The following is a 72089-nucleotide window of genomic DNA, read 5'->3' as shown; positions in this document are numbered from 1 at the left end:
CTCTCTTCGTATATATTGTCCCTGTCCATAGAGCCAGCGGGGTTCTTCATTCATCGCATGGACAGGAAGAAAGAACTCTCCAGGAAAAACAAAGGTGGAAGGGTGTCACGCCCTGGCCTTAGTATTCTTTGTTTTCTTAATTATTTTAGTTAGGTCAGGGTGTGACATGGGGAATGTATGTGTTTTTTGTAGTGTCTAGGGTGGTTGTAAGGTTTAGGGGGTTTATTAGAGTAGTTGGGTTTATGTTTAGTATAGTAGTCTAGCTGTGTCTATGGTTGAGTGTAGGTATCTAGGAAAGTCTATGGTTGCCTGAATTGGGTCTCAATTAGAGACAGCTGGTTATTGTTGTCTCTGATTGGGAGCCATATTTAAGGCAACCATAGGCTTTAGCTGTTTGTGGGGAATTGTCTATGTTGAACGTTTGTAGCGCGTGTGTGTGGTGTGTGTGTGTGTGTGTGTGTGTGTGGTGTGTGTGTGTGTGTGTGTGGTGTGTTGTGTGTGTGTGTGTGTGTGTGTGTGTGTGTGTGTGTGTGTGTTGTGTGTGTGTGTGTGTGTGTGTGTGTGTGTGTGTGTGTGTGTGTGTGTGTGTGTGTGTGTGTGTGTGTGTGTGTGTGTACTACATTTATAGCTTCACGGTCGTTTGTTGTTTTTGTATAGTTTGTAATAGTGTGTCGGTTTCATGTTCATCTTCGTAGAAAAAATAAAAGAAGATGGCTTATTTTCCACATGCTGCGTTTTGGTCCGTCTCTCCTCCACACGATCGTGACAAAGGGGCTCATGATTAACAACTCATGGTGTGATTGTGGAAACGTACATGAACTCAGGTCCTTTTGTTCTCCTGATCTGGAATACCTCACCATCAAATGCCGACCACATCCCTTCCCGAGAGAATTTTCTTCGGTTATTGTCACTGCCATGTATATTCTCCCACAAGATGACACCGCGATGGCTCATCAGGAAGTGCATAGAGGATGTTGTTCCTACTGTGATGATCCAAACCAAAAAACGCATTTAACCATGGCAAGGTGAGTGTGAACATGGACGTTTACAAACAGACCAGCTATGACCTCCGTAACGCAATCAAAGAGGCATGTGGTAGGGACTTCAGACAATTATAAAGGGAAAGCCAGCCACGTCACTGACACCAATGCTTCACTTCCGGACAAGCTGAACACCTTCCTTGCCTGCTTCAAGGAATTCAACACAAGGCGCCGACGTGGGCCCCCACCACTCACGAGGACTGTGTGCTCCCAATCTCCATGGCCGACGTAAAACATTCAAGCATGTTAACCTTCATAAGGCCCAGACGGCATACCAAGCCGTGCCCTCAGAGCAAGTGCAGACCAGCTGGAGTGTTTACGGCCATATTCAATCTCTCCCTATCCCAGTCTGCTGTCCCCACTTGCTTCAAGATGTCCAACATTGTTCCTGTACACAAGAAAGTGAAGGTAACTGAACTAAATGACTATCGCCCCGTAACCCTCACTTCTGTCATTATGAAGTGCTTTGAGAGGCTAGTTAAGGATCATATCACCTTACCCAACACCCTAGAGCCACTACAATTTGCATACAGCCCCAAAAGATCCACAGATTACACAATCGCCATTGCACTGCACACTGCCCTATACAACCTGGTCAAGAAGAATAGCTATGTGAGAATGCTGTTGATCGACTACAGCTCAGCCTTCAACACCATAGTGCTCTCTAAGCTCATCACTAAGCTCAGGGCCCTGGGTCTGAACCCCTCCCTGTGCAACTGGGTCCTGGACTTCCTTGATGGACTGACCCCAGGTGGTAAAGGTAGGCAACAACATCTCTGCTACGCTGATCCTCAACCCTTGGGGCCCCACTGGGGTGCGTGCTCAGCCCACTCCTGTACTCCCTGTTCACCCATGACTGTGTGGCTACGCACGTTTCCAACTCAATCATCAAGTTTGCTAACGACACAATAGTGGTAGGCCTGATTACCAAAAATGACGAGACAACCTACAGGGAGGAGGAGAGAGCCCTCGCGGTATGGTGCCAGGAAAATAACCTCTCCCTCAACGTCAACCAAAGGAAAGAGCTGATCAGGGACTACAGGAGACTGAAGAAATTYGGCTTGGCCCCAAAGACCCTCACTATTATGCACCATCAAGAGCATTCTGTCGGGCTGTATCACCGCCTATTAGGGCAACTGCTTCGCCCACAACCGCAGGGCTCTCCAGAGAGTGGGTGATCGGGCTCACGCATCACCAGGTACACACTGCCTGCCCTCCAGGACATCTACAGCACCCGGTGTCACAGGAAGGCCAAGAAGATCATCAAGGACCTCAGACACCCGAGCCACAACCTGCTTACCCTGCTACACGTGCATTAAAGTTGGTACCAAGAGACTGAAAAACAGTTTCCATCTCCAGGTCATTAGACTGTTAAACAGTCATCACTAGCCGGTCTCCGCCCGGTACCTTGCCCTGAACCTTAGACACTGTCACTAGCCGGCTACCACCAGGTTCTCTACCCTGTTCCTTAGCTACTGCTGCCCTTTGTACATAGAGTCATTGTACACTGGTCATAATAATATTTACATAGTGTTTACCCACTTTATATATATATACTTCATCCTATAAAACAACTAATGTACACACCTTATCTATTCATATAATGTCCATACTGTCTACCTCTCCTTGTTTTTTTGTGTGAATACTTTCTGAATGCACTGTATAATATATATATATATATATATATATAATATATATAATATATATATTTCATGATGCTGTAATCATTAATTAAGATAAAAACATCTGACATTCAAGTCTATGGATACCGTCATCTGTCACTTTCCCTGGCTGACAATGATGTCCCATTTAAAAATGTGTAAACATTTACCGTTCTGTTGTTGCTTCCTGCAAATCAGGCCTACATCCCAAATGGCACCATATTCCCTACATACTGCAGTGCACTACTTCTGACCAGAGTCCTATAACTCCTGGTCAAAAGTTGTGCACTAAATAGGGAATAGAGTGTCAATTGGGATGCAACTCAGTAGTTCATGAGAAATTGGGGTGATTTATCATATGATGCACTCCATTGGACAGATAAAGATTTATTGCAGTGTCTGGAATTTCTATTAAAGAATGTCTTCGTGGTTTTATTAGCATGTATTTTATATCTTTATATCCTTGATGCTCAACAGGTCAATCTCTATAACAAAGTGCATTGTACAAAACCTCCCTGAAAGACCATGTGTTTGCATGTGTTTGTACAGTATGCCAGCTAATATATTAGCACGTGTCGGACTGCAGGCGATGCATATGCTGTAAAAGATGGAGGGATGTATCACACTTTCCCAGCTGCACACGTATGACACTCAGGAGTGTGGCCACAGACAGTCATGTGCACAACTTTTATGGGTGTACCTTCCAGACACAGACCCAAAAGTATGGACATGGGTCAGCATGGGGGATACAACGAGTGCAAAGTTGAGTTCTTACTACTGCCTGGCTCAAAGGTCCTATCAATGTCATCAACAAATATTACGTCCACTTCAAKACAACATGGTGGTGTTAATAAGCCCTCCAATTAAAATGCACACAAGGACAAAGACATTTTGGGAATGGTTGAATATTTGGGTGTTACAAAAATGGGTGTCAGGCCAAAATCAGTGTGAGTGACACTAAAAATAACTAAGATGACATCTCATAAAAGATCACATGTAGGTAGTAATTGTATAGTTACCATACTGTGCAGTAGGTTTCAACCACAGGCAGTCCAAGGCATTAGGTGTTTCTGTCAGAGGCCTGAAAAGGTATACCCTACCTACATATCTCTCTCTCTCATTCTCCTCTCTCTCGCTCTCTCTCTCTGCTGGAGCTAAATCACTTGCGTGAGATAACATCGCAGAAGGAAATTCCGTCTGTGTTGCCAAACTGCTCAGTTTTCTCCCTGGGGCTGACAACAATGTGTGTCGTTCATAAGCACCTCTACTTCGGCAGCGCTTCTGCTCTCCACTCCCTGTGGGCATCGCAAATGGCACCCTACATCCAGTGGAGGCTGCTGAGGGGAGGACGGCTCATAATAACAGCTGGAACGAAGCAAATGAAAACCTTGTGTATAATGTATTTGATACCAATCCACCTACTGTAGGGCTGTGGTCAGAAGTAATGCACTGTAATAGGGAATAGGGTACCATCTCAGATCCAGCCACGGACTCTAAAGGAAACTCATCTGCTTTTAGTCCAGTTACTTTTATAAAAACAACCCAAAGAGTCAGAGGTCTGTGCATTTAATACCCATTACATTTGAATATACATTGTACATTTATCTAAACATATGATTTATATATAAGATAAATGGATTTCCTCCATCTTCACCGTAGTGCATTATCCTGTGTACGTCCTTTATGTCCTTCATTGTTCTCTGTTCTGGGATCAGGTCTTATCTGGTCTGTGGTTTGTTGTTTAGATGGGTTCTGTGTTGTTTTTTTATCCATATATGATGTCCATTTGGTCCAGGTCTTTACAAAGGGTTCCAGTTTCAAGCAGATTATAGCTGATATTCTTGGATGTTGTTGGTTGTGTTGGTCCAGTCCAGGATGGTTGGTATTTGAGGTGATAGCCAGTGTCTTGTTACTGCTTTCTTACTTGTGGCTAATGTAATGTTGTATAGCATTTTTTTCTGTATTGTTTCATTTCATTTTCAAACTATTCGTTGATATACAGTAGTTTCATGGACATCGCATATGCTACTGAACATATGCTATGTGGAACCACAGCCATAACATCAACATCAACAGATGGATTCTCTCTCATTCACAAAGGGCAACAAGCCTCTATATCACTTTAAGAGTGCCTGTCAAACATATATCCCTGAACAGTAAACACCACTTTGCTTCCTTATGTCAAGGCTAAATATAGCACCCACTAAAGAGTAACAGAAACAAAATATCCATGGTAACTAAACACAGCATACAGACAGGGCTTCTCGGATTAGTAGGTAGCAGTCTGGACTCAGACTGGAATGTGTATCTTTGCTATATAATAGTTGCTTGAACTTTATATAGAATTGTCTCTAAAATGAGAGTGAACACGGACTCTGACCTTTGGAACCTTGCGTTGGGAGCAGCCTCATACCTTATCTCAATGCCTGTATTGTCTAAAGAAGTCTAAAGCCATCACCCTCTCTCTTGGTTATCCTTTGGCAACACTATCTCACAAATGCAGGGTCTGGAAACTGCACCCCTTATTGACACTTTAACATTAACAACGTGATAGTAAAGCATATTCTGGGGTGAGCAGTGGTGGAAAAAGTCATCAAAAGTCATACTTGAGTAAAGGTAAAGAAACCTTAATATAAAATGACTCAAGTAAAAGTGAAAGTCACCCAGTAAAGTACTACTTGAGTAAGTCTAAAAGTATTTGGTTTTAAATATACTTAGGTATCAAAAGTAAATGGAATAGCTAAAATGTACTTAAGTATCAAAAGTAAAAATAAAAGTATTAATAATTTCAAATTACTAATATTATGCAAATCAGACAGCGCCATTATTTTATTTTTATTTTTTATGTACGGATAGCCAGGGGCACACTACAACACTCTGACATTAATTTACAAACAAAGCCAGATCAGAGGCAGTAGGGATGAACAGGGATATTCTCTTGATAAGTGTGTGAATTGGACCATTTTCTGTCAAAACGTAACAAGTACTTTTGGGTGTCAGGGCAAATGTTTGGAGTAAAAAAGTACGTTATTTTTCTTTATGAATGTAGTAAAGTAAAAGTAGAAGTTGTCAAAAAATATAAATAGTAAAGTAAAGTACAGATACCCCAAAAAACTACTTAAGTACTTACACCACTGGGGATGAGAAAGCCTTAATGACTGAGCTAATGAGCACTCTCTCTCAGCTATAGCCTCAGCCATGCTATCTCAGGCTGGCTAAGCAGGTGTGCATAACAATACATTTTCCAGTTTATAATCAGACTATTTCATGATAGGCAGTGATAACCCCCTCTCCCTCTCTTTCTCTCTCTCCCCCAGACCTGTCTATCTCCTCCATAACTCATTCTCGTCTGGGGAGGTGGTTCTGGAGCTCTCAGTTTAATGTGAAGCCATCAGTGAAGCAGTCAGTAGTTGCGTCCTAAATAACGCCCTATTCCCATATTGTGCACTACTTTTGATCAGAGCCCCATAAGGCTCTGTCACAGTAATGCACTATATAGGGAATAGGGTGCCATTTGGGACTTAACCAGTGTGTCAGGATTATTTATCCTGTGGACCAAGGGGCTTAGCCCACAGCCGGGGCTGTCCGGTGCCGTCTGGCCTGGATGGCTTGTCACGGCCGTGTGAAATGTGTCGAGCGGGTGCATCCCATAGGTCCCTGCACCGTGTACATGCTGAAGTAGGGCTGCTGTTAGGCTGCTGTTGGAGACACTGACATGGGCAAACATAGCAGGGCATTGCTGAAGGTTAAGCTGGTCGGTCAACGCAATGGTGATTGTTTGTGTGTGAACATGTGTGATTGTGTCTGTGTGTGAGCGTGTGTGTGAGCGTGTGCGTGAGAGTGTGTGTGTGTTCCAAGATGGGTGAAATGAGGAAACATTACTATTTAAAAGTACAAGAAAATAATATTGCCCATAGATTTACATGCCTCTTATTCTAAAGGGTCAGACACACCGAGAAATCTGACTGTCGGTACTTAGCACCTCTTCCCAGAGTGTTGGCAGTTAACTTCTAATTGTTCACACAGAACCAATTTACCTCCCATTTGCTTCAGTTAAATTCTCCAGGCCACAAGGTGGCAGTAGCTTGTTTGACCTGTGCCTGCTGCAGCTAATGTAAGCTAACTAGCAAGCTGCGCAAATGTTGTTTCTAGCTAGATAGAATTTGAGGTAAGCCCTTGTTGATACTAACCAGATGGCCACAACTAGATCACTAACTTAACTAGTAGCATTATAAATAAATGACAATGAATAGCGTAGCTAGCAACATTATAATTAAATATAATTATAATAACGTTATAATTCAATCATAATATTTTTTAACGAAGTAGCTGCCTGTTAGCTTCCAAGAATCGGTGGAGCAGCTAGCTAGATGTCTTTTGCAGCTTTATTGTTTAAGTTAGAAAAATTCTGATGAAACGGGGGTTACACTGGGAAAAGTGCCCTCTTTTTCCCTTTTTGTTGTCATGTCCGTCGGTTCCCCCACATGGAGGCCTGTGCTCTCTGACTGTCGCAAAGTCAAAATTCTCGGCCACTGACGAGCATTGTGATTCTACAAGTAGAAACAGCAGGTCGGTGCGCTGTACCATTAGTGTGTGTTACATGTGATCTGATAACCATCTGCATTCGTTTTCCAGCCCTGCTGCATGGAAACCAGGGTTGCATCCCAAATGACACCCTATTCCAAATATATTGCACTACTTTAGGCTCTGGTCAAAGTAGTACACTACACTACATGGCCAAAAGTATGTGGACACCCCGTCAAATTGGTGGATTCGGCTATTTCACCCTATTCCCAATATATTGCACAACTTTAGGCTCTGGTCAAAAATAGTACACTACACTACATGGACATAAGTATGTGGACACCCCATCAAATTAGTGGATTCGGCTATTTCAGCCACACCCGTTGCTGACAGGTGATCGCCCAATATCAGTGCCCGACCTCAATACAACAATGTTCCAACATCTAGTAGAACGCCTTCCCAGAAGAGTGGAGGCTGTTATAGCAGCAAAGGGGGGACCAACTCCATATTAATGCCCATGATTTTGCAATGAGATGTTTGACAAGCAGATGTTCACATACTTTTGGCCATGTAGCGTGTATAAGGAATAGGGTTTCATTTGGGATGCAGACCAGAGGTAGAAGGGGCAACAGGTTCACTAGTGGTAAACCAACGTCTGGCGTGTACACAGAGGGCACAATGCCAACTCCACACTCCCCTAAGAGGATGAGGACAAGGCTCTTTGAGTACTAAAGTGATGGGATGCTACAGATCTCTGAAAGTTTGTGTGACCACTGCGCTCAGAACAGGTGCGTCGACCAAAATGCAATAGAATTTCAAAATTGTGTAGCTGGTCCGCACTCAAAGGAGATTCAAGATTTATTTTTAGTATTTGTTTTATTCAGGTGTAGGTAGATAGACAAACATTTCAATTAATTAAATACTAAAAAGAAACCTTGAATCTCATTTTTGATTTTGGACCAGCAACCTGGGGCGGCAGGTAGCCTAGTGGTTAGAGCATTGGACTAGTAACCAGAAGGTTGCAAGATTGAATCCCCGAGCTGAAAATGTAAAAATCTGTCGTTCTGCCCCTCAACAAGGCGGTTAACCCACTGTTCCTAGGCTGTCTTTGAAAATAAGAATTTGTTATTAACTGACTTGTCTAGTTAAATAAATATACACAATATTGGGATGCTACAAATCTGCTCTTCAAACATAAAACAAAATGGCTTCTGGAGTATAAAGGTGTAAGTATTTTTCAATTGCAGTATTTACTAGTAACTAGATTTGTCAGACATCCACTTTAATACTTTAAATAAATCTGATGGGGAACATTATCTCCGAGGTCACTACTGTTAAATCAGGACAAGATATAGCGGAGGACAGAAGCCCTCTACTACGGAACTGCTAGTCCCGCTTGGCCATCCTTCCAAATCTCGTCTCGTTGACCTGACTATTGGATTATTGGACAATTTCAAACAGAACGTGAGAAGTCTGGACTTTCCGAGGCTTTTTTATTTGTATTTAATATTTATGTAACTAGGCAAGTCAGTTAAGAACAAATTATTATTTACAATGACAGCCTACCAAAAGGCCTCCTGCGGGAACAGGGGCCTGGAATTAAATAAAATAATAAAATACAATATAAACATAGGACAAAACACACATCACAACAAGAGAGACCTAAGACAACAACATAGCAAGGCAGCAACACATGACAACTCAGCATGGTAGCAACACAACATAACAACAACATGGTAGAAAAACAACATGGTAGCAGCACAAAACATGGTACAAACATTATTGGGCATAGTCAACAGCACAAAGGTCAAGAAGGTAGAGACAACAATACATCACACAAAGCAGCCACAACTGTCAGTAAGAGTGTCCATGATTGAGTCTTTGAATGAAGAGATTGAGATAAAACTGTCCCGTTTGAGTGTTTGTTGCAGCTCGTTCCAGTCGGGAGCTGCAGCGAACTGAAAAGAGGAGCGACCCAGGGATGTGTGTGCTTTGGGGACTACTGAAATGCAAACATGTATAGACATTGTGTGACATAACTTTATTATATTCCGAACATGTTTAATTCCATTCCAAGGTGGTTAAAGTGTGGTATTTCTGCCATGCAGGTAAAGGGGAAAAACATCTTCACGGTACATTACAACATTTCCTCCTTTTCCACAGGGGCTATGCCTAATTACTCAGAGAAATGATCTCTGTGAGCAGTCTGACTGCGTCCCAAATGTCACCCTGTTCCCTATATAGTACACTACCTTTGACCAGGGTCTGGTCAAAAGCAGTGCACTATATAGTGAAATAGGGTGCCATTTCGGACTCAACCACTGATTAGCCTAGCGCCGGCGTTCCCTCAGATGAGAGGTTAGTAAGTGCGCTAGCTAGTTTCCAGCTTGTGATTACGGTTTTAATGAATCCCTGTTTGTGTGAAGCCGATACGGCCCTGTTTCCCTTACTGAGGACGTAATAGCAGCAGACGAAAGAACATAATTATAAAAATGCCATGAATGTTTCTAGTTGTTCCCTTTAAAATAGCCCCATCCTTCAGGGACTGATGACGTGAAGAGAACAAGTTGCAAGTTAGAAGGGAAAACATAGCACCCTAGATGTGGGGCTCACATGGTACTAAATTAACTATGAATATAGAAACGTATACAAGACGTATTTTGAAGAATCGTGAATGTATGAAGATGATTTTAACAGCTTCAACTCTATTCTAAAAAAAGACAACCTCTTGAGTTACCTTAGCTTTCTTGGGAACAGGAACAATGGTGCCCCTCTTGAAGCATGTTGGAACAGCAGACTGGGATAGGGATTGATTGAATATGTCCGTAAACACACCAGCCAGCTGGTCTGCGCATGCTCTGAGGACGCGGCTAGGGATGCCGTCTGGGCCRGCAGCCTTGCGAGGGTTAACACGTTTAAATGTTTTACTCACGCTGGCTGCGGTGAAGAAGAGCCCGCAGGTTTTGGTAGCGGTGGCACTGTATTGTCCTCAAAGCGACCAAAGAAGTTGTTTAGTTTGTCTGGGAGCAAGACGTCGGTGTCGTGGTTGGTTTTATTTTTGTAATCCGTGATTGACTGTAGACCCTGCCACATACCCAACACAGCCTGGAGGTGTGTTGGGTCATTGTCCTGTTGAAAAAACAAATGATAGTTCCACTAAGCACAAACCAGATGGGATGGTGTATCGCTGCAGAATGCTGTGGTAGCCATGCTGGTTAAGTGTGCCTTGAATTCTAAATAAAATCACCAACAGTGTCACTATCAAAGCACCCCCACACCACCACACCTCCTCCTCAATGCTTCACAGTGGGAAACAGACATAAGGAGATCATCCGTTCACCTACTCCGCGTCTCACAAAGACACTCCCGGTTGGAACCAAAAATCTCAAATTTGTACTCATCAGACCAAAGGACAGATTTACACCGGTCTAATGTCCATTGCTCGGGGTTCTTGGCCCAAGCAAGTCTCTTCTTCTTATTGGTGTCCTTTAGTAATGTTTTCTTTGCAGCAATTCGACCATGAAGCCCTGATTCACGCAATCTCCTCTGAACAGTTGATGTTGAGATGTGTCTGTTACTTGAACTCTGTGAAGCATTACTTTGGGCTGCAATTTCTGAGGCTGGTAACTCTAATGAACTTATCCTCTGCAACAAAGGTTAATCTGGGTCTTCCTTTCCTATGGCGGTCCTCATGAGAGCCAGTTTCATCATAGCTCTTGATGATTTTTGCAACTGCGCTTGAAGAAACTTTCAAAGTTCTTGAAACTTTCCGGATTGACTGACCTTCACGTCTTAAAGTAATTATGGACTGTTGTTTCTCTTTGCTTATTTGAGCTGTTCTTGCCATAATATGGACTTGGTCTTTTACCAAATAGGGCTATCTTCTGTATACCACCCCTGCCTTGTCACAACACAACTGATTGGCTCAATTGATTGGCACGCCTGTTAATTGAAATGCATTCCAGGTGACTACCTCGTGAAGCTGGTTGAGAGAATTCAAAGAGTGTGAAAAGCTGTAATCAAGGCAAAGGATGACTACTTTGAAGAATATAAAATACTTTGAAATATATAAAATATATCTTGATTTGTTTCAGACTTTTTAGGTTACTACATGATTCCATATGTGTTATTTCATAGATGTACAATGTAGAAAATAGTAAAAATAAAGAAAAACCCTCCAAACTTTTGACTGGTACTGTATCTGTTACATTGTGTTTATCATTATTTTCTTCATTGTCGTACTTATCACCAATATGTTTGTGTGTGGTGAGAGGTGTGGGGAATGTGGGGAGGGGTTGGGCAGACACACCTGAAACTGTTTAGCAGCAAATCTCTGGGTAAACAAAACAGACAGGGGAGTCTGCTACAACTACAGACTGGGGAGTGAATCACACTTGGAGAGTGTGTAAGGTGAAGTTAACCCTAGACGCTGATCTTGGGTCAGTTTTCCATTTCCCCCACTAATGGTTAGGTTTTGGGGGAAGGAAAGCTGATCCAAGATCTGTACCTAGGGAGAATTCACCCTGAAGCGTGGTGGGCAGTACTGACAGATATAGCTAGGCTATATTTATATATTGGATATTCATTGGATGCTTAGAACTCAGCAACACGACCATATTCCTTCAGAGACTAAAGGTGGCATCCTTAAGACTGTCTTCAAACTCTAAAGTAAACATCATTTGGAGAGAGAGGGGCCCAATCTCTTTTCTGGAGTCATAAATGAGACCTAATTACCCTCAGCCCTATCTCCTAATACACATATACGGTTTCAAATCAAATCAATTATTCCTTCTTACCTTGGGACTAAAATGACATGTTAATTTACTTTTCAGACATTCTGAAACCTGATTTAGTTAGACAAATAGGCCAGTATGCCCAGTTGGAATATCCAGAGAAAAGGCCAGACTGCTAAAGAAATCAATCATAAGTTGCTAATGATGGCGCCAGAGGGTTGGGCTGCCGTCTTATCGGCTCTCAACCAATCATGCTATTTTGATAGTTTTTTCGCATTGTTTGTAACTTGTTTTGTACATAATGTTGCTGCTACCGTCTCTTATGACCGAAAAGAGCTTCTGGACATCAGAACTGGGATTATTCACCTCAAATTGGACGAGGAGTTCTTCTTCAATGAGAGATGCGAGGCATATACTGCAGACACCCGACCATGCCCCAATCCCCGTGATTCGCTGGAGAAGGAAACTGAGATTTCAAGGCAAAAGATCAGGATGCCTTGCAAGGATCAGGCGACGAGTGGCTAATCTTCCCTTGCCTTCCATTCTGCTAGCTAACGTTGAATCGCTGGAAAATAAATGGGACGAACTGAAAGCACGTATGTCCTACCAACGGGACATTAAAAACTGTAATATCTTATGCTTCACCGAGTCGTGGCTGGACGACGACATTAATAACATACAGCTGGCGGGTTATACACTCTATCGGCAAGACAGAACAGGAGCCTCTGGTAAGACACGGGGCGGGGGCCTATGCATTTACGTAAACAACAGCTGGTGCATGATATCTAAGGAAGTCTCAAAGGTTTGCTCGCCTGAGGTAGGGTATCTCATGATAAGCTGTAGACCACACTATCTACCTAGAGTGGTTTCATCTGTATTTTTCGTAGCTGTCTACATACCACCACAGAGCGAGGTTGGCACTCAAACCGCACTCAATTCCACCATAAGCAAACAGGGAAACACTCATTCAGAGGCAACGCTCCTAGTGGCCGGTGACTTTAATGCAGGGAAACTTAAATCACTTTTACTGAATTTCTATCAGCATGTTAAATGTGCAACCAGAATGAAAAAAATTCTAGACCACCTTTACTCCACCCACAGAGACGCGTATAAAGCTCTCCCTCGCCCTCTATTTGGCAAATCTGACCATAGCTCTGACCATAGCAGGAAGCATCAGTGACTAGGTATATTAAAAGGTGGTCAGATGAAGCAGATGCTAAACTACAGGACTGTTTTGCTAGCACAGACTGGAATATCTTTCGGGATTCTTACAATGGCATTGAGGAGTACACCACATCAGTCAATGGCTTCATCAATAAGTGCATCGAGGACGTCGTCCCCACAGTGACTGTACATACATACCCCAACCAGAAGCCATGGATTGCAGGTAACATTCTCACTAAGCTAAAGGGTAGATCTGCCCGCTTTCAAGGAACGGGACTCTAACCCGGAAGCTTAAAAGAAATCCCGCTATGCCCTCCGACGAACCATCAAACAGGCAAAACGTCAATACAGGACTAAGATCGAATCATACTACACAGGCTCCGACGCTCGTCGGATGTGGCAGGGCTTGAAAGCTATTACAGACTACAAAGGAAAGCACAGCCGAGAGCTGCCCAGTGACACGAGCATACCAGATGAGGTAAATAACTTCTATGCTCGCTTCGAGGCAAGTAACACTGAAACATGCATCAGCTGTTCCGGATGACTGTGTGATCACGCTCTCCTCAGCTGATGTGAGAAAGACCTTAAAACAGGTCAATATTCACAAGGCTGCTGGGCCAGACGGATTACCAGGACGTGAACTCCGAGCATGCGCTGACCAACTGGCAAGTGTCTTCACTGACATTTTCAACCTCTCCCTGTCTGAGTCTGTAATACCAACATGTTTCAAGCAGACCACCATAGTCCCTGTGCCCAAGAAAAATAAGGTTACCTGCCTAAATAACTACTGACCCGTAGCACTCACATCTGTTGCCATGAAACGATTTGAAAGGCTGGTCATGGCTCACATCAACACCATTATCCCAGAAACCCTAGACCCACTCCAATTTGCAAACCGCACCAACAGATCCACAGATGATGCAATCTCTATTGCACTCCACACTGCCCTTTCCCACCTGGACAAAAGGAACACCTATGTGAGAATGCCATTCATTGACTACAGCTCAGCATTCAACACCATAGTGCCCTCACTAAGCTAAGGACCCAGAGAGTAAACAACTCCCTCTGCAACTGGATCCTAGACTTCCTGACGGCCTGCCCCCAGGTGGTAAGAGTAGGTAACAACACATCCACCAAATATGATCCTCAACACAGGGGCCCCTCAGGGGTGCGTGCTCAGTCCCCTCCTGTACTCCCTGTTCACTCATGACTGCACGGCAAGGCACAACTCCAACACCTTCATTAAGTTTGCCGATGACACAACAGTGGTAGGCCTGATCACCGACAACGATGAGACAGCCTATAGGGAGGAGGTCAGAGACCTGACTGTGTGGTGCAAGGACAACAACCTCTCCCTCAATGTGATCAAGACAAAGGACATGATTGTGGACTACAGGAAATGGAGGACCAGGCACACTACCATTCTCATCGACGGGGCTGTAGTGGAGCAGGTTGAGAGCTTCAAGTTCCTTGGCGTCCACATCACCAACAAACTAACATGGTTCAAGCACACAAAGACAGTCGTGAAAAGGGATTGACAAAACCTATTCGACCTCAGGAGACTGAAAAGATTTGGCATGGGTCCTCAGATCCTCAAAAGGTTTAACAGCTGCACCATCGAGAGCATTCTGATGGGTTGCATCACTGCCTGGTATGGCAACTGCTCGGCCTCTGACCGCAAGGCACTACAGAGGGTGGTGCATACAGCTCAGTACATCACCGGGGCCAAGCTTCCTGCCATCCATGACCTCTATACTAAGCAGTGTCAGAGGAAGGCCCTAAAAATTGTCAAAGACTCCAGCCACCCTAGTCATAGACTGTTCTCTCTCCTACTGCACGGCAAGCGGTACTGGAGCACCAAGTCTAGGTCCAAGAGGCTTCTAAACAGATTCTACCCCCAAGCCATAAGACTCCTGAACAGCTAATCAAATAGCTACCCAGACTATTTGCACCTCCCCACACTGCTGCTACTCTCTGTTGTCATCTATGCATAGCCACTTTAATAACCCTACCTGCATGTACATAATTACCTCAACTACATCGACCGGTGCCGTCGCACATTGACACATTGATTCTGAACTGGTACCCCTGTATATAGCCCCCATATTGTTATTTACTGCTGCTCTTTAATTATTTGTTTTTCTTATCTCTTACTTTTTAAAACATTTTTGGGGGGGTATTTTCTTTAAACTGCATTGTTGGTTATTGGCTTGTAAGTAAGCATTTCACTGTAAGGTCATATACAATTTAATTTGTTTTGATTTGTATTTATAAATCATTCGTAACATAACAATCGTAAACAAGTATCATTCTTTTAAGTTGTTGAAATGGTTCATACAAATATGCAATATGTTTCAAATAACTGTGTTGTTGATTTTAATGATAAACTCAATAAGTGTCACGCCCTGACCTTAGAGATCCTTTTTATGTCTCTATTTTGGTTGGTCAGGGCGTGAGTTGGGGTGGGCATTCTATGTTTTGTTCTGTATGTTGTATTTCTATGTGTTTGGCCTGGTATGGTTCCCAATCAGAGGCAGCTGTCAATCGTTGTCTCTGATTGAGAACCATACTTAGGTAGCCTGTTCCCACCTGTGTTTGTGGGTAGTTGTTTTCTGTTTTGTGTATTGCACCTTGCAGAACTGTTTGTTTGTCGTTTTGTTGTTTTTTGTTCAAGTATTCGTATTTATTAAAAGTATGATGAATACTTACCACACTGCACCTTGGTCTTCTCCTTCTCCCGACAACGTTCGTTACAATAAGCTCAGAAAGAAACTCAAAATCGACCATCACTCAGACGAAGCAGAACCACTCAATTCTGCTGTTATTACCTATCATTTGACTGATTCAATTGGGGTCAACTTGCCCACAAGGGAATGACATGGCTGCCATGTTTCATGTGGTGGGAGCATAGAGAAAAGACATGAGAGTTGGTCCTCAGCAATGAGTCTTTACAAATCTACACGTGTGTCTCAAATGAGTCTCTCCCTCCCTCCCTCTTTCTCCTTCCCCTCTCTCTCTTTCTCTCTAGTTCCTTCTTTCTGTGTCTCTCCCTCTCTCTCTCCCTCTCTCCCCCTGGCATCATGAACTGTGAGAGCCCTGGGAGCATAACGAGAGAGAAGGGGGGGGTCCCACTCTGGCCAGAGAATGTAGGCCTAGAAATGTAGTTTTAAACAGATGCAGTAATTCCATTTCCACCCTTTTAAATTTGGAAAGCAGGGGGCCCATATGTAATCCAACACCTGCTATCACAGTTACACACAGGGGGCGTTTCAACAGTTGGTTGCTGGACTGCTGCTCTATCTGTCTTTTAATCAATACGGGTCCCTATAGATTCTGATAGACACAGGCTGTGTCCCAAACGGCACCCTATTTCCAGTGCCCACAGTGCACTGTTATAGGGAATAAGGTGCTATTCGAGACGCACACACAATCAGGGTAACTGATGCGGATCCTCATCTGCTAGTCTCCATTATATTGGCCTATGACCCTGAGACTGGACACCTGTTCTTTTCTGCAACTTTCACCTGCGGTTCAAAGCTTGTGTGCATCCTAAATGGCACCCTCTTTCCTGTATAGTGCACAACTTTTGAATAAGGCACATAAGGCTCTGGTTAAAATTAGTGCACTATGTAGGGAATAGAGTACCACTTGGGCACAAACCCCTCTGATGGGGGCAGGGAGACGAGAGGGGAGGGGAAGCACTCACGGAAATCTATTTAAAATGTCAATGCAGTAGACACAGGCTGGCTTTGGAAGCACGGCTCTGCCAGATTTACTCAAAACAAAATGCAAGACTGACCACATAAGCAGCATACCTCAATATTTGTAATTATGTGCATGTCACACTGAAAAAAAAACATCCACAGATCTAGTTGTTTCAATTAATTGATATTCAATAACTGGTTCCAAGCCTTTTTTTTGTTTACTCAACTTTTCAGTCTAAGTATTACCTGAACTTGACATTTTTAGTTGGCTCAAACTTAGCTCCAACATGAGAAAACTTAGGCAAAATTCAGTCAACTTATAATTTGTCTCATATGTTCATTCAACTAGAAATTATTATTTTGGCATCTTACCTAAAAAGAAGTCTCTGAAACTATTTGAGACTTGGTTTATTGAGTTTTTGCCTGAAATTGCAGTAACAGCCTGAAACTGCCGCAGTCGCTGCATGGCTGCACTGAGCCACGTACAACTATGGAAGCTCATCCCCACCACCAAAAACATGTCAACTGTAGATCATACRAATGGGATATGTTTCTAAATTTGTAACATTGTGTGGGGATTTGAGTTGTGGGGGGAAATAGTTTTCCTGGGGACCAGAGTTTTCCCTGATCTCGTAGTAGGCTAACCTAACTAACTCAGGACCCTAGTTGTAGCATATGACATAGTAAAAAATCAGCTGTAGAAGGTGGTTTTATATGGGCTGTGATGGGACCAGATTATTTATCTAATCATGTCATAATTATGGCCCTAGGGAGGATGAAAACATTAAAGCCCTTTACACAGACATAGAGACAACAACTGCGATTGGACAAAAATGAACAGGGCTGAGCTCGCTGTTTGCTGGGTTGCATTGTGTAGGCCCTTCAAACTCAACTCTGGACCTCGAAGCCAGTTCCACTGCATTTTCTTCATTGTTACCCTCTAAGCGGGGACTGATTTAGATCTGGGACACCAGGTGTGTGCAATTAATTATCAGGTAGAACAGAAAGCCAGCAGGCTCTGGACCTCGTAGGGTAAGAGTTGAATACCTCTGGTGTAGGCCTTTGCATCTGTCATTAAAAATATACTAGTAGTATGTCAATACTATTGTGTGTCAATCATTTTGGATTAAAAAGGCCTAGGTAGCCGAGCCACCCGAAGTGTAAATATAAATCAAATTTGCTCACATTCCCATTTTCTCAGAACACAAATAAATGGGCCTATTTTAGGCTATAAATACGTAGCTTAGGATATAAAAACATGACATTACGTTTTCCCTGGCCAGGCCCAGATGGGACAGAGCGCATAGGCTTCTCTAGACTACCTGCAGCTGTGGTTGTTATCAGTAGGCTACATTTGATTAGACTGAAGCACTGACTAATTCTGCACCTTATCAAAACATGAGGCATTTTATTGAATTTTTGGGGTGGTGGGTATGGGCTTCTATATACAGTGCCTTCAGAAAGTCTCATACCTCTTGACTTATTCCACATTTTGTTGTTTTGTTACAGCCTGAATTCAAAGTGGATTAAATAAAACAAATTGTCTGCCCCATCTACACACAATACCCCATAATGACCAAATGAAAACATGTTTTTAGAAATGCTTGCTAATTTATTTCAAATGAAATACATAAATATCTAATTTACATAAGTATTCACACCACTGAGTCAATACTTTGTAGAAGCATCTTTGGCGACGATTACAGCTTTGAGTCGTCTTGGGTATGTCTGTATCAGCTTTTCTCATCTGGATTCGGGGATTTTCTCCCATTTTTCCTTGCAGATTTTCTCAAGCTCTGTTAAGTTAGATGGGGATTGGTGGTGAACAGCAATCTTCAAGTCTTTCCACAGATTTTCAGTGGGATTCAAGTCTGGGCTTTGGCTGGGCCACTCAAGGGCTTTCACATTCTTGTTCTGAAGCCATTCCAGCATTGCTTTGGCTGTATGCTTCGGGTCCTTTTGGAACGTAAATCTTCACCCCCAGTCTAAGGTCATTTGCACTCTGAAGAGGGTTCTCATTAAGGATTAGCCTTTATTTGGCTTCATTCATTGTTCTCTCTATCCTTTACCAGTCTCCTAGTCCCTGCCTCTGAAAAGCATCCCCATAGCATGATGCTGCCACCACCATGCTTCACGGTAGGGATGGTGTTAAATAGGTAATGAGCTGTGCCTGGTTTTCTCCAGACATAGAGCTTTGCATTCAGGCCAAAGGGTAACATATTTGTCTCATCAGACCACAGAATATTTTGCCTTATGCTCGCATAGTCTTTCACGTGGCTTTTTGCAAACACCAGGCATGCTGTCATGTGCCTTTTTCTCAGGTGTGGCTTCCCTTAGGCCACACTCCCACTAAGTCCAGATTGGTGAAGTGCTGTAGAGACTGTTGTCCTTCTGGCAGGTTCTCCCATCTCAGCCAAGGAACTCTGTAGTTCTGTCAGAGTGGTCATTGGGTTCTTGGTTTCCTGCCTGATCAAGGTCAAGGTCCTTCTTGCCCGGTTGCTCAGTTTGGTCGAATAGCCAGCTCTAGACAGAGTCTGGGTAGTTCCATATTTTTTTAATTTCCCAATGATGGAGACCACTGTGCTTTTGGAAACTTTCATCACTCTAGAAATTGTTTTATACCCTTCCCTCGATATATGGCTTATCGCAATTTAATCTCAGAGATCTATGGACAGTTCCTTGGACTTCATGGTATAGTTTCTGCTCTGACATGCACTGTCAACTGTTATATAAACAGGTGTGTTTCTTTCTAAATCATTTCCAAACAATTGAATTGGCCACAGGTGGACTCCAATCAAGTTGTAGTGACATCTCAAGGATGTTCAAAGGAAATTCAGAGCACCTGAACTCGATTTGGAGTGTCATAGCAAAGGGGTGTGAATACTTATGTAAATGAGATATTTCTGCATTTTATTTTCAATAAATGTGCAAAAATGTCTAAAAACATGTTTTCACTTTGTCATTATGGGATATTGTGTGTAGATGGGTGAGAAAATATATTTAATCTGTTTTGAATTCAGGCTATAACACAAGAAAATGTGGAATAAGTCAAAGGTTATGAATGCTTTCTGAAGGCACTGTAAAACCGCACTTATTGGTGAATTCCCTTATACCCACGTTTTCAGTCACAATTTGCTTTTACCACATGTAATGATTTGCATGATATTGATCAAAATTAAGCCTGGTTTGTTGTAATGTAATTTAGGCCTACTGTATTTTGTATTCTATTCTATGAGAGGGTTAATCATTCATTACCTGATGATGTCATGCTGCTATAGCAACTCTGTGCTTTAGTCTTGAAGCTAAAATGTAATGAGTGTAGCCTACAGATGAGAAAATAAACCCTTTAATTGTCTGCACATACTGTACATGCTTGTGAATTGTTGCATTATTCAAGAGTGTTATTTGGTTTGGTTGCATTATTCAATAGTGTAATAATGTTTTAGAAGAAAAGTTTGTCATTGTTGAATAGTTTGTGCTTACTGGCTCCTGGCTACTGTGATATTTACGGTCAATTGGGCTGCGGACCAAGAATGTCGCGTTGCCAACCTCAACGAAAGGTAAGGCAAGGATGTAGTGTGAATTGAAAAGTAGAATTCTCTTTTGCCACCCCACTCAGCAGAATCTCCTTCATATCTCGTAGTGGGAATAGGGCCTTAGACTATTGACACACATCCTCAGCATGTTTGTTAGCCATTGGCAGACATTTCACTCATCACCTCCTCAGCATGGGGCTTATACAAGCACTAAATGAAACAATGGCACCTCAATTAAGACAAACGCCTTTTTCTTTAGTTTAGGACAACCCCCTGTGGTTTCCTAACTATCTCACATTAACCCCCAGGGTCTCCACCCTGCCCTAAAGTTTGAATATTTATCTTTGGTCTATGCCTACTACAGTGTTAAAGGTTTACAATGAATGTGTTCCTTTAAATCACAGATACACCTTCCAATCACAGATAAACCGGTCTTTCTCAAATAATTGTATCCATGATTGACTGAAATGTAAATATCATGTTGAATGTGAAAATGCATACACTGTAGTCTAATAAGGCCTATCGTTACCCAAGGAGTGCAATGCAACGAATCAAATGGCAACAATGTTCTGGAAGCATATGTTAGTTAATTTAGCCACAATTTAATGTAAAAGTCCAATTCAATTCACTCAATAAACTCCTCCCCCTCATTTAATAACTCGTTATGCGTCGCTTTGTACGGGGGAGGAGGAGTAAACAAAGACCAAGCAATTAAAAATATTCTATAGAGGGGAAAATGTAAACAAACACTTTTGAAAAACACTTGATTGACTTTCCTAGTTCCCCGCCCCTGTCGCTCTGTGATTAGACGCTCCGATAGGGGGAGTGACTTCGCTGCACCTCCCTCCAGATATATTCCATTAAATGCATTCGCCAACAACTGTTAACATGCAGAGCGAGCGAAATAACGGTGGTGCCAAATGGAGATATCGGTGCGTAAATTATATTCTGTCAGTCAACAGTCCACAGCAGACGGAGAAGAGTGGTAGTTTTTTACAAAATAACGTAAACATAGAATAAGCGGTGTGATGTGTGGATTCCCTAACATTTTTACCAGCCAGAAGACACCCGACGGCTTGCTTATCCCCCAAAACACCGTCAGCGCCAAGGATGAGTTTACCCGCATCTCTGGAATAATCGGACTCTACAGCCTACTTGCAAGCGCAAGTTCGCTGGCACTTTGAAGCAGACGAATTCAACAGTGAATGAGGATGGAGTGCCAGTTGCTGGGGTGGTGCATGCTTTTTGCACTCGTTCTACACAGGTCGAGCTGCGCCGCGGCGAAGGAGCTACAATGCCAGGAGATATCCGTGCCTCTATGCAAAGGAATTGGCTACAACTACACCTACATGCCCAACCAGTTCAATCACGACACACAGGACGAGGCAGGGCTGGAGGTGCACCAGTTTTGGCCCCTGGTGGAAATCAAGTGTTCTCCGGACCTGAAGTTCTTTCTCTGTAGCATGTACACTCCTATTTGCCTGGAGGACTACAAGAAGCCCCTGCCGCCGTGTCGGAGTGTCTGCGAGAGAGCCAAGGCAGGCTGCGCGCCTTTGATGAGGCAGTACGGGTTCCCGTGGCCAGACAGAATGAGATGCGATGTTTTACCAGTGCAGGGTAACCAAGATACATTGTGTATGGACTATAACAGAAGCGAGACAACGACTGTTTCTCCAGTTGTTGCAAAGCCCACAAACCGCCCCGTTAAACCAATAAACCCACGAAAGAAGAATGGACACGGGCGTTCGAATGTTCCTAGTAAACACAAACCTCCGAGTTCTCCCTGCGAACCCCGGTGTCACTGCCGCGCGCCCATGGTTCAAGTCAACAGTGACAGTCATCCTCTATATAACAGAGTTAAAACGGGACAGACTCTGAACTGTGCCATGCCCTGCCACAATCCTTACTTCTCCCAAGACGAAAGGACATTTACTGCATTCTGGATAGGACTATGGTCCGTGTTATGTTTTATCTCCACTTTTGCAACAGTGGCAACTTTTTTAATCGACATGGAGCGGTTCAAATATCCGGAGCGACCCATTATTTTCCTCTCTGCTTGCTACATGTTTGTCTCCGTCGGCTACATTGTCAGACTAATTGCTGGACATGAACAAGTGGCTTGTAACATGGAGCATGATACCGAACACATCCACTACGAGACCACCGGCCCTGCGCTTTGTACCATTGTWTTTCTACTCATCTACTTYTTCGGCATGGCAAGTTCTATTTGGTGGGTYATTCTGTCYCTTACYTGGTTYCTGGCTGCRGGGATGAAGTGGGGRAATGAGGCCATAGCCAGTTACTCWCAGTATTTTCATTTAGCTGCCTGGYTRATACCCAGCATGAAATCAATAGCTGTGTTAGCGTTGAGTTCAGTGGACGGGGACCCTGTGGCTGGAATATGCTACGTTGGCAATCAGAACTTGGATAACCTCCGGGGCTTTGTTTTGGCGCCKTTGGTTATCTATCTKTTCATTGGRACTATGTTYCTCCTGGCTGGGTTTGTGTCACTGTTCCGGATCCGGAGTGTTATAAAGCAAGGAGGGACGAAAACAGACAAGTTGGAGAGACTGATGATCAGGATAGGTATTTTTACAGTGCTNTCCGGATCCGGAGTGTTATAAAGCAAGGAGGGACGAAAACAGACAAGTTGGAGAGACTGATGATCAGGATAGGTATTTTTACAGTGCTTTACACTGTCCCAGCCACGATTATAGTAGCCTGTTACTTCTATGAGCAGCACAACAGACAGACTTGGGAAATAACCAATAACTGTTCCTGCTTGTCGGAGCATGAAATGCAAAAGCCAGACTACGCTGTGTTCATGCTCAAATATTTCATGTGCCTTTTGGTTGGCATCACGTCCGGCGCGTGGGTCTGGTCGGGGAAAACTCTAGAATCCTGGAGGAAATTTTGCACCCGCTGCTGTTGGGCCAGCAAGACCACGAGCGGGTCAATGTACAGTGACGTTAGCACGGGACTGACGTGGAGGTCTGGCACTGCGAGCTCTGCCTCTTGTCCCAAACAGATGCCATTGTCTCGAGTTTGAAAAGGAAGAATGGACATCTAATTATGTTGGGATTGTCCATCAGCGTGTTCAAATGAACACATTAACGAGCAYCTAATGATTTCTCTTCTTACTCAATGAGACCCGCAGCCAGTTTAGAACCATATAATGAGATGTGATTCTATGCTTACTGTTGAGGACCAGTTCAATGACATACACAATACAGTGAGATTTTTCGATAGGCGGAAATTCAAGGTTATATCTACTGTTCTATTCCTTATTACAAATAACCATATTGTCTTAAACACACCATTTATTAATTCGAAAGAATGACTTGGCTTTGTCTCATTTTAACCTATAAAATTAGCTCAGCAAAGATGGTTTGAAGTATGCTGTCTCATACGGGTTTTGTTGGTGCTTAATGTATTTATATAATTATTCATGTTAAAACATTGTACATTTGTATATAAAATGTAGGCCTATACGAGATTGTAAATGTGTATAATTAACTTTGATAGAAGATCTTTATTTTGAGAATAAAACAATTTGTATAAAATTCTAACCTGTGCGTCTTGGTAGTCATTCTGTGCCAAAGCTGTAGGCTACATTTAGCAAATTTACTTTTAGCTTTTGTTGTCTTCCTGCTATGAGAATAGATTTTTGGATAAGTTAGAAAGCCTATTCATAAATTGTCAAACAGTTATAATTCATAGAAACGTATGCCTACTTGTGTATGGAGATTGGGTTCCTTTTGGGTAGCATTGGTGAAAACAGTACACTTTTACGTATTGTAGATGCGACCACGGGAAGGATTCGGAATAACATTGAAATGGCAATGAAAGCCTTACAGGTGGTCTGTTTGAGTAATCCTCTCTCGAGGGAACCCCTCTGTGCGACAATTATGTTACAAGCCTTGCGTCTTCTGCCCCCAATTAATACTGACGACCCAGTGAAACGTCAAATACTGCCTAGGCCTCGCTTGAATAAAGTGTAGGCAGGCCATCAGACTCTGCATGGACGTGGCACTGACCTCATATGAATATGAAATGATAAAGATTCTACTACTATTCTTATTGAAGTTTGTGTGGGGCAGAGTTCAGGATACCCACTGGTGTGCATAATTGGTTGGGTGCCCCATCTTACTGTCAAGATGCCCTAGGCCTGATAATTAAGATGTCAGACAGTGAGGGAGTGGGACAGTAGAACTGGTTCCCAAAGGGCAACCTATTCCCTATAGTGCACTACTTTTGACCAGAGCCATATGTGTCCTGGTCAAAGTAGCGCACTATATGGGGAATAGGGTGCCATTTGGGACGCATTAACAAACAAGCTAGGCCCACTAGACCGACCCTCTGCCTTCCCCGTTAGAAGGTAATTACGTCCCAGTGTGTGGTCGGTTTACTCTGAAAGCGCTTAAACAGCTTGCTTATCTTCTTAAAAGCATAGAGACACTGTTGCATGTGAAAACTGCAAATAGGACCCCAGCTTGTGGCGAAAACACTCATTTTTAGAGCGAGACCTTGGTGTAAAGAATCTCAAGCCTTAAAAAATGAAGCCCGTGTTTACTTTTACGCAGAGGGGCATGTTTGTGTTGATCCAATATCCATATATATAATAATACAAAATAAAAATATATTTGCAAATACATACAACTGTTTTTGTTAATTTGGACATTCAGGAGATGTAGTGTTCATCACAAATAATTGACTTATCTATTTTTAAAAACTGTTCACCCAAACAGGGATTTTACAGCATGATGTTATTGGGACCCAGTGGTCATGTCTCTCATTCTACTTGATAAACTGCATCCTGACTTAAGTTAAAGTTGTATCTGCAACTTCATTAAGCCAAGGCAGCTTCATGAGAGCAGGAGCAACGCTTCAGATAGGCTACTGCAGCTCAATAACATCATACCGCCACCTTGTGGAAAAATAATTAAAATAAAATTGTTTTTGTCTCATGCGCCAAATACAACAGGTGTAGTATGCTTACTTACAACCCCTAACCAACAATGCAGTTAAAAAAATAGAGTTATGGAAATATTTACAAAATAAACTAAAGTAAAAAATTAAATAAAAAGTAACACAATAAAATAACTATAACGAGGGGGGTACCGGTACTGAGTCAATGTGCGGGGGTACAGGTTAGTCGAGGTCATTTGTATATGTAGGTAGGGGTAAAATGACTATGCGGGGGTCAATGTAAATAGTCCGGGTAGCTATTTGATTAATTGTTCAGCAGTCTTATGGCTTGGGGGTAAAAGCTGTTAAGGAGCCTTTTGGACCTACAATTGGCTCTCCGGTCCCGCTTGCGGTGTGGTATCAGAGAGAACAGTCAATGACTTGGGTGACTGGAGTCTTTGAAAAGATTTAGGCCCTTCCTGTGCTACCAGCTTTTTGGGGGACCTTCCTCTGTGTTACAAGCTTTCAACAAGCCTGTAATGAGCACTCAATAAATGTGAATGTTAATAAATAACACATTTTTTCCCAATGCCAATTATAAGTCATTGATATTCCAATAAAATGTTAAACAGTTGGTAGGCCTATAGCCTATTCACAACAATATCATGTATGGTGGACAAACAAGTGGTCACAACTAGTATTCAGCTCAGAGACAAAGTTAGAGGTTGGTAGGGTGCCATCGTCCCAAATGGCACCCTATTATACTGCAGCCCCCAGTAAAAATCAACAGAGGAAATGAGGTCATGGAGGTCACACCGGATCCACCTCCTGCCAAGATAAACAGGAGGCCGTCCATAGAAGGCGTCCCAAATGGCACCCTATTCCCTATAGTTCACTACTTTTGACCAGAGCCAAATGGCCTTGGTCAAAAGTAAAGCAATACGTAGGGAATAAGGTGCCATTTAGGACGAAAACATGGTATCCCATTTAACCCCCCATCCCCCTGAACTGGTAAAGCACATTGAATGGTGTCTTTGTCTACTGATTCAATTGGTTTTCTGTCATTGATTGAGATACATCTGTTTTAAATTGAATACAGAAGTAAGATGACGCTCACAGTTAAACACCCAGTGGCGGAAAATCCAAACCTATACAGAGCATTGTATATACAGTAGATTTGCCAATATCGATACAATTCCATAATGATGCTGCAACAAAAACATTAAAGCAAGTGTTTTATTCAGTTCTCACTTATTCATTGGCCAGCTGATCTTCCTCTGTTGTTTTGTAAGCAACCAGCAGAAAAGCAGGCTCTCTAACTCCTTCCCCACTATATTTTCAAACAGAGTCGTACATCATTCATGCTGCCTCTACTCCGATAAAGTGTTACTAGCTCAATGTACAATTCCTCAATATAGTCTCCACTTATTTCCCTTACACAACAGTCATATTCACTAGGCACTAAACTGAAGAAAACGTACTGAAACATGGAGGCACCACCTGACTTTGTCCTATACGAATCGATCGTTTTTGTTTTCTTTTGGAAAACGGTTAGCTATGTTTTGATGGTGTGCACTAATGACTACTACCCAGTAGGCTTGCTGGGAACGGTCCATTGTATCTAGTGATATTTTTTCATGTACATTTAGTCTGACAACATCAAAGGAATTGATTTTTTCTGTCACCAAGGACAACAAGCATATAATCCTACTGATCTGTCTAAAGGTGAAAAGTAAGCTCGGCATTGGCAGTCAATATTTTTTAGAGATTTTTGATGTTCTATTATGTTAATGTCTATCACCAGTTTCATTCACCCATGAGATCGGAGTGCTCTAGGTACAGCATGTAGGGCCATTGATGGGTGTAGCATTTTTACATGAGGAATTCTTCCAAAATGGCACCCTGTTCCATTTATAGTGCACTTTTGACCAAGGCCCATAGTATATGGAATAGGGTTCCATATGGGAGGCAAATGAACAGTGGATCAATCAGGGGAATAGGAGCCAATGACCGGAAGGAGCTAATTTCTTATTTTCACTGTTTTCCCTTTCCCCTGGACACTGAACATTATGTTTGCTAAACGAATTCATAGAACATTTTATGATTTAACACATTGTAAGAATTTTTTTATAATTTACTATTTTACTATTCAACTAAGGAAAAGTATGTACATGTACACATAGAGAAATGTCCATAGATTTCGCCTTTCATCTCTGGCAAGGTGGTTCTTCTTTTCATCTGCACTTTCATACATCTACCAGAGGAGGTCAGTATGGCTTACACTTACTTATTCAGACATTATTAGACCCTCAGTTGTTTAAATGGATTTCAAACATGGCTGTAACTATTACGTGTGAGGACACCGAGGTCCGGCGGTCATTCTTTGTAAAAACAAAAATATATACTGTACACTCAGCAAATTGGATGCAGTCTATCACAGTGCCATCCGTTTTGTCACCAAAGTCCCATTTACTACCAACCACTGCAACCTGTATGCTCTTGTTAGCTGGCCCTCGCTTCATATTCATCACCAAACCCACTGGCTCCAGGTCATCTATACGTTTTTGCTAGGTAAAGCCCTGCCTTATCTCAGCTCCCTGGTCACCATAGCAGCACCCACCCGTAGCACGCGCTCCAGCAGGTATATTTCACTGGTCACCCCCAAAGCCAATTCCTACTTCGGCCGCCTTTCCTTCCAGTTCTCTGCTGCCAATGACTGGAACGAACTGTAAAAATCACTGAAGCTGGAGACTCATATCTCCCTCACTAGCTTTAAGCACCAGCTGTCAGAGCAGCTCACAGATCACTGCACCTGTACATAGCTCATCTGTAAATAGCCCATCCAACTACCTCATCCCCATCCCCATCCCAATACATCCCCAATTATTTTGCTCCTTTGCACCCCAGTATCTCTACTTGCACACTCATCTTCTGCACATCTATCACTCCAGTGTTTAATTGCTATGTTTGTAATTATTTTGCCACTGTGGCCTATTTATTGCCTTACCTCCCTTATCCTACCTCATTTGCACACATTGTATATAGACTTTTTCTATTGTATTATTGACTGTATGTTTGTTTATTCCATGTGTAACTCTGTGTTGTTGTTTGTGTCGCACTGCTTTGCTTTATCTTGGCCAGGTCGCAGTTGTAAATGAGAACTTGTTCTCAACTAGCCTACCTGGTTAAATAATGGTGAAATAAAATAAATAAAAACAATAAAATCTATTACGGGTCAACATCTAAATATTGCTCCCAGCGTTGATAACTCAGAATGGTTATATTCTTGATCTGACTGATTTATAATGGCGCCTGCCTCTTTGTGAAGGAGTGGAATCACAAACAGTGATTTGTTCGTTATGTTCGCCTTCTCCACCGGATTTGCCTTTTTTTGCAACAAATTCGCCACTCTCTCAAACGGCAGTAAGTCCGCCCTCTCGAGGCACAGGGCGAGGCCCTGAGACTTGAAACGACCTACCCCAGTTCACAGTCAGATCAATAGGTAACTACTGCTGACAGTGTATTTGGGAGATGCCGGACAAAAAGCTATTTAAAAAATATCCCACGACTCCAATGTCTACAGACATCCCCTAAAGAAACAAACAAACAAAAACCGACTCTTGGAGAATGAGTGCACAACTGGTAAATAGTCGCTTATAGATACACTATACAGTATATACAAAAGTATATGGACACCCCTTCAAATGAGTGAATTTGGCTATTTCAGCAACACCAGTTGCATAAAATAAAGCACACAGCCATGGCCTTACTAAAAAGCTCAGTGACTTTCAAAGTGGCATCGCCACCTTTCCAACAAGTCAGTTTGTCAGATTCAAATTTTTGCCCTGTTAGAGCTGCCCTCATCAACTGTAAAAGCTGTTATTGTGAAGTGGGAACTTCTAGGCGCAACAACGGCTCAGCCACAAAGTGGTAGGTCCACACAAAAGTGGTAGACCACACAAAAGTGTTAGGCCACACAAGCTCACAGAACGGGACTGCCGAGTGGCCGAGCAGCCCGAGCAGCCGCACACAAGCCTAAGATCACCATGCGCAATGTCACTCGGCTGCAGTGGTTCAAAGTTCGCCGCCATTGGACTCTGAAGCAATGGAAATGCATATTTCTAGAGTGATGAATCACGCTTCGCCATCTGGCAGTCCCGCAACGAATTCCAGGAGAACGCTACCTGCCCCAATGCATAATGCCAACTGTAATTTTTGGTGGAGGAAGAATAACAGTCTGGGGCTGTTGTTCATGGTTCGGGCTAGGCCCCTTAGTTTCAGTAAAGGGAAATCTTAACGCAACAGCATACAATGACATTCTAGAAGATTCTGTACTTCCAACTTTGTGGCAGCAGTTTGGGGAAGGCCCTTTCCTGTTCCAGCATGACAATGCCCAAGTGCACAAAGCGAGGTCCATACAGAAATGGTTTGTCGAGATTGGTGTGGAAGAACTTTAATGGCGTGCACAGAGCCCTGACCTCAACTACATTGAGCACCTTTGGGATGAATTTGATTGCCAACTGCGAGCCAGGCCTAATCGCCCAACATCAGTGCCACGACCTCACTTATGCTCGTGGCTGAATGGAAGCAAGTCCACACAGCAATGTTCTAACATCTAGTGGAAAGCCTTCCCAGAAGAGTAGAGGCTGTTATATCAGCAAAGGGGGGGAACCAACTCCATATTAATGCCCATGATTTTGAATGAAATTTTCGACTAGCAGGTGTCCACATACTTTTGGGCATGTAGTGCATGTCAGTCAGTCAAGTGGCTAGCTGCTGGCAGAGACTTATATTGCATTGATGTTGAAGGGCTTTGGTAGGTCTATTACTTAGCCAGCTAGAAGGATGAAGTAAGAAGCTAACGCTAAACAGAGTACCTCAGCAGGAGCAAAAAACAGCTCATAATAACTTTGCTTTACAGAGACTTGGCTAATGAGACAGACAGTGACGTGGCGCTCAATGGTGAGACTGACGCAGGCTGCAATGCATGCAGGCAGAAGCAGAGACAGAGAGTAGTTCGTATAATAGTTCCCAAACATGTGTGGTCCCCTGAGAAAATGTGGACTAATCTTATCAAAGTTAGTACCTTAAAAAAAACAAGATATGTTTCAATATGAACATCTCCACATGGCCCATCCTCCCAATAGGCCTACATTAAAATGCAAACGCCGTTCTACAAATGTAATAGGTTTTTGCTTTGTCGCTGATGCTACGTGTCAGTGTGAATCATTTCCTCATATTTCCTCCCTTTCAGGGGTATAACATTACAATTGTATAGCTAATAGGCTATGTGTCTGTAGATCGACTGACGTGAATGAACCTACATCTGCCCAAGTGATAATGGCTGGGATCATTTTTACTTGTTTTTGCTGTTCTCCAAATAGCATTTAAAAAAATATATATACTGTATATTCCGAACCTCACTAAAACTCAAACCCTGGTTACGGCCCTGATTTCAAAGAAGGTAATAATTATGGCAGTCCCATGTGTACTAAAATGTTTAATATAGTCTGTACATTCACTTAAAAAACAGAACACATAAATCCCTATGGTAGTTGAAATGATTTATTTAAAAGATAAAACAAAGTAGAAAAAAAAAAAATCAAGATCGTTTGAAATCCTACACTACTGCTATACTGTATGAAGGCTTTGGCAAGGATTCAATCCAAAGCGCATTGTAGAGAAGCGCATTGTGCTTGACTTTTAATTTAAGGTAATGTACACTTGAGCAGTCATCCACGCAAACGTCGGGAACATTTGTTGACAGTACAGTGCACTTCCCTGCAACGCACCTTGGATTGAATCTCTGCCCTTGTGTATTTGTCTAGGAGTCAGGTGCTCTTCCATTCACATCAACCCTAAGTCTTCCATCACTGGCCTCCTTTATTAAGGCCATTGACCTCTCCCAAGGTCTCTCTTGGGTCTATGGTTTCCTTGGATGCCACAGCAGAGTAATGTTCCTTTGTTACCCTCAGTTCTCCAAGTGACGTTGGCTTCGGTTGGGTCGGAGCATGTCAGTCTTGACTGTTGTTGGTGAAGCCAATGAAAAAACATTTGAGCTGAACAACAGCTGTGTGCTGCCACCATTGTTCTTGAAGGTCAACTGGCATTGTTTGAATCACTCATTCTAATTCTGTAAGCCAACACAAACAGCTCTATAGACAGAATGTGTTCACTAAGTATAAAGTCACAACAGCTAAATGCAATGTATAGCCCATTATTACATTCAGGGGGGAAATTAATTCAAGTGTAAGTAATGAGTAAATCATCAATGATGTTTAACAAAAAAAAAGACAGTCACTGTTGTGTTTCGCCCTTGCATAGAATTAAGTACATTTAAACAATTAAAATACAAACTTTATTGCGCATCTGACGAGGAAGAAGAACCACTGGAGGAGCTTGAGGTGCCCCTTACCCCCACTTCCTGCAGGATGACTTCTTCCTGGAGCCTATCACGGGACTCTGCACTATCATAATGCTGCTCCAGGAGTGTTGTGTCTACCACGTTGTAGCAGCCGTGCCTCCGGCTACTGTTCATTGGCGAGGGGGTAGACTGGCGCGAGACTACCACTTGGTTTCTCTCTAACCGCCGGGAGAGGGGGACTGGAGATGAATGGGAGATGTGGTTTGGATGAACAAAGCGACCGTTCGATGGAGCACCCATAGGGATGGGCTGAAATGGCGGTGGAGGCTCCATCCTTGCAGCTCTCCTTGGCGGCCTTCTCCCCTGCAGGGGTGGGGCAGCCACCCTTACCTGGGTCTCATTGTTTATTCTCACTCGTCCGTGTGAAAGGTCACTGTTTGGGATACACCTCGAGGTCGGTTTGTCAATGTGACTTCTCTTTAGGACAGTTTTGAGAGCGTTCTGGGCGTACAGGACTTCAATATCCTCCCCAACTCCTCCATTCATGAACAGTCCGCCCTCCTTCAGCTTCTCCTCTCTCCTCCCCTGTGTCACCATGCGCTGCACTGAGCACATCAAGTCTGCCAGACTCAGTAGCAGAGACAGGGAGGCAGCCCCCAGCATGAAGTTGAGCATGATGGTCTTCTCTGTGGGGCTGGATATGTAGCACTCCACCATGGACGTACAGGGGGACTCATAGCACTGGAAGCGCCTGGGGACAGAGAAGCCATAGAGGTAGTACTGTCCGGCACTGAACGCTGCCTCCAGTAAGATACGTGGTAGCAGGTCCAGGAGGTAGGCACTTAGAAAGTTAGGCGTCCCTTTTGGTAGGGAATGTTGATGGGTACACAGAGCCCCTACCGGACTTCTGCTGCCGGGGGAATAGTTCCCTCCGATACGAAGAGCTGACGATACTTTGTGGACTATATACGAAATGAACATCATGTGAGGGAGACAGAGCATGATCAGTTGGAACAGCCAGAAGCGGAAGAGGGAGAGGGGAGCAAAGCCGTCGAAGCAGACGTTGGTGCAGCCCGGCTGGATGGTGTTGCACACAAAGCGCTCCTGCTCGTCCCGGAAGAGGGGATAGCCAGAGAACAGGAGGATAAGTAGTCTCAGGACCACCATTAAGATCAACCACATCTTCCCTGCATAAAGAGCCAATCAATTAAATATTCACTTACACACACACACACACACACACAATTTTAACGTTAGACACCAATATTGAAAACAAAGCTATTTGCTAGTAACATTAACTATCAAAAGACCATCGCACTCTCCCCTAAACATTTTGTTGGTGCGGAAAACCTGTGAATCTAGATAAGCAATTTAATGGTCTGACTGCACTCAAAAATGTTGCATAAAGGCCCGAGAAACATCAACTATCCCATACATATACCATGCACATTATGTCTACCTACCCAGGAAAGTGACGTTGTGATTGAAAGTAATAAATAGCATTTCCATTAGGCGCGTTTTCTCCATGGTGTAAACAAGCAGCTCATCCCACGGTCTGTATACCTTCCTCCAATCCAGGTTACTCAGCGAGGGTCTATTTCAGTCTGATCAATCCAGTTCAATTCAACCAATTCACTTCGATTCAATTCAGTCCAATTCAAAATCAACGGTCTCATTGAGTTGTAGACAAGTGGCTCCAGCATAAGTTCCCTAGCTGTTCCCCAGTGTGTGTGTGTGTCCACTAAACTATAGATCTCTCTCAAGTGTTATAAACAGCTTAGTGACAAGACGCCAGGGACCTCTCTGCGCTATTATTATCATCACGCCAAAATCATGTTACCATCAAAGCATTGCTAGGATATTTCAACAAAATACACTGAGCTCAGACAACTGGTTGGGTCTACATGAACTCAGAGTAGCATAGTGACTATAATGTTATTCAAATTGAAGGTTACCAGGTTAAAGATTATTGGACAATTATGAGAATGTAGCTCTGTGCCCAAATGGTGGTGGTCTTAGCCATGAGCCTCAATATCCATGAACCTCCTGACCATGAACGTCAAGTTTCATGCGTAAATAGCTGAGTGATTAATGACAGTTGTTGTGCGTCCCAAATGGCACCCCATTCCCTGTATAGTGCACTACTTTTGACCAGAGCCTATGGTCCCTGGTCAAAAGTAGTGTACTATATAAGGATTAGGGTGCCATTTGGGACACAACTCTGCTACTCCATGCTGGCTATGTAACAGTATAGCTTCTGTCCCTCTACTAGCGCACAGTTAACTAGCTAGCATTTCCATTGGCTACAGATACACTGGTAATAGGGTGATTTAGTGATTAGCATACACAGTCTTTAACAAGTTCTCCACATATAAAAATAAATGAATACAAGTGTCAGACAACCAGATTGGAAATAAATGCACTAATGTGTTATCCTCAGATTTATTTGTAGCCTGTTTAACTGTACAAAAAAAAAATTACAAAATAAGAATACAAGGGAATTTTCTTTTAGTATAAACATGGATCACCACCTCCATATAAATATTTAACAATTAAGTTAATGATCTCATCATCACTTTAATACTTGTTTACACGCTGTACAACGTTGATTAGCAAAATAATTCAATTCTAGTGCTTCAGTTGTCAGTAGGGTCTTCTTGACAAATGATAAAACACAAATAAAAGTTGATCATCATGAATGTAACAATATTAATATTTGAATGRAAAATAATTGTTTAAAAGACAAAATCCAATTGTATAAAGTTTGAAGGAGCTACATTATATATAAGTTGGCTCAGGGTTCAGGTTGTTCTTTAAAAAAAACATTGTAGCTTAAAACATCCAGAGTTCTGAGACAAAAAACACAAGTCATGCTCTACAGTGTATCAAGTATGACAACCCATTTCTATCCTTTCATTGGTTGCTTTCTTGTCAACATAACCTACTTTGAATCCTGTGGATGACACATTCACAGTAGCTAAAAATCACTCCCATATCTCCAAAAGCTTTCAATTAGGATTTTAGCTGCAGATTTGAATAACACATTCTAGGTATTGGGAGGTACAGTAACTGTACACTAGTGGAAAGGTATTAAATATGGGCAACTTGTTTGAACATTAACAAAATAATTGTGTTCATTAAGAACTAAATGATTCTGGAATGTGTATGTAGATCTCAAGTAGAAACGCCTGCACAGCTAGAAGGCTATTTTATCTGATCAAATATTGTACCTGGGTTTGGTTGGCTGTAGCACTTAGTAGTAAAAACAACTATGAATACAAAATAAATAAAAACCTGTTCACCAAAAGCCACAGAACCATCTTTAAAGGCAACCATCTGTCCTGTCATGCCAGGTTGGATAGTCCAGACCCATCCATGGTCGTATTCATTAGTGGACACTGTAGCAAAACCTTTTGCAACGGCAACGAAAACACACGTTTCTTATTGGACAATTTCAGGTCGTACCTCATTTCAGTCCGTTTTCGTTTGGCATGATCCAGGATAAGAGGACAAATGACATTGACATTTTGTTTTCTGACCACTTCTCTCTTGGTTTGCTGCTACAACGCATAAAGCTCATGTTGCCACGGTGATCATCTGGCTACTTCTGTCCACAGGAAGCTGTGATGTCATGAGCTCTCTGAACAGTCAACTCTTTATGTTATATCACAAAGAAGCTTTCTTTTTCTTAACAGTCAGTGAAGTAGCAGTCCTGTAGAGAGTTCTTCCTTCTGTGTTACAGGAGCAGCAGCACTGAAAAGGCATCTATCTGTGATGAGGACAAAGTCTTTCTGTCTAGGTTAGGGTTGCAGAATTTCTATAACTTCCACCAAATTCTCAGGTTTTCGAGAAATCCAGATCGGAAGATTCTAGATTTCCTGCTGATTCCGGGAATCTTCCAAGCAGGATTTCTAGAAAATCTGGGAATTTTCGGAAAGTTACTAGAATTTTGCTAGGTAAAAGACTAGCATGTCACCATGCTGGCCTGAGGCCCAGTCTCAGGTCTGGTCTATGTTCCTGGTTGTTAGGAGAGGATGGCAGGGACCCATCGCACTCCGACCAGGTTGTCTACGCTCGCAGAGCGCTTCTTGCCAGCTCTCCTGGCATCCTTGTACTTGTCGTCACACAACCTCGAGATCGCCTGCAGGAACAAAAAAAAAAAAAACATGAATCACTAAACAAACTCAGATGTCTCACTTGAACTGAATTGTTATTGACCTTCTGGCATAGACTACATCTTCAGGCCCAAATGTCAAACCATTGCTATTAAGAGGAGCATCTSCCATCAATCTATCAAATGTTTTTTCTAAAGCCATTTTTTCAGATCAGCAGTAGTCAGAAAGTGCTCTACTATAAAATCACTTTGTGACAGCTGCTGATGTAAAAAGAGCTTTAGAAATAAATGTGGTGGCTCACCTCTAGTCGCTGGGCTTTGTCCTGGCTCAGGGGCTCCAGAGGGAAGCTCAGGTTGTTGGTCTCTGACAGCGAGCGCAGGTCAAAGTAATACTTGGCATAAACACTAGACGGAACGTTGATGTTGAACTGAAGAAGCTCCAAAAACTGACGCTCCAGCTCGTTCCTGTTCAGAAAAAAAGGTGAGAAAATACGTTTATTTTCACAACAATTGGTAGCACTGTTACATAGACAGCTCACTGTCCTAGAGATCAAAACCAACATATTAGGGGCATGTATCCAAAACATTGGTGTAAAACCATGAATGTACAGTACCGGTCAAAAGTTTTAGAACACCTATTCATTGTATTATGTGTTAACCAAAAAAAAGTGTTAAACAAATTAAAATATATTTTATATTTGAGATTCTTCAAATAGCCACCCTTTGCCTTGATGACAGCTTTGCACACTCTTGGCATTCTCTCAACCAGCTTCACCTGGAATGMTTTTCCAACAGTCTAGAAGGAGTTCCCACATATGCTGAGCACTTGTTGGCTGTTTTTCCTTCAATCTGCAGTTCAACTCATCCCAAACCATCTCAATTTGGTTGTGGTCGGGGGATTGTGGATGCCAGGTCATCTGATGCAGCACTCCATCACTCTCCTTGGTCAAATAGCCCTAACACAGCCTGGAGGTTTGTTGGGTCATTGTCTTGTTGAAAAACAAATGGTAGTGGGACTAAGCGCAAACCAGATGGGATGGTGTATCGCTGCAGAATGCTGTGGTAGCCATGCTGGTTAAGTGTGCATTGAATTCAAAATAAATCAGACAGTGTCACCAGCAAAGCACCCCACAACATAACACCACCTCCTCCATGCTTTACAGTGGGAAACACACATGCAGAGATCATCCGTTCACTCACACCGCGTCTCACAAAGACACAGCGGTTGGAACCAAAAAGCTCCAATTTGGACTACAGACCAAAGGACACATTTCCACCGGTATAATGTCCATCGCTCGTGTTTCTTGGCCCAAGAAAGTCTCTTGTTCTTATTGGCGTCCTTTAGTAGTGGTTTCTTTGCAGCAATTCCACCCTGAAGGCCTGATTCACACAGTCTCCTCTGAACAGTTGATGTTGAGATGTGTCTTTTACTTGAACTCTATGAAGCATTTCTTTGGGCTGCAATTTCTGAGGCTGGTAACTCTAATGAACTTATCCTCTGTAGCAGAGGTAACTCTGAGTCTTCCATTCCTGTGGTGGTCCTCATGAGAGCCAGTTTCATCATAGCGCTTGATGGTTTTTGCAACTGCACTTGAAGAAACTTTCAAAATGTTCCTTATTGACTGATCTTCATGTCTTAAAGTAATGGACTGTCATTTCTCTTTGGTTATTTGAGCCGTTCTTGCCATAATATAGACTTAGTCTTTTACCAAATATGGCTATCTTCTGTATACCACCCCTACCGTGTACCAACTCATTAATGAGGAAAGAAATGTCATATTAACTTTTAAGAAGCCACACCTATTAATTTAAATGCATTCCAGGGGACTACCTCATGAAGCTGGTTGAGAGAAAGCCGAAGAGTGTGCAAAGCTGTCATCAAGGCAAAAGGCTGTCTACATTGAAGAATCTCAAATATATTTAGATTTGTTTAACACTACTTTGGTTACTACAGTCTTGGCCAAAAGTTTTGAGAATGAGACAAATATWAATTTTGTCTGCTGCCTCAGTTTGTTTGATGCCAATTTGCATATACTCCAGAATGTTATGAGGAGTGATCAGATGAATTGCAATTAATTGCAGTCCCTCTTTGCCATGCGAATGAACTGAATCCCCCAAAAACATTGCCACTGCATTTCAGCCCTGCCACAAAAGGACCAGCTGACATCATGTCAGTGATTCTCTCGTTAACACAGGTGTGAGTGTTGACGAGGACAAGGCTGGAGATCACTCTGTCATGCTGATTGAGTTCGAATAACAGACTGGAAGCTTCAAAAGGGTGGTGCTTGGAATCATTGTTCTTCCTCTGTCAACCACAGTTACCTGCAAGGAAACACATGCCGTCATCATTGCTTTGCACAAAAAGGGCTTCACAGGCAAGGATATTGCTGCCAGTAAGATTGCACCTAAATCAACCATTTATCGGATCAAGAACTTCAAGGAGAGCGGTTCAATTGTTTTGAAGAAGGCTTCAGGGCGCCCAAGAAAGTCCAGCAAGCGCCAGGACCATCTCCTAAAGTTGATTCAGCTGCGGGATCGGGGCACCACCAGTACAGAGCTTGCTCAGGAATGGCAGCTGGCAGGTGTGAGTGCATCTGCACGCACAGTGAGACAAAGACTTTTGGAGGAAGGCCTGGTGTCAAGAAGGGCAGCAAAGAAGCCACTTCTCTCCAGGAAAAACATCAGGCACAGACTGATATTCTGCAAAAGGTACAGGGTTTGGACTGCTGAGGACTGGGTGAAGTCATTTTCTCTGATGAATYCCCTTTCCGATTGTTTGGGGCATCCGGAAAAAAGCTTGTGCGGAGAAGACAAGGTGAGCGCTACCATCAGTCCTGTGTCATGCCAACAGTAAAGCATTCTGAGACCATTCATGTGTGGGGTTGCTTCTCAGCCAAGGGAGTGGGCTCACTCACAATTTTGCCTAAGAACACAACCATGAATAAAGAATGGTACCAACACATCCTCCGAGAACAACTTCTCCCAACCATCCAGGTACAGTTTGGTGACGAACAATGCCTTTTCCAGCATGATGGAGCACCTTGCCATAAGGCAAAAGTGATAACTAAGTGGCTCGGGGAACAAAACATCGATATTTTGGGTCAATGGCAAGGAAATTCCCCAGACATTAATTACATTGAGAACTTGTGGTCAATCCTCAAGAGGCRGGTGGACAAACAAAACCCCACAAATTCTGACAAACTCCAAGCTTTGATTATGCAAGAATGGGCTGCCATCAGTCAGAATGTGGTCCAGAAGTTAATTGACAGCATGCCAGGGCGGATTGCAGAGGTATTGAAAAAGAAGGGTCAACACTGCAAATATTGACTCTTTGCATCAACTTCATGTAATTGTCAATAAAAGCCTTTGACACTTATGAAATGCTTGTAATTATWCTTCAGTATTCCATAGTAACATCTGACAAAAATATCTAAAGACCCTGAAGCAGCAAACTTTGTGGAAATTAATATTTGTGTCATTCTCAAAACTTTTGGCCACGACTGTACATGACTCCATGTGTTATTTCATAGTTTTGATGTCTTCACTATTATTCTACAATGTAGAAAATAGTAAAAATAATGAAAAACCCTTGAATGAGTAGGTGTTCTAAAACTTTTGACCGGCAGTGTATATGCTTTTGATTTCAAAATGTGGTCCAATGTCAGCCATAAATGAGTAAAGCTTTAAGTTTAAGCATTTATTCAGAAAAAGTGTACTTTAAAATGCAAGCAGCAAAACAGGTCAGCTACAATTAGCCGGCAGAAGAGAAGAGTCCCTGTTGAAAATAACATCCTGAAAATAAAATGTATCATGTTCCCATTCCAGTCATGGACATACACTCTAGACATGTGACACAAACATGTGAGACACTGAAGTATATAATCACACACACAAATGTCTGAGGATCTGGCAGTAGTCTACGTTCCATATATTGATTGATTAACTCACATGTCCTCCACGGTGATGTCTTTGAGGATCTGGCAGTAGTCTACGTTCCACACAGCCTGATCGTCCCAGACTTTAGATGCCAGCAGGATGGCTCCCAGCAACATACGCTTCCAGTTCCCTGGGCCAATGTCTATGTCTGCATACGTCAGCAGCCTCTCAACGTACACCTAAAAAACACAAAGGGAAAATGAATACTAAAGTCATGAGGTAATTGAGGCCACTACCTTTGTGATATTGGTTACATCCCAAATGGAACCCTATTCCCTAAATAGTATGTTMATCTCCTGATAATGCACACACAGAGCCATGTTCAAAATCTGACCCGTATCTCAAGCTTGAATCATACAGTGACCTCCCCCTCAACCCCACTGATCCTCACCCGAGGCACACAACACACCCCCATCCCTACTCCCTCTCTCACAGCTCGCTTCAGCCCCCAGTGCGCTCTCAGGATGATCTCAGGAGACAAGCCAAGGATGTGTGTAAATTGAAGACAAGGTCACAACATTGGTGCATCGAAATGTCACGTGGTGTGTGGAAAATGCGTTTCTCCGATTCTGACATTAGCCCTTCTCTGCTCTGGCTGCAGACCGACTGTGCATTCCACAGGCATAGAGTAGTTTCTCTGCTCTGGCTGCAGACCGACTGTGCATTCCACAGGCAGTAGAGTAGTTTCTCTGCTCTGGTTGCAGACCGACTGTGCATTCCACAGGCAGTAGAGTAGTTTCTCTGCTCTGGCTGCAGACCGACTGAGCATTCCACAGGCAGTAGAGTAGTTTCTCTGCTCTGGCTGCAGACCGACTGAGCATTCCACAGGCAGTACAGTAGTTTCTCTGCTCTGGCTGCAGACGGACTGTGTATTCCACAGGTAGTAGAGTAGTTTCTCTGCTCTGGTTGCAGACCGACTGTGTATTCCACAGGCAGTAAAAGTAGTTTCTCTGCTCTGGCTGCAGACCGACTGTGTATTCCACAGGCAGTAGAGTAGTTTCTCTGCTCTTGCAGACCGACTGTGCATTCCACAGGCAGTAGAGTATTAGCTGCAGGCCTTGTACTGTACATTGATGACTCAGTGGCTTACTGGCTTTGGCCGCTGGCGGTTGGCCTAGTTTTCCTCCACTGCTGCTCTTGACAGTCTCTGAATCTGCCTGCCAGCAGCCTACAGCCACAGGTTAGTTAGGAGGCTTCTTCTGGCAACCTATTCCCTATATATACCTATGGGCCCTGGTCAAAAGTAGTGCACTAAATAGGTTATAGGGTGCCATTTGGGACACAAACAAGGGAGTCAACCATCCTCCTCCTTTACCAGTGTAACAATGGCACATTCTGCAGTGAGCTGAGCAGCGCTGAACAGCATCCGGACGAAGCGGTAGATCTGTTTCTGCTCTGGGTTGTGTTTGTCATAGTCAGACGGCACTTCTGATTTCTGTGAGAGTAGAAGAACGTGAAGGCTTTATGAACAGAGTATAAACACAGAGTATAAAAACTACATTTATAGAGTCATACATGCATGCACGCATAAACACAGTGGGTCAATATGAACACATGCACGGATTGCTTCGGCTATTACCGAGAGAGGGTGAAGCTTCTCGTCAAAAATGTCTTGCTGCATTCCTCCATCKGTGTCCCTGAAACAGGCCATTCAGGAAAGGTCAACTGTTTTACTGAACTGTTACACTAGCTAGCCAAACTCTCCATTCAAGGCATTGCTTGCTCAAAGTGATAGGGTATTCTTACCTGTTCTTTATATGGTAATATATTGCAAGGGATACACTGTAGAGAAGGAAAAACAGGTCGTGGTTGAGGCATTTGTCATAACTTTCTGGACTTTCTGTACTGTCCCATACGTCAACTCGTGAAAATGTAACTGGGACATATACTCACCATTTGATGGTGAATTTAAGGTTGGGCTGACTGACAGTGTTGTCATCTAGGAAGATGGTGGAACAGGAGCTGTGTTTTCGTCTCCTTGATCCATGCTACGATAATGAAATAGAATTACAAATACACATATATGGCTACAAATACAAGAGCTGACTGTTAGAGGGCATGCTGTTATTAGAGGGCATATTGATACATGAAATAAGGTTTCTACAGTAGGCAACTTGGTAAAACGGAGCACGCGATGGACATGCATGACAAATGAAGACATGAAATGCAATAATGTATCGGCTATCTAAGGACTGTTAATCACTTACAATAATGCAGAGATTTCTTCACTCCTAACACGTTACCATGAATGATGCAAGCCGGCACTAACTATATTCATTTAACAGGATGTCACATGAGTTGCAACAATGGATCCATGGAGGACATAATGTTGTACATTACCTTTGACTCGTCAATGTGTGTTAACTTGTAAAACAACACAAGGAATTATCATGGGCAATTCATACATTATGAATCAGCTACAAAGACTAACTTTCCAACATCATGAAATAATATAGATGCCTATATTTAATAAGCATTTAATACTCACATGATTGATGAAGAGGCTCTTTCTTTTTTCACGCACTTAACAGAGAGATAAAAAGAGAAAGAGCGAGAAAGGCTTTGATCCTTGGTTATCAGCATTAACCTAGAAATTACATAAAGCAATAGGAAAAAAAGCATCATGGTAGATTTGCCAGCATGATCAGCAAGACATGCTGCACTGAAACAGAAAGGCTTCTATGGATCCTACCTGGAATATTTGCGACAAACTTGTACAGAGAGAAGCATTTCAAAGTGTGCACAAAGAGGACAACGCGGTTAATATCACATTATCAGAGCTGGTTAGTCACAAAGGCAAGTCCTAACTTCCACATACGCATTAATGTCAAGTAACATTTTGACCTAACTATTAAAGTAAAGCATTCACTTAAGTGGAAGCTAGGATTCCCCCCTAATGCTGGTTAGACACTGAGAACATTATAGACAGACTCCACTCTGCAGCTAGGGGGAAGCAGAAGCACTCCGTGACATACAGTAGCCTGAGCTTATACTCACCATTTTTGCTAGGCAACTCCACTGAAAGAGAACCAAAATCCATCTACTTAATTTACCTGTCCAACTCAAAAACACACAACTATCATTGGCTCTCACTTTAACACATGGGTGTGTATCAAATGTCACCTTTTCTTTGATGCGGCTTCGATTCTGGACAATGGTGTCACTTAACCTGCTCTGCTGCCAGTACTGTCTTGTTACAGTATAACACAACTAAGCATGACCCAAAAGTTCTTCAAATCAGTCATAAGCAGGCATTGTTCCTAGTAAAATGCCCATATTTATCAGAGAAAAACACAGTAATAGTGTGATAGTATGAGAATCCACAGAGGCTGCTGGTACTGCTAGTGAAACACCCCAGGGCAAGGCATATATTACCACAGAGATCAAAGCTGACTGTGTTCAATGGAAGCTGTGTGATCTGGGATTGTAATAGCATATTTTGTATTGTATTGTGTTAGAGGTTATACTGTACTGCCGTTTGTATCAAGCGTCTCAGAGTCGGTGTGCTGATCTAGGATCAGGTCCCCCGTCCATGTAATCGTATTCATTATGATCTAAAAGGCAATACGGATCCCTACACTGAGATGCTTTATGAATACGGGGCCAGGAGTTTTCACTAATAAACCTGTGTTTTTTTCTTGATCAGGTCACATGATCAGGAAAACCCTTGGTCTTCCCTAATGGCCTTAGATAAAGTCCATGTTAAATGCACCTGTTGAGGGATTCCAAAGAGTCTGAGATTCATTGATTTATTGAGACCAACTCACCACCCGGCTGAGATTTACTGAGGAATATTGTGCTGGCCCGAGGATGGTCAGAGGGGTTGTACTCCATGTTCAACTCTGTGAAAACAAAATCACTGTCAGTTACTGGATGTCATTGTAAGCAATATCGACTATGGTATAAGTCCCAAATGGCACCCAATTTCCTTTATAGTRCACTGCACTTTAGGTTCCTGGTCAAAAGTAGTGCAATAAATCAATCTAATCAAAATGTATTTGTCACACGCTTCGTAAACAACAGGCGTAGACTAACAATGAAATGCTTACTTAAGGGTAATTTTCCAACAATGCAGAGTTAAAATAAAAAGTGACATGAGGGAGCAACTACACAGTGAATAACAAGCGAGCTAGCTAGCTAGGTAGCTTTTTATTACATTTTTTATGACCAGCACTGTAGGTGCGTGAGACAACTTTACCAGCATCATAGCATACGTATCAATGAATCGTTGTGACATATGAAATACTTGACATATGAAATACGAGTGTAATCAATGTGTAATAACTAGGTACAAAATTAAGGAACATGTTAAATTATTATGTGACGTGCAGTCATATTCAGGTCCTGATTGGTCAACAAGCTTATTTGACGTGTATCTTTTTTGACACGCAAAGACCCAAACAGCGTTCCATAGAAATCCTGGTTGAGAATGAAACGACTGAACAAATGAAACAGCACAGCAAGTAAGTGAAAGAAATAGGTTTGATTATGATAATGGAGACATACGTAAATGGCAACAAAATAACTTTTTGGTCAGTGTGGTGTGTGTGTGTAACCTTTATTTAACTAGGCAAGTCAGTTAGGCCGTCACCTACCCCGGCCAAACCCGGACGACGATGGGCCAAATTGTGCGCCGCCCTATGGGACTCCCAAACACGGCCGGATGTAATACAGCCTGGATTCGAACCAGGGACTGTAGTGACACCTCTTGCACTGAGATGCAGTGCCTTAGACCGCTGCATCCATGTCTGTGTGTTAACTATTTAACTGTACTAGAATGCTTAAAAGGCAGCAAAAAATTTAAATAAATATCGGTATTGTTTTTTTTGTCAAGGAAAATATCAGAATTGGCCCAACATTTTATTTCGGTGCATCACTAGTTACAACCTTATTCTAAAACGTCTCAATCTACACACAATACCCCATAATRACAAAGCAAAAAAATGGTTTAGACATTTTTGAAATGTTGATAAAAACTTAACTTATTTACATAAGTATTCTGACCCTTTGGAATGAGACACAAAATTGAGCTCAGGTGCATCCTGTTACCATTGATCATCCTTGAGATGTTTCTACAACTTGGAGTCCACCTGTGGTCTATTAAATTGATTGGACATGATTTGAAAAAGGCACACACTTGTCTATATAAGGTCCCACAGTTGACAGTGCATGTCAGAGCAAAAACCAAGCCATGAGGTCAAAGGAATTGCCCGTAGAGCTCCGAGACAGGATTGTGTTGAGGCACAGACCTGGGGAAGGGTACCAAAACATTTCTGCAGCATTGAAGGTCCCTAAGAACACAGTGACCTCCATCATTCTTAAACGGAAGTAGTTTGGAACCACCAAGACTCTTCCTAGAGCTGGCTGCCCGGCCAAACTGAGCAATCGGGGGAGAAGGGTCTTGGTCAGGGAGRTGACCAAAAACCCAACGGTCACTGACAGAGCACCAGAGTTCCTCTGTGGAGATGGGAGAAACTTCCAGAAGGACAACCATCTCTGCAACACTCCACCAATCAGGCATTTATGGTAGTGGCCAGACAAAGGCACAACAGACCGCTTGGAATTTGCCAAAAGGCCCCTAAAGGACTCTGAAAATGAGAAACAAGATTCTCCAGTCTGATGGAACCAAGATTGATCTCTTTGGCCTGAATGCAAAGCGTCACGTCTGGAGGAAACCAGGCACCACTCATCACCTGACCAATACCATCCCTACGGTGAAGCATGGTGGTGGCAGCATCATGCTGTGGGTTCAGCGGTAGGGACTGGGAGAGTAGTCAGGATGAAGGGAAAGATGAACGGAGCAAAGTACAGAGAGATTCTTGATGAAAACCTGCTCCAGAGCACTCAGGACCTAAGACTGGGGCAAAGGTTCACATTCCAACAGGACAATGACCCTAAACACACAGCCAAGACAACACAGGAGTGACTTCGGGAAAAGTCTCTGAATGTCCTTGAGTGGCCCAGCCAGAGCCTGGACTTGAATCCAATCGAACATCTATGGAAAGACCTGAAAATAGCTGTGCAACGATGCTCCCCATCCAACCTGACAGAGCTTGAGAAGATACAGGTGTGCCAAGCTTGTAGCGTCATACCCAAATGTGTTTCAAAGTACTGAGTAAAGGGTCTGAATACTTATGTAAATGTAATATTTGTATTTATTTTTAATACATTTGTAAAAATGTCTAAAACCTATTTTTGCATTGTCATTATGGGGTATTGTGTGTAGATTGAGGATTATTGTTTAATTTAATCCATTTTAGATTAAGGCTGTAACGTAAAAAAAATTGGAAAATCAAGGGGTCTGAATACTTTCCGAATGCACTGTAACAGACTGATCTGTAGCAGCAGCGCATGTAGAGCAGTAGCAGCAGCGCATGTCGTGAGTGTGAAAGTGTGTGGCATTAGTATGCATGTGTAATGTGCAAGGGTGTGTGTTCGTGTGTGTGTCAGTATGTTTGATTGTGTGCAGAGTCAGTGCAAGAAAGTTAGTTTAAAAAAAGGGTCAACGCAGGTAGTCTGGATAGCCATTTGATTAACTATTTTGCAGCCTTGTTTAGCAGTCTTRTGGCTTGGGGGTAGAAGCTGTTCAGGGTCCTGTTGGTTCCAGACTTGGTGCACTGGTACCGCTTGCAGAGCGGTAGCAGAGAAAACAGTCTATGGCTTGGGTGGCTGGAGTGAAAAATGTTTCCTCTGACACTACCTGGTACAGAGGTCCTGGATGACAGGGAGCTCGGCCCCAGTGATGTAATTGGCCGTACTCACCACCCTCTGTAGCGCCTTTGCGGTCGGGTGCCTTGCAGTTGCCGTACAAAGCAGTGATGCAGCCAGTCAACAWGCCCTCAGCCAGTCAACACGCTCTCTGTATCATTTTTGGAGAATCTGAGGGCCCATGCCAAATCTTTTCATTCTCCTGAGGGGGATGAGACATTGTTGTGCCTTCATCACAACTGTGGGGGGGTGTGTGGACCATGTTAATTCCTGAGTGATGTGGACACCGAGGAACTTGAAGCTCTCGACCCGCTCCACTAAAGTCCCATCGATGTGAATAAGGGTGTGCTCGCCCCTCCGTTTACTGTAGTCCACGATCAGCTCATTTGTCTTGCTGACATTGAGGGTGAGGTTGTTGTCCTGGCACGACACTGCCAGGTCTCTGACCTCCTCCCTATAGGCTGCCTCATAGGGAATAGCGTGTCATTTTAAATGCAAACTAAAATATAATCTGTCAAGTAGAACTCAGAAGTGGCATGTTCCTCAAGTTACAACATAATGTCTTGCGAGAAAGAAAACAACCTCTTGCTGAATATGAAAAKACTATTTTTTATTTGACCTTTATTTAACTAGGCAAGTCAGCTAAGAACAAATTCTTATTTACAACGACGGCCTACCCCGGCCAAACCCGGACGATGCTGGGCCAATTGTGCACCGCCCTACGGGACCTCAATCACGGCCGGATGTGACACAGCCTGGATTCGAACCAGGTACTGCAGTAATGCCTCTAACACTGAGATGCAGTGTCTTAGACCACTGCGTCACTCGGGAGCCCAGACAAACACATGCAACTGAGAACTGACCGACAAAATGTAGGGGTGAGATGACAATTTCAAAAAGATGACATTTATACCCTACGTTTTTCTCTCATCCGTGAATTGGCCTCATTCAGCCACAAGGACAGGCCATAAACATGTCCGATTCAATATTAGGGTCAAACCAAGCCGAGCTGTACTGGCCTGGCCTGATTATACGTCCACGATAGTTCCTGAAAGCGTGCTGGAAAGGACAATGTGAAAAGAAAATATCCAAGCCAGCACAGTACGGTTCKGCTCTATAGACAGGAGCCATATGTGTTGTACACACGGTGTAAAGGCAGAGGGCAGCACATGCTAGTGCTGAGAAGGATTACCCGCTGGCAGTGATTCAAATGCTAATTCATAGATTTCCTAGAAAACACAGGGGACAGTCACACAAGCAGCCTTCACAGTGAAGGACCACAGGTTGCAGCCTGTCCTACATAGTGCTCTGGTCAAGGTAATGCACTGTGTTTTGTTGCATGCTGTTCTCCCTAGTCCTCTTTCATCCTTAAGTGTTTTTTTCCCTCTTCACTCTGAGACATTGGAGCATGATTCATGCTTTGTGATTCAGAGCAAATCTACATCACAGCCTAGGGATATGAGCTACAGATTGGCGTGCACATGTGTACATGTACATCAAATAGATTGTTACGCTCATATGCTATACATGTGCTATGGTATCAAATCAAAAGTTTATTGGTCACGTACACAGATTTGTAGAGGTTATTGCAGGTGCATCAAAATACTGAGCAAAATACTGCAAAGTTGTTTAGGAGATAGAAACAGGGCGACCGCTTGTCGGCGCCATCTTTTCGTACATTATCCCGATTCAGAAAAAAGGTACTGATGGATAGTAATTTAAAAGATATTAGTAGCTACCATTCACTTGGACTCTGCATCGTAAAGAAAGAAGTCTTCAGGATAAAGTGTGCAAAAAAATATGAATTTTATACCATTGAACATGGACTCAGGCCCTCACGAAGTCACCATTCCAGAGGCAAAAACACCTCAGCACACCTGCTGAACCAGGAAAAGGGGACTTTGTGCTCAAACAACTGGACTAAAGATGCTACCTTAAATAATAGAATCCAATCAAACCACACAGCTAGGCCAACTTCATACTCAAGAGTGGGAAAAGTCCCTCGAAGATGCTTACGGTTCTTTTTGGTCGAGAATTTTTTTTGTGGAAGGTACTACACTGCGTAAAGACCCCCCCCTCCACGCAATCAACATCGTGAAAATACAGAGTTTCTTTGTAGGCCTATTTGGCGGGGAAACGGAAGCGAGCTGCAGCATTTTGCCCTTTTCTGTTAATTAGTCTTATTAAAGGTTGTCTGTTTGCTGCTTTTCATTAACTCATATAGCGGTTCCTTAGGCTACGGCCTAAAATAATGTGTGTTAATACGGGCAGAATATTATATTTTGTAGCATAGGCTCCCGAATTTCTGAAACAGCGCACACACACGGTAAAAGGCCAACATGAAAACTATTTTCACATCGTAGCATAAAATATCAATATAAACATTTGATAAAGCAGTGCTGCCGTTAATAGTGCACCATCTCATAGACTCAGAAAGACTTTTGTCCTGCTGATGGTCCATAAGGGGTCGATGGGTTTCTTATTGTATTCATGATTAAGCTTTCAGAACATTCAGACCTAGCCTACTGATCAATAAGCTCACAATCGTCTGGACACTTTCCTACCTGTGTAGTGCAGATCAGTCACATTTCAGTCTCCTTTTCATATCGAAAAATGCAACTGGGAGCCTATTGATAGGCTATTGGTGCCGCTCACTAAATCAGGTCTTTCCACCTCAAAAAAGCACAAGAAAGAGGATTCCGACACCCACCTTCTCAGATTGTTCTGAAATCCTTTTGGTTGTTAGAAAGAGATACGATTAGCATTCCGGCAACATTATTAATAATGAAATATAATTTGATCTCTGAGAAATGAAGCTAATTGACTGCATCCAAATTGTCCATTATAAATTTAATTATCAGATGAATATAATATTTAATAAATATAGTGGCTAACATCCGATTGGACCAAACTTTTTTCTATCAATGAATAAGACATGGGGAATCCAAAGGAATGGTCAMAAGCTATCCACAGACACCCCAAGCCATTTCCACACCAACAACCAGTATACAGTATCAGTTCTCTATGTCAGACAAGTAGTATGGAGCTGCGGCTCAGAGTATTGTATCTTCATCCTATGTCATCTATTCCTTGTGAATTTTATCCTGTTCAGAGACATTAACCATTGAAGTTGTTAGGTTTATGTAACATCCTACATCCTGAAAGTGTAAGATTCTGACCACTAGATAGTGCTGTTCCTGCTATTAGGTGAAAAAAGTATTTAGACCCAAATGTTAACCTTTTCACATGTGAGTTCCAAATATCTCTAACGGTCACCCTAGTGGAAGGTTTTTATTTTTTACACCGGACAGTTAACCCGTGCTGCCCTCAAACCAAGGCACACAGCCTATAGATAATTAGCAGGCAATGTTTCAACTTAAAGTAAATGATGGACTGTCATTTCTCTTTGCTTATTTGAGCTGTTCTTGCCATAATATGGACTTGGTCTTCTACCAAATAGTGTCATATTCTGTATACTACCACTACCTTGTCACAACACAACAGACTGGCTCAAACAAATTAAGAATAAGGAAAGAAATTCCACTAATTAAGAAGGCACACCTGTTAAATAAAATGCATTCCAGGTGACTACCTCATGAAGCTGGTTGAGAATGCCAAGAGTGTGCAAAGCTGTCATCAAGGCAAAGGGTGGCTACTTTGAAGAATCTCAAATATAAAATAGATGTGAAGTGTTTTACTGAATTCTTTTGATTGATGGTGAGCTCACCCGTGATGTGATGAATTGTAAGTAGTAACTGCTAATAGCTAATTAATATTATGGTTTCTGTCGGCCGAGAGTTAGCTAAATATGACCGCTTGTGTTACGTCAATCTTTTCTCAGTTAGTCCTAGCGCTAACGTAGCCTACATTTTCCATTTTTGTCATAACATTTTAACAGAATCGACATAATTAATACACCCCTGATCATACGCAATCCCAGTTCACTTTCATAGCAGCCACATACAAACACCATGATCAGTCTGATTGTTGTAAAATGCATTCTCGCATCTAAGTGCTCTCCTCCTCTCCCTTTGCTTGTGGACTTTAGTGCCCAAAACATCAGCTGTCTGTGACCAGGCAAAAAAACAAACATATTTGTATTTGTAAGTCGCTCTGGATAAGAGCGTCTGCTAAATGACTTAAATGTAAATGTAAAAATATTACTTGCCAAGCCTTCATGTCATAACCGCTAACTGCTACACACAGCCTACATTGTTGTTCACAAATTAAACATCATAGTCAACGCGTTAGTAAACCCACTACAATCATGCAGTGTACAGTCAGCAGCAAGCTGTTACACCAGCAGGCCCAGGTGGCAATAAATTAAACACAACCAAAAGTGTACCTTGAGTTCCAGTGTTGGATAGACAGCAAGCTAACATAGCATCCCTCTCTGTTTCAGCCAGGTGTTTAAGTAGGCTAAAAACTAGCTAGCTGCATTCGCTAGCTAAGTGAAAGTGGGGGRAAAAATATGAAATATATCTAGCTCTTTCACGTCACCTTAATTTTTAAAGAAATGTATTTCTTTAAAACTATTCAACCATTGTCTCTGAGTCAACTTCTAACCATATGTTATGCACTGCAGTGCTAGCTTGCTGTAGCTTCCTGCTTAACAACCTGAGCCAACTAAATGGACTGACAGTGTAGATTAGTCTTGCATAAAAACACAGCCATTTCGTAGATTTACAACACTTATGCAACATGAACCCAGATTGTCTGAAATGGCATTCTATTCAATGTATAGTGCACTACTTTTGACCAGGGCCAATAGGGCTAGGGTCAACAATAGCACACTAAATAGGGAACAGGGTCTCATTTCAGACACAGCCCCAGTATCACACTGCGGGAGGATTCCACAAATTGAGTAATTAGGACCAGGAGGTATTCAGAGGGTGAGGTCACTTGAACACAATTAGCCTTTCGTGGGGGGGGGGGGTCAGGCCCTCCACAACAAATACACTGCAGTTCTGAAGCATGGACAAGGTACCAACAGAGGTCTATTTTCTGTACAGCGAAGCTGTTAATACACATAATACAGAATCAATTTGCCTAGATGCTGTAAGATTCTATACGTAATCAATGAATGTCAATAAAAGATCATTCACACCTAATTTCCCCCTATCAAACATGAACTCACTTCGCAGTACAGTGGGTTCCATCCCAAATGGCACCCTATTCCCTATATAGTGCACTACTTTTAACCAGAGCCCTAGGTGCCATTTGGGACACATAGCAATGTAGATTAATTGGCATCATCCCTGACAGCATGCAGACAGGAAGGATATGAGAGAGCAGCCTTTTAATCCATGCTTGCAGAGATGCCCTGCCCACTCATCCTGCAGGAGGAACTACCACAGAGCACACTACCAGAGGGAGGGGGGAAATTCCACAGGAACAGAATGATGCGGAGACTCAGATTTGTGTATGTCAAACAAAAACCAATGATTAAAGTTAAAACAAACCATACAACTATGCACAAGGACAACGTTTAACAACTTCCACATTTAATAATTGAATTGGATTTATATAGCGCTTTTCTAATTAACTTTTAAGGCACACCTGTTAATTTAAATGCATTCCTGGTTACTACCTCATGAAGCTGGTTGAGAGAATGCCAAGAGTGTGCAAAGCTGTCATCAAGTAGAAGGAAAAAAGCAGGTACAACTATTTTGCTAAAATAATTACATCTTATGGTTGTGGAAGGCATATATTCAGGTTAGGTATAGTTTACCAAGCTCAGAATTCATTAGTTAATTGCTGACTGTTTTAAATGCAGTGGATTTGACCTTTAACTGTACAACAAAGCYTATTTAGAGAAAACATTTAATATCGAGAATCGCCCATAAATTAGACATTTTTCATTGGATTATTATTTTTTATTTTTTTAGATATGAATTTTAGGACCATATCACCCAGCCCTACCACTAACAAAGACACGACACGACACATAACCAGAGTACAGAAACCTCCATAGCAATATCCTTGTAAGGCTGTCATACTGCTATCTGCCAAGACTACTTTCAATCCAGTCCACATCGATCTGCCACTTCAGATCCATTTGCAACAGACCAGAAACACAGCCCTGAATATGAAACATCTCATTGATGGATGAGGCAGTCAGTGAATCACACCCACACCAAATCCTCTTATAGTGCATTTAATATGTCCAGTATGTTCTCACTCCAGACATTTTCTGCACACACACACACCTATTCCCTATATGGTATACTGCTTTTAACCAGGGCCCATTTGGCTTATGCACATGAGATTCTGGTCAAGAGTAGTGCTCTTTATAGGGAATAGAGTGACATTTGGAACACACTAGCAGGCTATAGACAGGACTTCACTTTTCTGGTGCCAGGTAGAACATGATATTTGGAATCCTGCATGCATGCCTGTGAGTGAATGTTCAATGTAAGGACCAAATGAGAAAGATGTATACACACACGATGACTGACAGGGGGCGCTGTTTTGAAGCCACCACACCTCCAGCTTGGAAGCTGTAGAAATGCATTTATTAATTTTTTTGCCACGTTTATTCTATTACAGACCCAATGCAGGGATGGGCATCTGGCGGCCCCCTCTTTTATAGGCCAGCGGATTTATTTTTCAGTCGGGGTCCCTCAACTTACTGTTAAAAAGTTTGAATAGTAGAATACACAAAAGGTGCAATTTCGAAATTTGGTTGTGCATCAGATGTTTCTCTTGTTATGTCAGTCAATGAGTCACTCCATTAGCCCATGTCAATTTCTTTTTATTTTTAGATTGTTAAATTAGCCTAGCCAGCTTTCTAAACTTGTAGTAACCATGGTCAAATTAACAACCAGGGGGGTCCCCATTGATTTATACTGAACAAAAATATCAAAACGCAACAATTAACGATTTTACTGAGTTACAGTTCAAATAAAGGAAAATCGCTCAATTGAAATAAATTCATTAGACCCTAATTTATGGATTTCACATGACTGGGCAGGGGCGCAGCCATGAGTGGACCTGGGAGGGCATAGGCCCACTTGGGAGACTGGCCCACCCACTGGGGAGCAAGACACAGCCAATCAGAATGAGTTTTTCCTCACAAAAAGGGCTTTATTAGAGAGAAATACTCCCCAGTTTCATCAGCTGTCTGGGTGGATGATCGCAGACGATCCCGCAGGTGAAGAAGCCGTATGTGGAGGTCCTGGGCTCGTGTGGTTACACATGGTCTGTGGTTGTGAGGCCGGTTGGACGTACTGCCAAATTCTCTAAAATAAAAATGTTCTGATTTTTGTTGGCCCCTACCCCATCAAAGCTGCCCATTCCAGTATTAAATCATACTTAAACATATGTGAGCTAAACATAAATATGTAAATCCTTAAAGTTTAATTCTTTGAAAGTTCTAATGTTACTGTCCCCACGACAACAAAAGAATGTAATGCATGTAAAATTTGTCCTTGAAATATTTAATTGAAAGTGTATTCCATTCATTCCTATGGAGGACCGCTTCTTCTGAGCAGTGCCAGAATAGAGTGGTGAGGAGAAGGAGCTCCATGGATCCTTCGTGTCCGGTAGTCATTGTGCTCGTTAGAGTTCCTGTTTTCTCAAGTTGAGTCAATTAACTCATGATATTCCTGGATTACTCATTACATTAATAAAGTCCTTTTAACAAATACAAGTCAGTTTGAAAACGCTTACTTGTACAAAACAGTACATATCTGGCTGTGTTGGCAAAATCACTACATATCCCATCAATTATTGACTGTAAAAAATAAACATTTCTAACAAAGGTTGTGCACTGGGCCTTTACAACCCCTGTATTAGCGGATGGATAGAAGCCGCCTGCAGCGCGGAAATTATATATATTTTCCTCACAAAAGTAGTGCACTGGGCCTTTACAGCCCGTTTTAGTGGATTGATACAGCCGTCTGCAGCACAGGTGAAAAATATTTTCGGCCAAAGAAAAATTTGTACTAAGTGCCAGGGCGAAACACTGTAAAAGCATAATTCATTTCTTGAATTTCTTTCATGGTGAAATACACTGAATGTACAAAACATTAAGGACACCTGCTCTTTCCATGACATAGACTGACCAGGTGAATCCAGATAAAAGCTACGATCCCTTGATGTCACTTGTGAAATCCACTTCAATCAATCAGTGTAGATGAAGGGGAGGAGACAGGTTAAAGAAGGATTTTTAAGCATTGAGAAATGGATTGTCTGTGTGTGCCATTCAGACGTTGAATGAGCAAGACAAAAGATTGAATGCCTTTGAACAGGGTATGGTAGTAGGTGGCAGGCACACCGGTTTGTGTCAAGAACTGCAACGCTGATGGGTTTTTCACACAACAGTTTCCCGTGTGTACCAAGAATGGTCCACCACCCAAAGGACATCCAGCCGACTTGACAACTGTGGGAAGCATTGGAGTCAACATGGGCCAACATCCCTGTAGAACACTTGACACCTTGTAGAGTCCATGCCCCGACGAATTGAGGCCGTTGGGCAAAAGATCATACAACTCCATATTAGGAAGATGTTCCTAATGTTTGGTATACTCAGTTACATTTTATTTATAAATATGTAATTGATTAAATGGATTAGACTAYAGAAAAGTAGAGCACATGGCCCAGACATTAGTAGAGTATCTCCTAGACACAGATTCAGCCTAGTTCTAGACTAAATCACTTGTGAGTTGGATTTTAAAGAAATGGCCCTGAAAGTGTTGACAAATTAGCCCGTGTTAATCCTTAAAACAAGTATTGTGACATTGAAATGGGTTGGCTTGAACAGTATGTTTCAACTGGTTTCAGTAATCCGTTTTCTTTCTGTGCAATATCTAGGATAAACCTGGGAGAGGTGGGCTTGAATGGAAAGTGCTTTAAGTGAGTAATTTACCCTGTGTTCTCTTTGACATTCCAAGCACTCATAAAAACACATGTACAGTGACCACAAGTTTACAGCTTACTGTAAACCTGGTTTGTTTACAGGGATTTTTCTGCCATTGAAATCCCTGGGCAGGCCGCCTAAGCATTTATTCTGGTTGCATTCCATCTCCTGCCGTTGTGCCCTTGATCAAGGCACTTAACCCTATACAAAGTAGATTAACTGCACTGTTAAGCTACTGTATGTGGTCAATCCTCCATCTGCAGAGCTGCTGGGTGTGCAGGCTTTTGATTCAACCCGGAAACCCACCCAAGTATRMTTATCAAGGTCCTGTTGAGCAGCTGATGTTTAGGGTACAATGTGGTGTATTAGAGTGGGGCTCAGACAAAAGCCTGCACACCCAGTAGCTCTCCTGGAGGATGGTTGACCACCCTTGATATAAAATATTGCAACATCACAACCTAATAGGCCTACTTTTATGTCTTTATACAATTATTCCCTCATTCAATGAATCAGGGATCAAATGGATATGGTAGGCTCCTTCAAAGCAAGGTAGCTAACGAAGACATGTTTATCTCTTATCTTAAGGCTAAAATGATCATGTTTCAGGTGAGGTCTAGGCACAGCATGGAAGTAATTTGTTAATTAGTCAATTCTTTGAATATTTTTTACGTTGGTCGGAATTACATGGCTAGCCTAGTGTTTAAAGAGCGAATGCCTTTAAAAAGCAGCGAATCCCTTTGAAAACGGCCTAGGTGGCATCGATATTAGTCAAAACCCGTTATTCTAGTGTCAAAATTGAATACAAAGTATAAATAGGATAACTTTGGTCATAAAGTCAGTCATGTCTAAAACAGGGTAAATGCAGGTTGGGTTTTGCGCATTTTTTTTACTTGAGAAATACAGCACCAAACACCATAGTTAGATGTAAAATTGCACAACTAAAACCTTCCTCTGCGAAAACGTCAAAACTCAAGAAATCTGTAATTAGTTATCTGAGATTCATTCTGAGGATTTTGAGAAAGTGAAATAGGCTTCCTTGTCTACAGTGTCTCATGGTGACAAACATTAACCAAATGCGGAATCGGTCAGGAAACACTTCAAGACTGAAATCAAATGTTTATCTAATGAGCAACAGAAAAACATGTGCCAACAGGCGCTTTCAGGGGCTCTTTAATAGAGGGGAATCCCAGCTTTCCAATAATGGTGTCAGATTTATTTCAGTGCCGGTGGAGACAGCGAGTCAACACCATTAATGCATAGAGAATTTGTTAACTAGCGAGGTAGTATGGCTATATACACTGCTCAAAAAAATAAAGGGAACACTTAAACAACACAATGTAACTCCAAGTCAATCACACTTCTGTGAAATCAAACTGTCCACTTAGGAAGCAACACTGATTGACAATAAATTTCACATGCTGTTGTGCAAATGGAATAGACAACAGGTGGAAATTATAGGCAATTAGCAAGACACCCCCAATAAAGGAGTGGTTCTGCAGGTGGTGACCACAGACCACTTCTCAGTTCCTATGCTTCCTGGCTGATGTTTTGGTCACTTTTGAATGCTGGCGGTGCTTTCACTCTAGTGGTAGCATGAGACGGAGTCTACAACCCACAACCCAAAAGTACAGAGAGATCCTTGATGAAAACCTGCTCCAGAGCGCTCAGGACATCAGACTGGGGTGAAGGTTCACATTCCAACAACCCTAAGCACACAGCCAAGACAACACAGGAGTGGCTTCGGGACAAGTCTCTGAATGTTCTTGAGTGGCCCAGCCAGAGCCCGGACTTGAACCCAATAGAACATCTCTGGAGAGACCTGAAAATAGCTGTGCAGCAACGCTCCCCGTCCAACCTGACAGAGGCTGAGAGGATCTGCAGAGAAAAATGTAAGAAACTCAAATACAGGTGTGCCAAGCTTGTAGCGTCATACCCAAAAAGACTGCCAAAAGGTGCTTTAACAAAGTACTGAGTAAAGGGTCTGAATACTTATGTAAATGTGATGTTTTTTTTTTTTTTTTTTTTTTGCTTTGTCATTATGGTGTATTGTGTGTAGATTGATGAGTGAAACAATCTATTTAATCCATTTTAGAATAAGGCTGTAACGTAACAAAATGTGGAAAAAGTCAAGTGGTCTGAACACTTTCCGAATGCACTGTATGTAACTGATTGCTTCAGAGTTGCCCTGAGAATACCATTTCTCTGAATAAAGATTCCAAGAATCTTACCCAACATCACACAGGTATGTCAAATCAGATTTGTATAATAGCACTTGACTACAAATCAATGAGCAGTGAAAATCAGATTGCCAGTAAATAATTTCCTCCTCCATATTAGTCAATTAATCAATCAATCACACACCTCTAGTATGCCTGCAAAGGCTTAATCTGCTTGAAATTATTCATTAGCAGTAAAGGGAGAAACCGTAACAGTGGGAATTAACTGCTCTCCATCCCACAAACTTTCGCCATTTATTATTTTTTGACAGATCTCCTCAATGGGTAAGGACTAGAGGTTGACCGATTATGATTTTTCAACACCGATACAAATTATTGGGAGGACCAAAAAAATCCAATACCGATTTAAAAAAATATATATATAAATGACAATTATAACAATACTGAATGAACACTTATTTTAACTTAATATAATAAATAAAATCTATGTATTTCACCTCAAATAAATAATGAAACATGTTCAATTTGGTTTAAATAATGCAAAAACACAGTGTTGGAGGAGAAAGTAAAAGTGCAATATGTGCCATATAAAAAAGCTAACTTAAGTTCCTTGCTCAGAACATATGAAAGCTAGTGGTTCAATATTCCCAGTTATTCAATATTAACAGTTAATTAAGAAGTTATAGATTGTAGTTATGACGCGTCGACTATTTCTCTCTATATCATTTGTATTTCATATACCTTTGACTATTGGATGTTCTTATAAGCACTTTAGTATTGCCAGCCTAATCTCAGGAGTTGATAGGCTTGAAGTMATAAACAGCGCTGTGATCMAKCATTGCTAAGAGCTGCTGGCAAACGCAGTAAAGTTAGAATGAATGCTTACGAGGCTGCTGCTGCCTACCACCGCTCAGTCAGATTGCTCTATCAAATCATAGACTTAATTATAATAAAACACACAGAAATACGAGCCTTAGGTCATTCATATGGTCAAATCCGGAAACTATCATTTCGAAAAACAAAACGTTTATTCTTTCAGTGAAATACGGACCGTTCTGTATTTTATTGAACAGGTGGCAACCCTAAGTCTAAATATTGCTGTTACATTGYACAACCTTCAATGTTATGTCATAATTATGTAMAATTCTGGCAAATTAATTACAGTCTTTGTTAGGAAGAAATGGTCTTCACACAGTTCGCAAAGAGCCATACGGCCCAAACTGTTGCATATACCCTGACTCTGTTTGCACGGAATGCAAGAGAAGTGACAATTTCCCTAGTTAATATTGTCTGCTAACATTATTTTCTTGTAATTAAATATGCAGGTTTAAAAATATATATACTTGTGTATTGATTTTAAGAAAGGCATTGATGTTTATGGTTAGGTACATTCGTGCAACGATTGTGCTTTTGTTAAATCATCACCCCGTTGCGACGTAGGCTGTGATTCGATGATAAATTAACAGGCACCGCATTGATTATATGCTACGCAGGACAAGCTAGTTAACCTAGTAATATCATCACCATGTGTAGTTAACTAGTGATTATGTGAAGATAGTGTTTTTATAAGATAAGTTTAATGCTAGCTAGCAACTTACCTTGGCTCCTTGCTGCACTCACGTAACAGGTGGTCAAGCCTGCCACGCAAGTTTCCTCGTGGAACGCAATCAGCCATAGTCGGCGTCCAAAAAGGCTGATTTTTCAAGTTGTCATAACATCGGCCATAATTAAAAATCGGCCATACGCGATTAATAGGGCGACCTCTAGTAAGGACTAACTAATTCCAGGTATATTCAATGAGAGATGATTGGTTTAAAAAATAATAAATAAATAATAAATAGGTTTTACAAAAGGTTTTTCGCCCCTCAAAACCACAGTTGTTTGAGCTTTCACATATTTTCCCAAAACCACAGGAGGTCACGTGACCTTTCAAAGACCTGTGTTTATTGGTTATTATGCATCCTACTGGTGTGGCTCAAAAGGATGATGGGGACAATCTAACCAGCCAGAGGATCTATTGTACATGCTGTTTATATTCTGTTTATTATGCCGGAATGCTTTGAGCAGCTGAGGAGCAGCTGATGAAAGGGGGGGGGGGTCATTGTGTGGAGTGAATGGATCTGAAGACTGAAGTGACGGTTGTAGGTGGAGGAAGGAGGATAATATTATTTAAAAGGGGGGGGGGGGGGGGTCTGTAGAGGTAAAGGAGCACCATAGGGGATAAACATGCCCATTTAAGTCCAACTCGCTCTCTGGAGAAGGGGTATCAAAAGGAAATAAGCTCAGACGCTGTCCTATCTCGACCTCTCTCATTTGCATAATTACAGACGAGACCAGTGTATGCAGACAGAAAAGGAGTTAAGGAATAGAAATGGAGTTCAAAGTGGTGGAAAAGAACAGAGAGCGTCATACAGTAGAAGGAACAGGGGCTAGGCAGACTACATTTAGACTGATGTGAAGCTGTTAAGGTAAACTTCTCAATTGGCCTGACACACGCATAGCTTGTGATGTGGTCTGAGACAAGGTAGACACATCACAAGACATTTGCCTCAAGGCATGAGCAGTAAGCACCATCTTATATCTGATAATTAAACTGTATTTGAGATAATAGGCAGTGATGTACATGTACAGTGCCTTCAGAAAAGTATTCGCACCCCTTGACTTTGTCCACATTTGTTGTGTTACAGCCCAAACTTAAAATGGCCTACACACACAAAATTACAAATTAATACAAAATTAAAAGCTTAAATGTCTTGACTCAATAAGTATTCAACCCCTTAGTAATGACAAGCCTAAATAAGTTCAGGAGTAAACATTTGCTTAACAAGTCTCATAATAAGTTGCATGGAGTCACTGTGCGCAATAACAGTGTTTAACAGGATTTGTGAATGACTACCTCATCGCTGTACCCCACATGTAATGAATTACCTGTAAGGTCCTTCAATCATGCACTGAATTTCAAAACAGATTCAACCACAAAGACCAGGGAGGTTTTCCAATGCCTTACAAAGGGCACCTATTGGTAGATGGGTAATTGAATATCGCTATGAGCATGGTGAAGTTATTATTTACACTTTGGATGGTTTATCAATACACCCAGACTACAATGATAAAAGGTGTCCTACCTAACTCAGTTGCCGGTGACGAAGGAAACCGCTCAGAAATTTCACTATGAGGCCAACGGCGACATTAAAAAGTTTAATGGCTGTGATAGAAGAAAACTGAAGATGGACTAACACTGTACTTACTCCACAATACTAACATAAACGGCAGAGTGAAAATAAGGAAGCCTGTACAGAATAAAAATATTCCAAAACATGCATCCTGTTTGCAGCAAGGGACTAAAGTTCATTAGCAAAAAATGTGCAAAGAAATTAACTTTGACCTGAATACAAAGTGTTRTGTTTGGGGCAAATCCAACAACACGTCACCGAGTACCACTCTTCATATTTTCAAGCATGGTGGTGACTGCATCGTGTTATTGGTATGCTTGTCTTCGGCAAAGGACTAGAGTTTTTCCTTCTAAAAATAAACTGAATAGAGCTAAGCACAGACAAAACCCTAGAGGAAAACCTGGTTCAGCCTGCTTTCCAACAGACACTGGGAGAAAAATTCCCCTTTCAGCGGGACAATAACCTAAAACACAAGGCCAAATATACACTGGAGTTGCTTACCAAGATGACATTGTAACTAGACATTCATTTTTGACATAAATCTGCTTGAAAATCTATGGCATGACTTGAAAATGGCTGTATAGCAATCATCAACAACCAACTTGACAGTGCTTGAAGAATATTAAGAATAATGTGCAAATGTTGTACAATCCTGGTATGCAAAGCTCTTAGACTTACCCAGAAAGAGTAATAGCTGTAATCACTGCCAAAGGTGATTCTAACATGTGAATACTTATGTAAATGAGATATTTAATTTAAGAAATTTGCAACAATTTCTAAATACATGTGGGGTATTGTGTGTAGATGGGTGAGAGCAAAACTMTCTGTTTACACTGAACAAAAAATATAAAACGCAACATATAAAGTGTTGGTCCCATGAGCTGAAAGATTTCAGAAATGTTCCATATATACAAAAAGCTTATTTCTCTCAAATGTTGTGCACAAATTAGTTTACTACCCGGTTATCTAGCATTTCTCCTTTGCCAAGGTATTCCATCCACCTGACAGAAGCTGAATAAACATCACAATTACACAGGTGCACCTTGTGTTGGGGACAAAAAAGGACATCAAAAGGTCCCGTTTTGTTACAACACAATGCCAAAGATATCTCAAGTTGAGGGTGTGCAATTGGAATGCTGACTGCAGGGAAGTCCACCAGAGCTGTTGCCAGACAATTTAAGTCTACCATAAGCCACCTCCAACGTCGTATAAGATAATTTGGCAGTACGTCCAACCGGCCTCACAACCGCAGACCACGTGTAACCACGCCAGCCCAGGACCTCCACATCCAGCATCTTCCCCTGCGGGATTGTCTGAGACCAGCCACCCGGACAGCTGATGAAAATGTCAGTACACAATTTCTGGAAGCTAAAAATGTCCCAGTTCTTCTATGGCCTGCATACTCACCAATTGAACATGTTTCGGATGCACTGGATCGTTGTGTACAACAGCGTGTTCCAGTTCCTGCCAATATCTGGATTGGTTCTCTGATCCATGGAGCTACTTTCTTTTTTTAAAGGTATCTGTATTCCAAGTCATGTAAAATCCATAGATTATGGCCTAATTCATTCATTTCAATTGACTGATTTCCTTATATGAACTGTAACTCAAAAATGATTGTGTGTTGTGTTTATATTTTTGTTCAGTGTAATTAGTTTAATTCAGGCTGTAACACAACAAAATGTGGAATAAGTCAAATAAATATGAATTCTTTCTGAAGACACTAAATCGGTGAGCCAACCGGAGAACAGACAGTTGAGGAGAACGTTATTTCTAATTAATGCTGCATCTTACTTCCAGTTGACTACTGCATGTACAATGAACATGCTACTCACACAGGGGAGAATAATATGGAATAACAATATAAATCAACTCGTGCAGATTCACAATAACCTCTTCTTTAGAGCGACAGTTTCTGACCATATAATCAATGCAGTGTTCCTTCTGCACCAAATAATTAGTGCCATGAATGGTATCTAGCCACTGCAGTCACAAATACAAAAAGGGGAGGACTTGAGCTATAGATCACACACACAAAAGGCTACAGAAGTTATTTTCCCCATTCAAGATGATATTACTAATCCTAATTTACAGCCACGTAATGAGCACCCAGCATGTTTGGTCAGTGAGTCTCAGAGAGGAGAGACTCCCTGCATCCATAAACTGAAATAAGAGCATCACATGCCTGGCACCCTGGTCTGCAGAATGAACTATCTTAAGTTAAGCCCTTTTCCCTCTGAGGCAGCTTAGAAAGTTACTGATTCTCAACACCATTCTCCACAGAACATGTCTCTGTGTCCCAAATGGCACCCCAAATGGCACCCTATTCCCTTTATAGTCCACTACTTTTGACCAGGGTCCCTAGGGCTCTGGTCAAAAGTAGAGCACTATAGAGTTGGCTGGGAATTGCCAGGGACCTCACGATTCTCTACTTTCACAATACTTTGGTGCCGATACGACATGTATTGCGATTATCATGATGACATATGTATTGTGATGATGTTCCAAACATATTGCTCACCATGTCTGCTGCAGAGGAACAAGATTTCGATCAGTTAAAAAAAAGCTGAAAACAAATTGGCCCCCTATTAAAAGATGCGATACGCAGAAATCACTCACCATTTCCTGTTGTTTTCTAAAGTTCTAAAGGCTTGACTAATTTCTGTTTGACAAAACAAGAAATGTATTGTGTAGTGAATCATTGTACCATATAGATAACCAATAACATTGCATTTTCAGCTGGTGTACAAAACCGAAAGTAAAATACGCACCAACTTAATGGGATGCATAGAAATAGGGCACAGAGAACATATCTACAGCTTCTTAGAATGACATATCTAACATTTCTATGTGAATTTGGTTGGTCGCCCAAAAAGGTACATATTGCAGCTTTAAAAAGGAGAACAAGCTGTGAAGGAAAAATACTGGAATTTTGGTGCAGGTACAGCTAAATAATATTGTGATAGTGAAAACAATACGATATACAGTGCCTTCAAATGTATTCATACCCCTTGACTAATTCCACAGTTGTGTTACAGCCTGAATTCAAAATGGATTAAACATTTCTCACCCATCGGTGACATTTTTAAATTGATGTACACTGAACAAAAAATGTAAAACGCAACAAAGTCAAAGATTTGACTGAGTTCTTAAAAGGAAATAAGTAAATTGAAATAAAATTCATTAGGCCCTAATCTATGGATTTCACATGACTGGGTATGCAGATATGCATCGATTGGTCACAGATACCTTAAAAAAAAAAAAGAAGGGAGGGTGGATCAGAAAACCAGTATCAGTATCTGGAATAACCACCATTTGCCTCGTGCATTATGCTGAAACATGAGGTGATGCCAGGGGGATGAATGTCACGACAATGGGCCTCAGGATCTCTGTGCATTCAAAATGGCCACCAATAACTAGCAATTGTGTTCATTGTGTGTAGCTTATGCATGCCCATACCATAACCCCACCATGGGGAACTCTGTTCAGAAAACCACCTGCCCACAAGATGTCATACATACTGTCTGCAATCTGCCCGGTACAGCTGAAACCGGGATTCAACCGTGAAGGGCAAACTTCTCCAGCGTCCCAGTGGCCATCGAAGGTGTGCATTGGCCCACTGAAGTCGATTATGACACCGAACTGATGTCACGTCAAAACCCTGGTAAGGACGACGAGTACACAGATAAGCTTCCCTGAGATGGTTTCTGACAGTTTGTGCAGAAATTCTTTGGTTGTGCAATCCCACAGTTTCATCAGCTGTCCTGGTGGCTGGTCTCAGGTGATCAAACAGTAAAAAAAAAAAATATATATATATATATATATTTTTTTTTAAAGGAGGTCCTGGGCTGGCGTGGTTACACGTAGTCTGCTGTTGAGGCCGGTTAGACGTACTGCCAAATTCTCTAAACTGACATTGGAGGCGGCTTATGGTAGAGAAATGAACATTAAATTCTCCAGCAACAGCTCTGATGGAAACACACCCTGAATCAAAACATGTTATAAATCACTGCTGTGAGTGATTAACAGCTTTGCACACCTGGAATGTACACCTGGAATGTACAATATTTCCCCAAAATTATTTTCAGATTTCTTCAAGCTCTGGCAAATTGGTTATTGATCATTGCACGACAAACATTTAAGTCTTGCCATAGAGATTCAAGCAGATTTAAGTCAAAACTAACTAGGCCACTCAGGAACATTCACTGTCATCTTGGTAAGCAACTCCAGTGTAGATTTGGCCTTGTGTTTTAGGTTATTGCTCTGCTGAAAGGTGAATTAATCTCCGAGTGTCGGTTGGAAAGCAGGTGTTCGCCTGTGCTTAGCTCCATTCAGTTTCTTTTTTTATCCTGAAAAACTCCAGTCCTTAAAGATTACAAGCATACCCATAACATGATGCAGCCACCACTACGCTTGAAAATATTTGTAACAAACTTAACATGGTGTTCATGACAAAAGGTGAATTGCTTTGCCACATTTTTTGCAGTATTACTTCAGTGCCTTGTTGCAAACAGGATGTGTGTTTTGGATTTTTTTTTTTTTTACAGGCTTCCTTCTTTTCACTCTGTCAAATTAGGTTAGTATTGTGGAGTAACTACAATGTAGTCGATCCATCCTCAGTTCTCTTATCAAAGTCATTAAACTAACAGATTTAAAGTCACCATTAGTAAAAAAAAAATAAAAAAAATCCACTTTGACATTATGGAGTATTGTGTGTAGGCCAGTGACAAAAGAAAACCATTTTAATGAAGGCTGTAACACAACATGTGGAAAAAGTCAAAACTAATATCCCGATATGCAACCATCGCCCCCGCCACCGTATCACTACTGTAAAGGGAATAGGGTGCCATCTCTGCCCAAAGTAAGCCTTGCTCGAAATTTCTTCAAAAGCAGCCTGCCTGGCATGTCCAGCCTGAAGTCGACTGAGTATCAGCCAAGGGGCGGCAGGTAGCCTGGCTGGGTAGGAGCGTTGGGCTAATCCCCAAGCTGACAAGGTAAAAATCTGTCGTTCTGCCCCTGAGCAAGGCAGTTAACCCACTGTTCCCCGAGCGCCAAAGACGTGGATGTTGATTAAGGCTGCCCCCCACACCCCTCTGATTCATAGCAATCGGGTTAAAATGTGGAAGACATTTCAGTTGAATGCATTCAGTTGTACAACTGACTAGGTATCCCCCAAAACATCAGTTCATACAGGGCAAGCAAGAGACTTGATGTAATGCCATGGTGATCTCTGCTTAAGAACACAAGATGGAGAATCACTTTATGACAGGGCCACAAAGCCCTAAACGGATTGTGAAATAACATAACTCAGGCTGGCTGGGTCAGACTCAAGGCTTCTCAAACAGAACTAGATCCCACTTTAAATAAACTGCAACTGTCAATGCTTAGTGAAGCCTTCTAAACAATTTATACTGCTTATATAGATATTTCTAAAATTGTAGTTTGTTTATGTGATTCAGAACTATTTTGACAAGAGTATCGTAATGGTGATGGCCTTAGTCCATGAGAGGTGTGTTAAGCTTAACAGTCCATCCTTTCTAAAGGAGAATAACCCTCCTTATATTACTCATAAGAGTCCCCATAGAGGCATCAGTTTCTCTCTCTCGGCAGTGATTTGTCATTACCCATCTGCCTCTACAGGCCTGCTGCTGTGGTAGGACAGCAACAGACAGCCCCCTGATAAGTCTTCCTTTCAGCAGCCCATCTTCATACTGTCTGACCTCACTCACATCCTCTGTCCCAAATGGATCCATATTCCGTTCATGGTGCACTACTTTTGACCAGGGCCTTATGGCTGGCATTTGAACGACACCCAACACATCCACCTACACGCTCCTTTCCAATCATACTATGAGCAGTCCCCAGTACTCTCACTCTCTTCTTTAACCTCCCTCCCTATACATACAGTACCAGTCAAAAGTTTGGACACACCAACTCATTCAAGGGTTTTTCTTTATTTTTACTATTTTCTACATTGTAAAATAATAGTGAAGAGGTCAAAACTATGAAATCGGAATGGAATGGCCGATTTCAAGTTTTCATAACAATCGGTAATCTGTATTTTTGGACACCGATTATGGCCGATTACATTGCACTCCACGAGGAGACTGCGTGCCAGGCTGACTACCTGTTATGCGATTGCAGCAAGGCGCCAAGCTAAGGTGCTAGCTAGCATTAAACGTATCTTATAAAAAACAATCAATCTTAACATAATCAGTAGTTAAACTAGTAATATCATCAACCATGTGTAGTTATCTAGCTTGTCCTGCGTTGCATATAATCGACGCGGTGCCTGTTAATTTATCATTGAATCACAGCCTACTTCGCCAAACGGGTGATTTAACAAGCGCATTCGGGAAAAAAGCACTGTCGTTGCACCAATGTGTACCTAACCATAAACATCAATGCCTTTCTTAAAATCAATACACAAGTATATATTTTTAAATCTGCATATTTAGTTAATATTGCCTGCTAACATGAATTTCTTCTAACTAGGGAAATTGTGTCACTTCTCTTGCATTCTGTGCAAGCAGAGTCAGGGTATATGCAACAGTTTGGGTCGTTGCTTACTGTGTGAAGACCATTTCTTCCTAACAAAGACCGTAATTAATTTGCCAGAATTGTACATAATTATGACATGACATTGAAAGTTGTACAATGTAACAGCAATATTTAGACTTAGGGTTGCCACCCATGAGATAAAATACGGAACGGTTCCGTATTTCACTGAAAGAATAAAGGTTTTGTTTTCGAAATGATAGTTTCCGGATTTGACCATATTAATGACCTTAGGCTCGTATTTCTGTGTGTTTATTATAATTAAGTCTATGATTTGATAGAGCAGTCTGCCTACCACCGCTCAGTCAGCAGCATGCTCGTAAGAATTCAGTCAAACAGCACTTTCCTGCATTTGCCAGCAGCTCTACGCTGTGCTTCAAGCATTGCGCTGTTTATGACTTCAAGTCTATCAACTCCCGAGATCAGGCTGGCAATACTAAAGTACCTATTAGAACATCCAATAGTCAAAGGTATATGAAATACAAATGGTATAGTTAGAAATAGTCCTATAAGAACTTCAACCTAAAACTTCTTACCTGGGAATATTGAAGACTCATGTTACAAGGAACCACCAGCTTTCATATGTTCTGAGCTAGGAACTTAAACGTTAGCTTTTTTACATGGCACATATTGCACTTTTACCTTCTTCTCCAACACTTTGTTTTTGCATCATTTAAACCAAATTGAACATGTTTCATTATTTATTTGAGACTAAATTGATTTTATTGATGTATTATATTAAGTTAAAATAAGTGTTCATTCAGAATTGTTGTAATTCTCACCATTACAAATAGAGGTCGACTGATTAATCAGAATGGCCGATTAATTAGGGCCGATTTCAAGTTCATAACAATCGGAAATCTGTATTTTTGGACACCGATTTGGCCGTTTTTTTTACACCTTTATTTAACTAGGCAAGTCAGTTAAGAACACATTATTATTTTCAATGACGGCCTAAGAACGGTGGGTTAACTGCCTCGTTCAGGGGCAGAACGACAGATTTTTACCTTGTCAGCTCGGGGGATTCAATCTTGCAACCTTACAGTTAACTAGTCCAATGCTCTAACCACCTGATTACATTGCACTCCACGAGGAGCCCGCCTGTTACGCGAATGCAGTAGAAGCCAAGGTAAGTTGCTAGCTAGGATTAAACTTATCTTATAAAAAACAATCAATCAATCAATCATAATCACTAGTTAACTACACATGGTTGATGATATTACTAGTTTATCTAGCGTGTCCTGCGTTGCATACAATCAATGCGGTGCGTATCGTTGCTCCAATGTGTACCTAACCATAAACATCAATGCCTTTCTTAAAATCAATACACAGAAGTATATATTTTTAAACCTGCATATTTAGCTAAAAGAAATCCAGGTTAGCAGGCAATATTAACCAGGTGAAATTGTGTTACTTCTCTTGCGTTCATTGCACGCAGAGTCAGTGTATATGCAACAGTTTGGGCCGCCTAATTTGCCAGAATTTTACGTAACTATGACATAACATTGAAGGTTGTGCAATGTAACAGAAATATTTAGACTTATGGATGTCACCTGTTAGATAAAATACGGAACGGTTCCGTATTTCACTGAAAGAATAAACGTCTTGTTTTCGAGATGATAGTTTCCGGATTCGACCATATTAATGACCTAAGGCTCGTATTTCTGTGTGTTATAACTAAGTCTATGATTTGATAGAGCAGTCTGACTGAGCGGTGGTAGGCAGCAGCAGTCTCGTAAGCATTCATTCAAACAGCACTTTACTGCGTTTTGCCAGAAGCTCTTCGCTGTGCTTCAAGCCTATCAACTCCCGAGATTAGGCTGGTGTAACCGATGTGAAATGGCTAGCTAGTTAGCGGGGTGCGCGCTAATAGCGTTTCAAACGTCACTCGCTCTGAGACTTGGAGTAGTTATTCCCCATGCTCTGCATGGGTAACGCTGCTTCGAGGGTGGCTGTTGTCGATGTGTTCCTGGTTCGAGCCCAGGTAGGAGCGAGGAGAGGGATGGAAGCTATACTGTTACACTGGCAATACTAAAGTGTCTATAAGAACATCCAATAGTCAAAGGTATATGAAAAACAAATCGTAGAGAGAGAATTAGTCCTATAATTCCTATAATAACTACAACCTAAAACTTCTTACCTGGGAATATTGAAGACTCATGTTAAAAGGAACCACCAGCTTTCATATGTTCTCATGTTCTGAGCAAGGAACTTAAACGTTAGCCTTCTTACATGGCACATATTGCACTTTTACTTTCTTCTCCAACACTTTGTTTTTGCATTATTTAAACCAAATTGAACATGTTTCATTATATATTTGAGGCTAAAATGATTTTATTGATGTATTATATTAAGTTAAAATAAGTGTTCATTCAGTATTGTTGTAATTGTCATTATTACAAATAAATAAATACAAATTGGCCGATTAATCGGTATCGGCTTTTTTGGTCCTCCAATAATCGGCATCGGCGTTGAAAAACCATAATCGGTCGACCTCTAGTTATTGGTAATGTTTCCAGAGACATGCAAGGCTGCCTGAGAAAAACATGCTGGTTATATTGAACCCACACTACCTGATTATGTTGTCCCATTCCAGCACTCAGAAGTAACTTGGAGAGGAGAGCCAAGGGCGAAAGACACTGAGCCTGTATAATACAGACAGTCACAGCCTCCATCCACCACTGTAGGTTCTAGTGGCTTGGACATACCCAGTGTTTGAATTAGGCTGGTACACACCGGTACCAGCACCTGAAATGTTCTACTGCTTTAGAACCAGCACCTCATAAAATATTGGCTTTAAAATATTGTGGAATAATGTCACCTAAATATATACAGTACCGGGCAACCAAAATGAGTACCAGACTCCTTTTCAGTCAACGGACACATCCACAAGAAATACTGATGATGAGAAATGGGGAAAACACCAAAAGTGGTTGATGTAAAATGTACAGACTTTGCCAATCATGGATATTCAGACATGCATGTTGCAGAGCAGACCACTCAATATTTCAGAGAATTGCATCTCTACATGAGACATTCAGCTTGAATAGGCTATACCCATTTAGTAGACACTTTGAATGGATCAATTGTAATGCATATTAGCATGTGTGTCAGAGTGCTATACCATGTCACCATTGGTGTGTCTTTCATGCTGAAATTGAAAACAAAGAGAAGCACAAAGGAGTCTTTCTTTATGAAGAGGATGCTGTCTGCTCTGTTGCACCATGGGGGCGTCCCAAATGGCATCCTATTCCTTATATATTGCACTACTTTGACCAGGAACAATAAGGCTCTGGTTAAAAGTAGTGATCTTTATTGGGAATAGGGTGCTATTATTTGGGGCACAATCCCATATTTCAACATGTCACATGGGACTGAGAGGCAGACTGGATTGCCATGTTGCCTGCCCCCATGTACAGTAATAACAGCACACATTCAGATAAACCGGCCTATTAGAAGCATTATAAATCAATAACACAGACCCACTGCCAGGGAGGGAGGACAGAAACCCTAGCTAAGTGGAATATGCTTAGTAATGATTTCTGAATGGCATTTGGAAAGAGTCTCTAAGGAATTAAAGAAAACTTAAAATAAATCCAATATCGGCCTATAATAGTTAAGAGCAAATTAAGCAATCATTACAATGTTGCCAGTAAATGTTTCCGAAATGTTATCGCTATTGGCTACTTGGCAAACCAATGCAATAAAATTCAGCGTGAACTTCAAAATGGTTAAGTCCTGTTATTTATCAAAACACTCACCACCAGCAGACAGGAACATTTAACTTTAGGCTAATATTCTTATACATTAGGCTATTATTAAGATATGGGCTGCTTAAAATACTTCACCGTCGATATTCTCTCGGTCGCTGATATGTTGCAGGTTGCAGCCCGTATCCTCCCTACTCAACTCCGGCTCCGGGTTGTGCGACTCCAGCCTCGAATGGGCATTTCTCCGGAGCTTCGGGCTCGAAGACACACAGCAAGAGCTCGTGCTTCCCATCTTTCCAATCCGTTACAATATTGCTCTCTTCGAAGAATGATATTAGTCGGTTCAAATTGATACTGAAGAGGGGAAGAAGATCAGAGCACCAAGGGTGAAACCGTCGCTGCGACCAGCAGGTAAATGCACTGTTATTGATAAATCTTCGCACAGTCAACGAGATACTCAATAGACGCAGCAGAGAAACATGACAGATTTTACACTGTAAACCGTTGCAGCCAGCCAGCCCACCTTCCTTTTAGCTTCCACAGTCTGCCAAGCCCACGCATTAACCACACTATTGACTGCTATTTAATCAGACGTGCCAGGGGTGTAATCATTAGTCCAAACAGTTGCAAAATGATTTGCAACAAAATCGGCATAATAAACATCTTGCCAGGGCCGTATTCATTACACTCATTCTGTTGCAAAACGTTTCTTAAACGGAAGCAAACGAAATGAAACGGGGAGTTAGCTACCTGAATCTGTCCAATATAAACTTTCTTTTTTCTCTGTGTGCTTCCGTTTAGTTGTAAAACGGTAAACGGTTTCCGTTATGAATACGCCCCTTGACGTGTCCGAGACGTCGTCGTTTTAACAGAGGGGAAGAAGTGAAGCGAGAGGTTTTACTACTCTCAAAATCTGTCCACGAAAATAAGCGTTTTTGAATCGAGATCAATGAATAAGAATTGTTTTATCGAGGTCAATGAGAGAGTGTAGCATTTGGTAAACAAAACATTTGAATTGCTAATTTGCTACTTGAGGCTTTTATAGAGATAGAGGACTCATCATGGCTAAAACCTGTTTTAGCATGGATATTGCCATTGAGGGCTTCCACCAAGTAGTCAACTGGGTATGGTTTCCTATGAGTTGGAAGCAGGGTTGGGTAAATTACTTACTTTCTAAATGTAATCCAATACAGTTACTAGTTACCTGTCCATAATTGCA

The 72089-nt window shown here is 41.9% G+C and overlaps 3 protein-coding genes across 7 annotated transcripts; 1 reads left to right on the top strand and 2 right to left on the bottom strand.

Moving 5' to 3' along the window:
- The first annotated feature begins 21253 nt into the window (after positions 1–21253).
- On the top strand, positions 21254–23931 carry LOC111957172 (frizzled-8). Its single transcript, XM_023977923.2, has 2 exons — positions 21254–22948; positions 23038–23931. Exons 1-2 carry the CDS (start codon positions 21568–21570, stop codon positions 23409–23411), a joined length of 1755 nt encoding a protein of 584 aa, XP_023833691.1. The 5' UTR covers positions 21254–21567; the 3' UTR covers positions 23412–23931.
- Positions 23932–31545: 7614 nt separating this feature from the next.
- Positions 31546–33379, bottom strand: LOC111956302 (gap junction delta-4 protein). Its single transcript, XM_023976754.2, has 2 exons — positions 33098–33379; positions 31546–32821 (listed from the first exon to the last, which is right to left on the bottom strand). Exons 1-2 carry the CDS (start codon positions 33159–33161, stop codon positions 31629–31631), a joined length of 1257 nt encoding a protein of 418 aa, XP_023832522.1. The 5' UTR covers positions 33162–33379; the 3' UTR covers positions 31546–31628.
- A 683-nt stretch (positions 33380–34062) lies between these two features.
- On the bottom strand, positions 34063–71695 carry LOC111956876 (cyclin-Y). Of its 5 annotated transcripts, none has more exons than XM_023977562.2 (13): positions 71621–71695; positions 71009–71224; positions 43452–43526; positions 42682–42702; positions 42173–42207; positions 42025–42048; positions 41578–41672; positions 41431–41466; positions 41264–41321; positions 41000–41119; positions 39697–39863; positions 36051–36213; positions 34063–35775 (listed from the first exon to the last, which is right to left on the bottom strand). In XM_023977562.2, the coding sequence occupies exons 2-13, from the start codon at positions 71160–71162 to the stop codon at positions 35659–35661; spliced, it is 1065 nt and encodes a 354-aa protein (XP_023833330.1). In that variant the 5' UTR covers positions 71163–71224; positions 71621–71695; the 3' UTR covers positions 34063–35658. The 5 variants fall into 5 exon arrangements, with proteins under 5 accessions (XP_023833330.1, XP_023833331.1, XP_070292651.1 ...); XM_023977563.3 differs by lacking the exon at positions 71621–71695 and adding an exon at positions 71394–71608; XM_070436550.1 differs by lacking the exon at positions 42025–42048.
- Between the last annotated feature and the right edge of the window lie 394 nt (positions 71696–72089).

Source organism: Salvelinus sp. IW2-2015, linkage group LG32 (genome assembly GCF_002910315.2).
Source record: "Salvelinus sp. IW2-2015 linkage group LG32, ASM291031v2, whole genome shotgun sequence".
Taxonomy (NCBI): domain Eukaryota; kingdom Metazoa; phylum Chordata; class Actinopteri; order Salmoniformes; family Salmonidae; genus Salvelinus; species Salvelinus sp. IW2-2015.
This window is presented reverse-complemented; position numbering and strand designations above follow the sequence as displayed.

Excerpts from the sequence above, each read along its gene's own strand:
- LOC111956302 (XM_023976754.2), bottom strand. The coding sequence starts at position 33,161 with ATGGAGAAAACGCGCCTAATGGAAATGCTATTTATTACTTTCAATCAC. Across the intron at positions 32,822-33,097 it reads TCACAACGTCACTTTCCTGG|GGAAGATGTGGTTGATCTTA; the intron begins GTAGGTAGACAT and ends CTCTTTATGCAG.